The sequence below is a fragment of the Ammospiza caudacuta genome, chromosome 9 (genome assembly GCF_027887145.1).
Source record: "Ammospiza caudacuta isolate bAmmCau1 chromosome 9, bAmmCau1.pri, whole genome shotgun sequence".
Classification (NCBI taxonomy): domain Eukaryota; kingdom Metazoa; phylum Chordata; class Aves; order Passeriformes; family Passerellidae; genus Ammospiza; species Ammospiza caudacuta.
This window is the reverse complement of record NC_080601.1, coordinates 15,887,422-15,959,510: the sequence shown is the minus strand read 5'-3', so window position 1 is coordinate 15,959,510 and position 72,089 is coordinate 15,887,422.

The window sequence follows — 72,089 nt, the reverse complement described above, 5'->3', positions numbered from 1 at the left end:
GATCTGTCAGCCTCATACTGTGTCTTCAGGGGCTGATCCTTGCATTTTCTTTTCCTTTTTCAAGTAACGAGGGCTGAGGCAGAGTGGTTGTGACCATGAAAGCCAGTGTAGAAGGCTTTTAGGACACAGGCAGACCTTCTGTATCCGTCAGTAACAGCTGGAGAGAGATGGAAGAGAAGATGTTCTTTTTTATGTGAAATGATTGACCTTGCCATGCAAGGCTAAAAAACTTGGTAAAGGGTGCTAAACTACTTGTAGTTGAGATTTTTTTATTGGGGGCCTGGTGGGATGATAAAAAGGCTGAAGGGATTAGGAATCAAGGAGGGTTTGTGCAGTTCTCTGCATGAACCTGGCTCCATAGTGTGGTTTTTTGCACATAAAACCAAGTTTTCAGTGTTCAACATTGTCAGTTAAATGCTGGGGTGTTATTTCTGTGTCTATATTGCTAATAACCTACACTAATAAATGTGAAAGAAGGGTGAAGTCCAGTTTGATTCTGACTGGATTTCTAATAGCAGAGATTTTGCTAAAAGTATTGCTCTTGTTAGGACTACTTGATGCTTCTGCTAATCGTGTGGGAGTGGCAGGGATAGAGTTGAGGCAGAGGTACTCTATCAAACAACTCAGTTTCAGGCCCACCTTGAATTATTGTGAGGGGAAAACTTCACACCAATTTGAGGTTTTGCTGTGGGAGTAGAGCCTTTTATTTACTTTGGAAAAGCATGTGCTTATTTATTAGGAAGACTTCAAGAAGTTCCCATTACTTCCTGGGCTGTGGTTGCTGAGATTATACAGTGAGGTGACGCTTTGAAATCTTTCACTGAAATGTGCTCTTTGCTGTGAAAGGAAATTCTTGCTAAAGTACAGGCTGTGTTCAGTTGGGTTGAAGATAAATTTCTCTTACCTGAATTTCTGGAAAGTGTTACTCTCCTTTATAGAACCTCTCCACCCCTTCTGCTGCTGCAACAATTATAGATTATGTACCTGAACATGCAAACTCTCTATCTTGATACAGTCATGTCTGTTGAAGATGACAGTGCTCTGAGAGGGAACCTTCAGTTTTCTAACTGGAATCTTGTTTTTTGTTCTCGTGTGAAGATAGCGATAAGCAAATACAATGAATGACTTAGTTTATTGTCAGAAATGTTTGTGATATTCTGCAGTTATGAATGCTGCACTGTGCTTTGCTAGACAAATTAACATAGTTAATAACACTACAATGATAAGGCTTTTACTGTTTACTGAAAAACATTTGGCTCTGGTGTCTCTGGGGATTCATTTGGAATATCTGTATTTTCACAGCTGCAAAATACAGGTGGCGTGGGTTGTTGTTGAATGAGGATGACATGTTTTTCAAAGGCAGAAAAATGAAGTCAACAGTCACACGACTAATTGACAATCATTAGTGAGTTGATCTTTTGCACCAATTGTTGGTTTAAGGCTTGAAAAATCTATCATTATCCCTGACAGCAAAAATTAGCCTGGTGAGATTCCAGCTCTCAATTGACTAATTAACTTTTCTAATGCTGATAGAGTTCCACCAGGTACACCTAGGAAATAATAGCTGTGGTGAGAATCCTCAGATACGGCTTCATTTGAACGTAGTCCCTCTTGGGAACTATGGTGCCAGGAGATCAGTGAGCAGTCTATCAGCACTGAAGGTGTTAAGTAGCGAGAGCATCTCTCGGTTGCCTTAGAAAAGAAGGTGGCCATGCCTAAGCTGTAGTGTTTTACCAAAATTCCAAAAATGCCTTCTGGATTAGGGAGCTAGCAAACACTATCTTAAAAATTATACACCACGTTCTAGATGCTTCTGATTTGTTTGTTTTTTTACAGACACTGTTATGTTTATAGTACTGATACAGCAGAATCTTTAAAAAAAATGCTGCAAATCTGCTGTGTTTGTGTTTCTACCATAGCTGAGATTGGATTTGTAATCCTGTACTATTTGACTGTTTTTGAATATTACATTTCTGATTCTGTAACAGCAAAGTTCTCACTGAGAAAAATGCTGTAATTAATAGAGTTGAATTAAGGTAGTAGAGGTAGAAAGACTAAAAATGAATTTTCGAGATAATATGACCATACTGGTATTTCTCTAAATCAGTATGACCGATTGGTATTTCAAAACAAGAACATAGAGGTCTTTCAAGAATAGCCTGACATTTATTTTCTTGACTGAAGATGATCTAGCACAAATGGCACGTTAATGGTGGTAAATAGGGAAGTATTACATGAAAGGCACTGTATGACACACATTATCAAGATATGATGCACATCCATTTTATTTCTTGAGATTTTTTTTTGCTTCACTAAGCTAAGAATGAAAGAAGGATGTATTTTTGACTATTATCAAGTTATGCGGCTTATGCTCTGCACCCTGGTGTCTGTCACATAATTTGGGCAGTCACATGGCTTTGTAATCTATTGCTATCACAGACTTTCAATGTCAACCTAATGAATTATAATCATTAGTTTTATGTTCAATTTGACCACATCTGGATGTTCTGTAGGGGGTGTACTTTCACCCTTTCACACTGTACTTGAAATAGAATTTTCAGTGAACTATTGGTATCTTGTTCAAATATGTTAGTAACAGGCTTTAATGTTGGTTAACTTCAGAAGTTCAGTTTCAGGAACAACTTAATCAATGCCTGTTTGTGTTTATATAATGAGAGAATAATGTTTGAAGGCTGAAGTCCTATGGTATTTTTCTGTTTCCTTTTGGTTACCTCCCCCCCACCAAACTAAAAGTATTAAAAAAGGAAGCAAAATGCAAACCAAAACAAAACGCCAAAACCCAGTAAATCAAAGAAAGAATCGAAAACAAAAATCCCAAGCCAAAACCAGCAACCCACAAACCAGTGTGAAGATTGAAGGCTCAGGAGTCACCTTTCAGTGATCAAGAGTTGCTGCTCATATACACCAGAATCAAGGCCATTAGTCAGTGTGTAAATCAAGTGTGCCCCACATTGCTGAGAGGTGAAGAATGTCTATCTCTGCCTCAGAGCCTCTTGCAGGGAATGAAAGGGATTTCCCTTTACAAGACTCAGGTGATGGACAAGTTGAGAATATTTGTTTGTACTTTGACCCACAAAGCATATTTATGAGAGGACTCTTTCAGTACATTATAGCAAAATTATAGGTGAGAAATGGGAGGGGTCTGGGCTCAACTGCCCAGGCTCCCTGTGCAGGGCAGGCCCTGCCCTCCTTGGCTGCCAAGCTGCAACAAGCTGCAATAGAGAGAGCTGGACCAGCCTGGTCACCCTGTTCAAATGCCAAAGTATTCAATCCTCTGTTGCCTTTAAGTGTACATGTGACCTTTTGATGAATAAGAATTGGCATGTGTGTGCACTTAGTGTTAAGTACATGGTTAAATGCCTCTCTGAAGTTTTTGTTGAAGGAATCTGGTCTTCACACAGTCTGAGTCATGAGTACGTAAATGGCTGCTCTGTTACTAATGAATTATTGCAGTTCTTTATCTCAGAATGGTATAAAATTGTTTCTTGTGCACTCCGTTTTTTCGGCTCAGTGACTTTTCCACCTGTTTAATGTATTTGCCAAGCCCTTACTGCAGAAGTGTATTCTGCTTGTGATTGGTTCTGTCCATTTGTCCTGCAGCCCTAAGTATGTGTATTTCTTAGCATGTGTTGGAGTAGCTGATTTGGGTAATTTGGAGGCTCCTTTTGCAGATTGTGGTTAAGTACAAAATCTTATGTTGAATCCATTCTGTGATTTAGGGGAAACCAGCATGGGGCTCTCAGCAGTTACATATACATTTACCTTGCTGCATGTTGAGCATCAGTAAGTCACATACTCCAATGCTGGTTGCATATCAAAGGCTTTTTTGAGAAACAAAATGTCCAACATGAGGACTCATCCCTTAGATAATTGCAGATACTACTCTGCATCTTATTTCAATGCCAGGAGTTTCTGCAATCCAGCACTGGATACATCACTGACTCACGGTGTTGTTTTACAAATGCACATGAAAAATCTCTGTGAAAATCTTACAATCTGTCCATTTCTTCATTTGTAATACAGGATTTAAATGGTTTATTTCACAGGAAAGGTGGTTAATGCATTGCAAAATTCTGTGCATTTCAAATTCTCTGTACTTTAGATACTGCTATGTAACTGGAATATATGAAACAGCAGTGTGCCTTAGTTCTCATACACTACCAATCAGCTTCTCTGTAGTCATTGTGTCCCCTCCCTCCCCATTAATTAATTTCTTTCTCTGTGTGCTGGTTTAAAATTACCTAATTACCTGTAAACAAAGGAAAGCATGTTTCTCGGGTTTTTAAATGATGGAGTTTAATTTTACTAATCTTATTAAATAATAATATTAATAAGACTTAACAGTTCTCATACAAAGAGAAAGAGTCCTCTATAGAAAACATGAATACAACTAGTCAGTGTAAAACAGCTTGAGCCATTTTCATTTCCACTGTGTGTAATGTATTTTTTTAAAGAAAATCAGACATGGGAAAATTAATTTTAACTTCATGATTTGTGAATTATTAATTCCTCATGACTAGGATTATTTATACATACTGAATAGTATTTATAATACATAATACATACATAATACATACTGAATAGTATTTAGGGAAAGAGCAATTAGAAAGGTGTAGCTTTATCAAACTTTAAGAAGCCAGAATACCAGGCTGTTGCCCATTTTTTGGGATTGTATTTTTGCTGTTGTTGGATTTTGCTTTTGTTTTGTGTTGGGTAGTTTTGGCAATCACATTTCCATCAGATTTCCCACGTGGATATGTGTACTCTTAGATGTGCTCTTGGAAAGGTAGCATTTTAACTTTGATATTCCCTGCTTTATATATTCCTCTGGACCTCCTTGCAACACTTCAGCAGTTTTGTGTTTTGACTATATATTTAATATATTCTGTTGAACCAGTGCTGTCTTAAATTCAGTATCTCAAATTCAATTGCTTTCCTGTAGCTCTGCTTCCCTCTCTTTTTCTTAGCATAACTTCTGTGCTGCTGTAACCAACTCCTGCTCATTCTTTCAGCCCTCTGCTGTCTGCTTGATTTTGTGGAAAGTTTGATTCCATTTGTTGCTCTTTTATTTATTTTGTTGCTCTTTTAAATATTGGACACCTTCTTCTCTGCTGTATTTCTTTTTCCTGTTTCTAGTCTGGACTGTTGCCTTGAAACTGTTCCTACAATTCTGTAACCCACCTCCTTCCTGTTCTTGGCCCTTGGCCACATGTCGGGGAGGTTTGCCTTTCTGAGATTGCTTCCATGGCTCAGTCAGTCTTCAGAGGAAGAAGACACGGATGTAGATCTTGGATCTGTAATATTCTACCGTAGTTCTTCCTTCATCATCTTAAAAGAAATTGAAGTTTTATTTAAAGATATGTATGTTTTTATCTATATATATTTCTGGTCATTTTTGGAGTAGTGTTTGTCACAGCTTGTGCCTTAATATTATGACTTCCTGCAGAGAATGGTTTCAATTGGAAGGGACCTTAGAGGCACCTTCCACCAGACCAGGAGGATGTTCATCCAAGTTGCCCTTGAATACTTGCAGGAGTAGGACATTCACAGCTTTTTGGGGCAACCTCTGCCAGTGCCCCACAACCCACATGGTGAAGCATTTCTTTCTAGCACTTAATCTAAACTTGCCCTCTTTGACTTTAAGGTCCTTCCCTCTTATTTAATGTGCCCTTTTCTGAAATCCCTCTCTGGCATTTTTCTAGACCACCTTTAGGTGCTGGAAGGTGCTATTGAGGTCTGCAGGTCTACTTGGAGAGATTCAGTCTGTCCTATTTTCCCTGGTATGGACTATTGCTTCAGGCTTTTGTTTTCTTTAGTTTTGCAAACATTTATGCTCAGCAAGGAATTTTGACAGTTTTTAGAGTCAATGGGGAGTAATGATGTTATCCAGTGCCACTGCTGTTGGAAAGGCCAAGTCTTATCTCAAGAACTTCATGCTGTAATATTCAAGTCAAGTTACAAAAATTCTGATACATTAGTCCCAGTAATATTTTGGAGTATTTTATGTGATATGAAAGTACCTGGGGAATCTCTGATAATAAGATCTCAAAAGCTATTCAAGACTTGTACTAAATTGCAAAGGAAAGAATACAGGCCTGAATATGATCCCTTCCTTAATGCCAGATGGATTAGTGTTATGATAATGAATATCCAAGGAATTAAAAGTGATTTGTCACTTTTTGTAAAGGATTGCCCAGAATAGTAATCCATCATTGCTTTTTCACAAAAGAAGCTTGCTCTGTGAGTGTGATCTCAGAGATGCAATAGAAATGTGTATTGCCTCTGTTAAGAGAAATGCAGGGTAAACCCTGGCAGTTTAGCAGGACTTGAGACAGGACTGAACTAAAGCTTGTAGTGAGATTACATTGGTTTACAGTAATGGGTTAACTTCCCTCCCAGCTGCCGTCATGCATGACTATCCTGTTCTTCCCTGCAGTGTGCAACAAGCAGATGGAATGGTCAGCAAGTCAAAATATGAAGTGTTGGAAAGGTCACAGTACTACAGGATGCCGCTGTCTTTCTCATCTGTCTTACAATTAGGGTGTCTTGTTCTTGTAGTGAGAGTCATAATGAGGACTCTAATGAATACAGTGTGTATCTGTTCCTCTCACCCAGAAGCTGAAAACAAAGGACAGGTTGTACTAATGAGCGACCAGGCAAGGCAGCTTTTATTTATGTGAGCAAATGTTTCTCATTCATATAGTTGTACTTATATGGAATTCAAGAGAAAAAGAATTATTAGGTGAACTCTTGAATGAAGGGAGGGTTACTTAAAGACTGTTTTGAGTCTTCAGCTTTTTGAGGCTGAAAAAAAAATTTATCAGTTTGCATTATTAAAAAAGACATTTGCTCAAGATGACAACAGCTAGGGTAATGGGCTTAGGTTCATGAAACTTGGGTCCTGGCTACAGAGCTCTTGTAGAATTTAGAGAAGATTATTTAAAGACCACTGATGGTGTTGAAGATTTGAGAAAATTTCAACTTCAGAGTTCTTCTAAATATTATGAAGAAGTTGCTGAGGGAATTTCTCTCTATTCCTAACTAGCTATGGGATGGTAGGGTTGCATTATGTGTCTCTGTAAGCCTGGGACAGGAGTAGGTTGTTAAAGTTGAAAAAGTTAGCTGTGCAGGGAGAACTTGCTCAGCCACCTGCTCTTAAAGGAATATGAGACCAGAGAAGAATAAACAAATGACACATCATCATATCAGGACTGAAACATGGATGGGATTTGGATGTAATGAGAGATCACACTAATTGACACAGAGCATTTCTGCTGTAGCCACAGCAGTGCCCTTGGGTGATCCGAGAACAGCTGGAAAATCTGTAGGTAGGGCTCTGCTGAGTGGCTGAAGCCACAGATGTGGCTGTTAGAGCTGAGCTTTCAAGGTGTGCCATCTGCAAAGCTGCAATATTATTTTGTTTTTCCACCTTTTGCAGTTTATGAAAAGGTATGGATAAATTTCTATGTTTAGCCTTTATGGTAGCCCCAAGATAACAAAGCTCTCCAAGTTCACTCAGCAACTCTGGCAGCTCTGCTGGAATTCTCTGTTTATGAAATGGAGCAATGCTGCTTTCTGGCATTCAACACCAACTGTGGAAGGTGTCTTTCCTTAAGTGTAAATGGAAGTAATGAAGCACTTGTCACAGCTTCTTTTTTATTCTGTGTTTTGTTTCAATATCTTGGCTGTCTTTTAAACCATAGTTGCAGTAAGTTTGGAAAAGTTGTACCAGAGATCTATTACTGCACATACTGATGTCCAGTACAACTGTTAGTCTGTGCAATGTTCTCGTGACTCACCAGGTAAGTGAGTCTTCAGCTGAAAATTTCCAGTCAGGTAATCCAAAGCATTGAAATATAAAACGTAATTAATCTTTCAAGGCCCATGTTGTCTTTTGGTAATATTATAGGATTATGCTTGTACCTATTACCTTTGAGCAAAATTATTGCCTAACAATTATTGCCTAATGCACCTAAGAAGCGAAGAGGAGGAGAAATGGAAGTAGGCAGCCATCATTATTTTACCATGGTTACATAGCAGATGAGTGGCAGAACCAAAGATATAATCTCATGTTTTCTTGTTTTCTGCTTAGGGCTAATGTCACTAAAAGTATCAGACTACACTGAATTATACTGTTGTAGATTTTGATTGTGGTGTTCTTGTAACAGTTTTTCATGATATAGTGTAAATTCTTGCTGTCTTGTCATTTATGGTACAAGTAGTGCTAAACTATGTAAAATCATGAACAAAACTCTAATGCATGAACAGCAAGAGATTCATACATCGGCAGTACTTTGTATAAATAGAATTACAACAATAAACACAAACCAATATAAATATTAGAGAGTTGACAGTTCTAGTAAGGAAAATGTTAATGTTTGGGTTAAAACTCCTTAGATATCGTTCGATGTTGGCTGGTTTTTATACACACTACTTGAGCAAACTCCCCCATGCATCAGGGAGTGCCGTGTACCTGTATGAGGGGCTGATCCTCTGCTTTGAGACCGGAGCACTGGAATGTGAGGACTTTGCTACAACTAGATAAACATGGGTGATGGAGAAAAGCTATGTTTGTTTAAATCTGATTCATGGCAGCAGATATATACAGTGATATTGTAAAAAGGTTTCAAGAGTTATTTTTCTGTAGAGCTGGTCAGTATTAGAGTTATGTCAGTAGTAGAAGCATCAAAGTTTTCCAAATATTTTTGTGTAAACTTAATTTTTTTGTGAAGAGGGAAAATATCAGAAATGTATGTGGATGTTCTAGTCATATGGTATATGTTTTCATTGTGCAGTTCATGGGAGGAAGCATGATGGATGATAGACAAGAAAACTCACTGAGTTATGTTCTGCCCTTTTTCTGAAAGCTATAGTATGCCAAAATTCATTCTTGGTCTTTATCTCCCCCAGTTCACAAGCTGAATTTCTATGATTATATGTTAAGTCTTCTGTGTTGTCATCAAAAACTTATAGCCAAATCAGGCTGTATTTCATACAGAACATCTAAAGATGAGTGCAGGGAATCTTTCCACTGACTCCTTTAAGTCTCACTCTAAGTCACCCTTTAGAGCATTACAAGTAGAAGGTCTGAAGGGAGGAATATATTTGTTTATCTCCTTAACCTCTTGAAATACTAGAGGTGATTGAATTCTTATAATTTAGACTTTCATGAGACTTCTTTCTTTACCTCCCCTTTCCTCTTATCCAATTCCACCCCTAACCCATCCCTCCCCAGTTTGATTTCAGCCCCCATTCTTTTTCACCATGTTTTATATTTTGTTCTTGGTCTCTTTCTCACTGGGAGGAGGAAAATGATCTGATTAGCTTTACAAACTATGTTTTGAAAACAAACACAGGATGTATGGAGATAAATAACTTTAATATTTTTGTATCTGCAAAAGAAGTCATTATTTGCTGAGCATTCCTAGTTTCAGGATTTTTCATTAGAGCATCCTTTTAAAAACACTTAGCCAATGTAAGTCCTGTAAGAATTAATCAGAGAACCAAGCTGATATTTCAGAGTACTTCATGCTGTTAAATTTAATACTAAAATGTCAAATCTCTCCAGTTTTTCAGGGGTTCTAAGTGGGAGTCGACTCCACTGTAGGATTTGACCCTGAGTTTACATAATTGCTGAATGGCAAGGTTTATATTCTTAAGGTTAAATCACACAAACTAATTTTCTCTTATAATTAAACTAGCAAGAAGCCCTCAGAACTACAAAGAGTCAGTTATTTACTTAGTTAAGTTGATTGACTTTTGCTATTGCCTCAAGTGAAGGGGAAATACCAACATGATTATGTTGGTCTGTGGTCACAAATGAAATGATTACTATAAAGCTTTTTCAGATAATAAAACCTATTTCTGACTGTTGTAGATATGCAGGTATTAGTGGGAAGGTATCCTGATATGAAAGAATTGCTTTATTAGGTTACACTGTTGCTGTAAATGTTTCCTAATTATCTCTGTTATGGTAAAAATCTGAAAAAGTGTAAATGGAGTGCTTTGCATAATTTATAAAAGCTGAATGTTTCCTAATTAGTTCTGTTAGGTTAATGATACTGCAGCCTCATTTTTCCATGGCCCTAAGCAATGACCTTTACCCTCCCTATTTTTAGCACTTTCTTTTAGTTCAAAAACGTGTGGTGACCTTCCTCATCTCAAATGATCTTTGGCAGACATAATGCTTTGGAAAATGTTACAAATCCTTTCTCCTTTCTCCCTTTGAAAGTAAAGAAATGGCCTGCTTTATGCAGGCAGAGTTAAAGCCTGATTTATACAGATCCTCTGAAGAATGCTGGTGAAGTGCATTCCTTCAGTGTTTTCATAGAAACTGATGTGAGCTGCATTAGCAGGAGATGTGAAAATGGTGAGGTGGGGGAGAGAAAAACCTCTCTCAAAAGGATTCTAAAATAACATTTTGCATCCTCGAGTAATTCCCAGCTCTCCCTGGCAACCATTCATTTCTTCGGAGCAGCAGAAGTTTGCAATATGAAAGTGGATTGGCTCGCGTTTCCCATGGGGCTCTGTATCTCTTCATCCACCGCCTAGGGTAAAAAGCAATGCATACGTTTACAATATAAATGCAATTTAATCGACCTCCCTGTCAGAGAGAAATGGCAAGCATATCAAACAAGCCCAAGATGTTAGGAAGAAAAAAATCATAAATTATTCCAGTGATGAGTTTCTGAGCAGCATTTTGGACTCCTAGATGATTCTATGTAAAGCTGTTCCTTGAAACAATAATTAAGATAATTCTGTGTGACAAGGAGAAAAATGTTCAGCTTTGTATGAAATGTGCTTTTTGTTTAGGAAGCTGCATGTTTGCTGTATTGATCAGTATTTCCCTTAGCTGCTGCATTGGAAAGCTAAAACTAATTGAATGATTCACCATTTTATTTCTAAGTCTTTATTTATTTTATCCTATGCAAAATCAGTTGGCTTCTAAATCAGGAAGGTGATAGGTTTCTTTGTGGGTGTGACTCTGTGAATATATACCAAAATATTCAGTAATATTATCTTATTTTAGTTATGAATGTAGATTTGTGAGGAAAAAAAGTATTTATTATTATTATTTTGATTTCTGTTGCTTGAAAGACACTTGAGTTTTCCTGAGGAGCTAAGGAGTGTTTAATGAGCAAGTGCTCATAGAATCATTATGCCACTTAGTTTGTCTATAAGAATCCTTTCCAGATTTTTTTCCTATTGGTAGGCATGAAAGCATGGGGGATGTTATATGCTTTATTTGTTAAAAATAAAGGAAAGCTGGTAGAAGAATTCTTTTGGCAGATGGGACATTAATACGTTATTCAAGTATGGATCAAGCCACAGGGATCTGAGGCTGTAATTCCATACTGGGATTCAGATCTTTTCCTGCAGAATATGTGGTCACAGTTTAGGATTACTGGAGGGATCCAACTGGGTTAGATTTCTGCATACCAGAGAGATGCCATGACTGGATTTTCAGGCCATTTTACTGTCCTGACTTTGGTCATGATTTAAAATGTCCCATTACATGTTTCTCTTCACTACTCATAGAACACTGCAGTAGCTGGTGGAAACTTTAGTTTTACCATATATTCTTTACACCAGAGATTTGGCATTTTACTGTCTACTTTTTTTTTTTTTTTAGTTAATCCTTTTAATAATGCAAAATGCTTCCTGTTGACCACCGACCTTCATTGCACTACTTATGTATTGTTTGTTTTTTATTTTTCTCTTTTTTTCCCATTAGGAATGTAAAATTTTATTTACAACTTTATTTAAATCTCATCCCCATCATGACTTGCTTTTGCATCTTTGTGTTACAGCTGAGGTTCTGGTTAAACCCAGTGATGTTCTAGTTGATCTTTTCTAAGTAATTTGCCCCATTCTAATGTTTTGACCTGGTGTGCTATTTCTCTTTCAAGTTCCTTTGACAGAATATGTAGTTTTTGAACCTTGCACTTAGATTCTTGGCTCTAGCACACATTGAATTACTGCCTTTCCTCCCCTTCTGCTGAATAAATTATAGTTCCTACCTCTTAGAGGACTGTTATACTGTCTCCTTTGCTGACCTCATGTTCTTAATTCACTTGCAACTTCTTGTTATTTAGCTTAGCCCCTTGTGTGGCTTTACTTTCTTTCTCTGTGGTGCATTTCCTTTTTGTGCTCTCAGAACTCCAATATGTGATCTTCGCAGTCTTCTTTTGTACCTGATGTTCTACCTCTTGAAGGTTTTATAGCAGGCAAGACTCCAGTTTAAGTAATTAGTTCTGTTTTTCTGAGTTCTTCTTATCCTTTTGAATTGAGTGTGATGATCCCTGTGTTCCTGCCCCTCACTACTGTGTGCTTTGCTAAGCAGTCCCTGTGCTTCAGCCCACACCTTCCCTGCTAGATTGTCCTGTCTGATGTGCTTTGGGGAAAAGGGGAAGTCTAAGATGCTATTTATCATTATTTTAACTTGTAGGCTATCCCTCCTTTATGTTTTGCTTTTACTGAATTAGAGGTTGTTCTTATTTAGTGCTTCTCTCTGCCATTCCAATGGGTGTAGTGTCTTCTTTGCTCTGCAGGACTCTTCTGCACTACTTGGAGTATTTTGTCCAACATATTTCTCTCCTTTTCTCACATGTGTCCCATCATGGATATTGATCTCCTCTCCCCCACCCCCAATGTTATCCCCAGTCTTTGTGCTTTAAAATATTCTTTTTGTAGTGAGGTTTTCTGTTCTGGACTCGGTCTGCTCACAAGTAAATGGTGTGCATGTGCATCCTGTTCACATCACAATTCTACATTCATAATACCTTGCCCTGCTGCCTGTGCCTCCACAGGCAGACCAAGCTGTCTCAGGGCTCTGTGCAGACTTCAGTAGGTGTAAAGTTAGATCCATCTGGTTTTTTGGTTTGTCTGTATAATCTAAGGTGGTATTACTGCAGAGGGATGAAGAGATGGAAATGTCTTGGGTCTCCACAGCATTCAGTTTGCACAATAAAGAGGAGGGGATGGTATTTCTCTTACGGTCCTGTTCTTTGCAATGCTGTTCTGAATGACATGTCTTGGTGCAGAAATGGGTGCTGTAATGAGTTATAAGAACCAGCAGTTGGTACTAACCACCTGCTCCCAAAAGATTCTGGAGACTGGGGGTAGAAGTGCATGGATGAAGATCAGAAGCACAGTCCTCTGTTTTGTTAGTGCATTGGCCTCAGAAAGGAGAGTGACTGTGCCACACTGCCTAGTGAGCTGTGGCAGATGAAATAGTGTGGAAATCCCCCTTTCTCTGAGCTTCCTTTCTTTTTCTTAAAGAAAGGTTTTCTTCTAAAATGTACTGTGTCACAGTGAATAGATGCTGATGGCACCTGGTGTAAAATAATTGTGTTGAATTGACATGCTGAATGAATCGGATGCTGATGTTGTGCACTGCGATGATCATAGCAAGGAATCTTAAGAGCTTGGCCATTGTGCAAGAGTTAGGCTGATTACTTGATGTAACCTCTGTGAGTCATGCTAGGCAGACAATGAGATAATGGTGCTAGCTAGGTTTGGAGCAGCATAAACCTCTGTGACATTAGCAGGATATTGTTATTAACTCTCCAAACAGACACATGTTTTTTGCTGAAGAGCTGCAGTTTGCATAAAATGCAAGATGTCTGAGAGAAAACAACTACTGTTGTGCCAACTATAGGATTAGGGTACAGTATCATGTGACATGTAGCAAAATCCACAGGAAGTTTGATATGGTGATTAAGTGGCTTAAAACCAGAAGCATGCTTATCAAAACACTTCTCTCACAAAGTGTTGCATACAGTAGTATAGGTCTCATATTACTGCCTCCTTTAAATCAGTGTCCATAGCTATCTGTGGCTGCATTGACTTTTATTGTACAGTTTCTTCAAGCCTTCAGTTTTTCTCAGCTCAGGGGAAAAAATAGATTGCTATATTAGTTCTTCATGTCAGCAGGCCCTGTTGTAAAGAGTGTAATGTAGGGGCTGGCTCACAGAGTGGTCAATAGCAAGGTATATAATTAAGGAAAAGCACTAATATATCTGTCATAACCATAGAAACAATCAAGTTGAACTATAGGCATGAGAATATTTGTGTGACTTTGATGCAGATCCATGTGACAGTCAGGATGTACACTCTGTGACTGATTCAATGATAATAATTGAAGACTTAGAGAGATGCAAAGCAGCATGGGGAATAGCATAGCAAGTAGAAATTTAATACACAGCAGAGAGATATGTGTTTCTGACTGGATTATTTACATATTCAAATTTAGATGGAGAGCCTTCTCTTATTCAGTAAATTAGCTGTAACCAACAATAATGGGCTCCCCCCTGCCCTCCCCTAAACTGCAGGGAAGGAAAGGTTGTTACTCATTTGTGTTTCCTTTTGTTTTCATGAAAACAATGCTAAAAAGAGACACAGTTTACAAATCAGTATTGAGTGGTAGGAAAACAATCTACTTCAACAATAAACAGTGTAGCTGAAGAATACAGTTAGAAACCTGGCACATTGTTGATATTGCTGTGAGCAGATGGACCATAAGCACACTGACTGCCAAACATCCCTAAACCCCACAGACCAGACGTGGCTGCATGGCAGGACAATTTGAGTGACTGGCAGCTTGCTAACTGCTTCTTAGCATTTGTTTTTTAAAAATAGGTGGGTATAGAAACTTACATTTTTGTATATATTTGTGTAAATAAACTTATATAGTCCTTATGAGAAGGTTAATAGTAACATTAACCTTGTACTTATGCCATAGAGATAGCCTGCCACTTTACTGATATTATTGATTGATGATGCAAACTGTGGCCCAGAATCTGGTTGTTGCAGCAGTGACAGCATCCTCTGCCATGGGCAGTACCTCTGTCAGGACAGGACAGAGCAGCAGACCTGAGCACCCCAGGGTGGAAGCAGGAGAACCTGGCTGTCCCTACCATCTGGTGGCCAGCAAGTTTCTAGAAGCAGAGTGGCATTTCTCAACTGGTGGGCTGTGGCATTTGAAAGTGAATGAGATATATTTATAGTAAACTGTCAGGAGAAATGAAAAGGACATTATTACAAATCCTTTTATGATATAAAATAAATGGAATTCCTTCGCACAGTGCTGCCCTCGGGACCAAGTAGCTGTGAGCCTGTAGCAGGCAATAGTACTTTAGGTTTTTCTCAATGGTATGTTTTTACTCTGACTACTATAAGTAATGTAAGAAAAATGTCATATTTGTTCATCATAGTTTGTTTTCATATGATTCTAGATACCTCTCTTCCTGTCAGTATTGGCAAGTATTCTTTAGACATGTCTGATTTTTAATTATCACAATGCCTGCATTTTTCAGGGATCAGAATCAATACTGATCTTGGTTTGAATATTTTCTGGTTGAAGTGTTTTTGTAGGTTCACAAATAGAATGAATATGAATTAAAACTATTTAACTTGGATATCACAGCCTCATTCATATATTAAATATAGGCATCACCCATTACTATTAATCTTACAACTATTAGGTAATAAAAATCCTGCACACGTTTGCTAGTTTTAAGTTATACTGCAACAGGTTGGATTGAAAGATGGAAAATAGGCAAGTAAAATACCATTTGGAAAAATACATCAAACAACTTCCCTAAACTATATATCAGAATTCTTCACATCTGGTGAACTGTTGAGGGCAGAATCCATTTCCATTCAGTTTTTGGACTTCTTTGAAGACTCAAGAGTGTACAACTACAAGACACAAGTTGGAATAATCCAATTGGATATTAGTGCATTTGTCCTCAAACTGTGAGGGTGGATTGACGTTCACTGTGTGTGTCCCTGAGTTTGTTTTCTAGAGCTCCAGCAAATGGAATTAATGCTTTACTAAATGGAATATTCTGTTTGTTCCTGGGCTGTTGTCAGGCATTAAGGGGACCTTATTTACCTGCAGATGTGTTCAAGAATGCAGGCTGTCCTCTGCAGCCCTATAGGGACTAAGGAAGGACCTTTATTTTCTCAGACATGGGGGTTTTTTGACTGTCTGGAGATCTAGAAAACACAGTAGTGTCTTTTATCAGAAGAACATGATTTTTTTCTCTGTGATCTTGATATATTTTGGAACTTCAGCTCCATTTAAATAGAACTCAAGGAGAAGGGATTCTACATTTAAGCTGTTTGCATCTTAATGGTTATTTCATGCTGTTCCTTAGGTGGCTCTCATTTCCTCTCTTCTTTTCTCCCTTCTTTATAATATTATCATCAAACTTCTCTTGAAGCTTTTTCTCTTTGGATTGCTTGCTTTCATGAATATGGGTACCATCCTGAAGACAAGTCTTCTGATCCACAGGCTGTTTAGCTCACTTCTAGACTTCTCTGATCATTAGAGACTATTCACAAAGGGGAAAAGTACAGCTGAAAGGAAGAATTCCCCTTAGTGACTTATAAAGGAAATGGGCATTGAAAGGGCAAAGCAGAGATACTGCATCCCTCAGTAATCCAGCCAAGAGATTAATAGCAAAGATAAAAATAGAAAAACATAATTATTCTAACTTGATTTCCTCTCTTGGAAAATATAAGAGCAGGCAAGACCTTGACAACCCTGATTCCCAGGTTGCTATCTCCCTATCACACTTGTGTGACTTGAAGCACATGGAAGCCTTAGTAGTAAAACTAAGTGAATAATTCATGGCAAGCAGCTTATTTGATGAATTACTGAAACCCCTTTTTCTGTTTGTGCAGTTTCCAGCAGATGACAATGTCTTTCAACTTATGTATTATTCAAATTTTCTCAACCATGTTCTTTTTTTTTCTTTTATAGGATGCTCATATAAGGTAATAATTTTCCAGGTACTGAGCAGTAACAGACTCTGGATGCTGCAGCTGGTCCCCAAAACCATGTGGAGAGAGTCTGTGTCTCCCATTTGGCTGAGCATAATCTTTATACTGAAGAAAAGTATTCAGACAAGAGACAGTGCTCATGCTTTTTTTCCAAAACAAAGAGACAGCAATGAATTTGAAATTCCCTGTAATTGCTTAATCTTTTCCCTTTCTGCATCACAGAGGCATTGAGTGAGGTGTCATTCATTGAGATGAAAGGCTAATGTAAAATATATTGGCTGTGGGTAGAGTTCAGGCTTAAATTTCTCCTGTTACATTCATGCAAAGAAAGGGCTGGATGTTTACAGATGTAGTAGGGCAGGGGACAGTCAGGCCCCTGTCTACTGATTTTAATATCTTTAATGTTGGAACCACATAAAAAGTGTAGTTTATTTTTATTTCCCTGAAGTTTGTTTTGCTTTTCTGTGTCAAGCATTGTCATGACCCCAAATTGTCACCTTTTGTAGCACAAAGCCTTTATGTGTTTAAGTGATAGTGAGAAAGAAAAAACTTATAATGATTTGTAGCCCCATTTTTTTTCCAGGAAGTGTGATGAGCCAGTTCTTACTTGAATACAGGCAATAAGGAGCAGATCTACACTGGCACTGACCTTACTGAACAAAAAATGGATTTGGAAATGGAGAGTTGATAAAATCGGTTGGTAGATTGAATAAGGGAAGAATATTTGGTAGCCTGTAGGCTAGGCTCGGATAATGTTGCAGAAACAGAAGTTAAACATTATAGCTTTTATTCACAATTAATTATCAGGGAGAGACTTTGTGGACATTTGAGACTTAGTACTTGGAGGGGACAAGTAAGAGTCGTGGGGTTATGAGCAAATAGCATCCTTAAACATTTAGGAGAGAGATGAGTTTGTAGTGGTGACCCTCAGCAATTCATTGTTGTCTTTTTTCCTGAGTGTTGCACTTATTATAGTGACTTGTCTAACTTTATATAATTATTTTTATTTATGTAAGAAAAATAAAGAAATTGCTGTATAATTGACATCATGTTTTATTTTGTCTCTTTTTTTGATTGGTTAGAATGGAAGGTGGAAAGTTATGCCTTGATGAGAGATTCTTGTGTGGACAAGGCTCATCTTGTAGCAATGCTATCCTCAGAGCCTATCTTGGACTGTTCTGCAATCACTGCTGAGGTGAAGAAATCTGTGCTGCATACTCAGGATATATTACTTCAATTAATGTGGGGAAAAATGAGTATTGCTTGTTTCTGTCTGAAACATGTAGCAATAGGAAAGAATTGACAGAAACGGGAATGCAATAAGTTAAGGGTGCAATTTAACAAGGTGTCTGACCAGTGTCACAAGAAATTATTTGAGATTTTACTTGACTTACTCCTTCTGATTTTCCTTAGAAAAGGAGTTGTTTCCATAGTAACAGCCACATTACATGGTTCTGTACTTATGATACCTCTGAGATAGACCAGCATCACAAAGAAATATACTTCTCAATATGTCATATAAAAATCCTGTACTTGTTAGTAAAAAGAATCTTATTTTCACAAAGTGAGACACTTGTTTGAGGTTTCTAGGCTCTAGTTAATTTATTTGTACTATTGTTCTGTCCCTCCCTCATTTATTATAGGTAGTGCTTATATTGCTGGCTATTAAGATGCCTGACACTTCCCATTGTAGGCTTTTGTCTTCAGCTGCTTACAGCTTTACCAAATATTAACTGTTTAGACTCATATTTTCTGTTCCAAGTCCCTGCTTTGTGCAGAGTCCTTTTGGAATATCTCATAGCTGTGCAGATATTTCTGAGAATTATTGTGTGTCTTTTCCTTTTCTTCTTAGTTTAATTGCTTTTTGGTTTTTTTTTGAAGGATTGTGTATTCCTTCTGGGGGAAAACCTAGTGTGGCGTGTGCCTTTTGCTGTGGGTCCTTTTCATAGCCTCATTCCCCACCCCTGTTCCTGAAATTTCACTCATTTTTGAGGATCTGCAATCTCTTATTATCCGAGTCAATTCCTGACTTTTGAGTGCTTCTGGTAGATCTTGGTAATGTGCTACTAAACATTAATTACACAAAAATACATGTATTAAAAAAATACATGTATTTATTAAGTGTGTGTGTGTACATATGGACATAATGCATGTGTTTATGCACTTAAATAGATTCCACTGGTTGTCTGGAGAATGACAGGTAGAGCAGTGCTAATCCATTTGTGTCAAGGAGTAACAGATCAGAAAGAGATATTAGAATAATTGGAAAATGAAGACAGGATAGAACTCTAGCTCTTAACAATTCAACCAGTCAATGAAGAATTCAAATAGGTAAGGGGCTCAGTTGTCAGGGAGTGTTAATTTGCAGCCTGTTCAGAAGCTGCCATGGAGACTGTTAATACCTCAGATGCCTCTTAATGAATTTTAAAAACAATGTGCACTTGGTTTCTGCACACTGGAATGCTGTATTTTGATTTGGTTTTGTCACAAAACATACGGAAGCTCTATTTCTGCGTTCAGTGCTGTTCAGTGCATGCAAAATTATTTTTCTGGTTCTTAGTATAACACACTAAGGTATTTCCTTATATCTTAATATTTCAGTATCATAGTTCCTTTTGTGTTTTTGTTTTGTTTTGTAGCTTTTATTTGTTTAGTTTTACTTTTTTTTATTACAAACTTTATGATTATATTGCTAAGCTACAAAATAATGTAGTGTCAATATACATGAATTGGCTCTGGAGTACTAGTATGGCTTTTTTGGTGCAGTACTCCATCACTGTTAAGTGTAGTTAATTTGGCTGAGCCACAGCATGCACAATCTTGACACCTGAATTCTCTCATTTATTGACACCTTGGAATATCCCATCATATCATATAGATTTAAGTTATGCATCATTTACCAAAATCCTTCTGGTTGCACATTTATTCTGGCATCCAAAACTAGCAGAAATCTACTGGCAGAGTCCTTCTGCTGTTTCTCCTTTTTCTGTTTTCTCAAGAGAACACGCATGGGGTTGTAAAGGTCATGTTATTTAGTACAGAAGTGACAAGTGAACTGTTCCCTCCTGCAGCCTCCCCATGCTTCTTTCACAACTGCTGCTTTGATTTGTCACTGGGGTAGTCTCCTCCAGTCACCTCTTTGCGTGACTACAGCTAGTGCTCTGACACTTCACTTCCTTCTGCAGATCTAAAGGGCTCACTTGATAACAGTGAACTGCCATTCCTAACCTGTCAGGCAGCAAACAAATCAAACTCAGTAATGCAAGCAAGATCTCAGTAATTCATGAACCTCTGAAGCATCAAAGATAGCAAAAGACATATTTGTAGATGGGCACAGGCTGTGTTACACTATCACTGTGACACTTTATTTTGACAAGCTAGCAAATTTGTGGTTGTTTTCTTCCTCAGAGTTTCAATCTCTCTTGGACTGTAACTCTGGCATTATTGATTGAGTTGCAGTGGGTTGGGAGCAGCAAGTTGGATGTGGGAGGTTTTCAGAGCACAGCAGTGCAGACACTGCTGGGCCCCTGAGCATACTCAATCTGAGAGGGAGACACTTTTTCCTCAAGGGGAGACTACTCTGGGAAATGAGCAAAAAGACAGCAGCACCAGGTACTGATCTGTGTTAGGTCATTCCATTGGCAATTCCTCTTTCAAGAGCTGGGAAGAAGTGTACTAAACATCAGCAGAAATACTGCAGGAAAATAAACGTAGAAGCTTTGTAAGCAGGCTTGGGGACTGTGGAAGGTAGCTCTGTGTGTAGGGCTCTTTTTAATGATGATAATTTGGAGGAAAGCCTGGAACTATGAGCTCCAAAGTGAAGTAAATAGTGTTCCTGGTTATTTGCTTTTTCCTGTCTGCTCTGCTGTAGTCTATCTGTGTATTCTCCTAACTTGGTATTAAATCCATTAGAAGAAGGCCAGAGGCTGAGGCAAGATAAACAAGCTGAAGAATAGATGCGAACTTTTAAAAGCAAGAGCAATTAATCAGTAGAACAGTGTACCTGATGCTGTAGTGGGTGTCTGCCTCTTGCAATCTTCCAATCAACCCTGGATGTGTTTCTAGTGGATTTGCTTAGCAGAGAGCTTGATGCAGAGTTGACTAGAGTAGAAACTGTGGCCTGTGGATACTGTCATCCCATGAGATGAGCCTTTTGGGAAAAGATTTCCTAACTCCTATTTCCTTGGCTGATTGTTTCAGCTTCCCTAATTGACAGTTATTATAATTTTGCCTAATGTCAATGCTCTCAAGTAAAATTTTCTGAAAGTGTAGATTGATTATTTTATCTGGATAAAAGTAGATAATTGTATCAAATGAACAATATCTCATATTAAAGAACTGGGTTATTGAAGCACTAGTTTTTAACACTAGATCCTGCAGTTAGATCAGTTTAGGCATATTTCTGTGTACATACAGAATTCATTGCCTTTGATTCTACAGATCTGTTAGCTGGGTGATTGTCTTAGTTTTCCTCCATGTTTCGGAGAGGATTATAACCTGTGTTCAAAGTTATGGAATTCACCCCTCAAATAATATTTCTCATTAGGGTAAAAATGTGTATGGGGCCAGATCTGAAAGATCCTGGTACTGTGACTGAGTCAAAAAATGAGTGATGAGAGAAAATAATCATATTCAGGTAAAAATATAATCTTACCTGTGTACATGCATATAAATCAACTCATACTGAGCGAAGCGATGGTAGAGATTTTTTCCATATTAATTATGGGATAGCTCTTCATGTTGTGCCAAAGGCTGTGATTCTTTAGGGATATAAACTGGAGGGCTTACTGGAGCACATTTCTCTACTTCACCTGCTTACACATGTCTGTTTTAACAGGCAAAGGTGGGAACCTACATCTTGGTTTTGTGCATAGCTGGTGAGGATTCTCACCAACCCCTAAGAGAATTCTTCTTTTGGTCCCACAGCTTAGACAAGCCTCTTAAGAACAGTTTTCTGACAACATCAGCTCATCACTCTGAAGCTGTCAAATGCCCAATAAAATTATTACAAAGTTAATTTTATTGCATTAAATACAGAAAAACCCCACGCCCACATTATATCATTAGAAGGTGAATGCATTTTCTGAATTTTCTTTTGGCTTTAGTTTTCCCCAGGAAGAAAGAATAAAGCATCTGAAGAAACAGTACACTTGACAGAGAAGGTTTAAAAAGGGTGAGGTAGAAAAACTGTTTTCTTTCAAGGTGACAGTCAGGCCCTGGAGCTTGAAAAGAAGTGGTAGAATGGAGACTGCATGAGAGCTTAGTCCAGCCTGGGGGAAGTGATTAGAGAATGATTATATGACTGAAATAAGTTGGAGTTTTTTACTCATGCTGTGTGTAAGTGTTGTGTTGTGTAACCCAACTCGTGATGCTGTCAACACCTAAAGAATTTTACAGCAAGGTTCATAGTGAGCTGTTAAATACAAAAATCTGATATCTCGATTACAAAACTCCTGAGTTATTGACCTTTCAGAGGACAGTAAGATCCACAGAAGAGATCAAGTTCAGGTTTTGGGACTCTGCATGAGCATCCACTGCAAAGTCCTGGACTTCAGGGATCTTTGGTCCACAGTATGATTGGGCTTTTCCTTTTAACCAGGGAGCTTATTTTACCTGCATTGCAATAAAAAAATTTTGCTTGATTTATACCAAAAGGAGATCTATCCAACACAATATTTGCATTTTTAAGGCAAATTTTATTGTTACTTAGTAAAATAATCCTTTTCCCTTAATGATTTTACTGTGAAGTTTGTGCTTAATGTATGTTTTTAATTACTCAGTTGATTCTGTCTCCAAAATAAGGTCTGTCATCTATTTCCATCTTCAGTTTCCATATAAGCTTTTCAAAGAGTTTCAAGCAAAAGCACAAAATTACCCACATGGTGTATTTGATTTCTTTAGGCTGTTCACAGATGATAATAAGAACAGCACTGCAAATGTCAAATTAAAAGATCAGCTTTATGCCTGATATAAACCAACTATACTGTGTTGCCTTCAAGTAGTATGATGCCTTTATCAGAAAGGGAGTAATAATGAATCCCTGTGCCAATCAACCCTACGGGCTTGAATGGAGAAAAGGAAAATAGGAGGAACGAATTTCATGGGTAAATACCTCTTTGATAATTTTTTTTCTAACTGTATAAGAAATTTCTTCCATTTATAGTCTCCAATCACCTGCATTATCATGCTTACCGTCTTTTTAATGTTCAGCAGTGTTGTTGCAGTGGTAGCACATAATCATGCTTGTCTCAAGGGAAGTCAGAAAAGGCCAGATGACAGAATAAGAGGCCAAGAAAACAGAAAAAATAAAATAACTAATTTGTGCCCTATCTTGAATCTGCAAAATTTTGGTGCATTTCAAAATGCTTAGAATGATTGCTTCCCTGATTTCTTTTAGATCCATATAAGTCCCTACTGTAGATTTGTTCATCTATGGGGGAAAATAGTGCCCTAAGTTGTGTGATTCCAAATGTAAAACTCTGAAAACTTTGCAATGCAGATGTTTTGAATGAAATATAAGGCAAATACTAATGTTTATTTTCTTTACATGAAAACAATATAGCATTTCTTTAATGAAATGGAAATAGGTTCTAAATTACATTCCAAGAGAAGAGTGGCATTCCTTTAGTGACACTTTATTCTTCTTGCATACAGTAATTCTAAAGGTTTTGTGTTTCTAAAAAACGTTTGGCTTATATTTTTCAGTATTATAAGTAAAATGTTGTAAGGAGGTACAGACTGCCATTATTTCCAGGACAGAAGTTTTGAAGTGACATTTCCCTACTGAATGAAAAGTTTTAAGTAGTGTAGAGATAAATGACAATGAAACTCGAATTGAATGATGAAGGAACTGATCCTTACCTCTTTGTTTGAAAACACTTTTCTAAAAATAACATATGAAATATACAAAGTAGCGCAAATATTTTACTATTAAATAAACTGGATACAGATTTTGCAGTGTATTTTGGGTTTGGAGAACAAGGTATTATGTGCTCAAAAAGTCATGTTAGTCTTACAACAAGAGATGACTGAAGACTGCAGGCTTTTAAGTGTACACAGCATTGTTCAATAGATCTGTCCTTTGGCTGGGCAGGGCTGCTTAAGTGTTTGTCTCTGAGGTCACTGTGCTGCAGTTTTGTCATAACTTTTATGATTATAAAGCCTGAAGAAGGAAAAGGAACCCTCAAACCTTCCTGCAAGGTAGTTCAATTTGTGGTAAACTTTTCAAGCCTGTGGCCTGAAGTGGGAATATGTGCCCAGATGAAAGCCTGGAGCACTGATTCCCCTCGTTTTTCACTCTCTCCAGTGCAACAAACTGATGGCCAAAGAGGTTTGTCTTTGCCCTTCCTCCTTTCTGTGCAGTCAGACAGGCAGGCAAGAAGGAACATATATATTATTCTCTATTACGTTTATATCTTGTGATAATTAAGTTGTACCAGATCCAGGACAGATGTATGAACAACCCCAGCTAATAAATTTTGTTATAAACTACTCTCAATTGATGCAGAACCCAGTCAGCTTTGCACATTTCTTCTCATGATTTCCTTTTTAGTCCTTTTTTCCCCCAAAATCTTTTTCAAGAAGCAGTGCTGGAAGTATTGTAAAGAGGAGATGCAGTAATTAACCATATGGTTCCTATTTTTTAGGTCTCTTTTAGATTGGTTTGTTTTAACTCTTACTCATCTTTGAGGCTTGTGTACACATAACTTATAAATAATGTTTCATTATTTGTTTATTTGCGCCTTTCTGGGAACAGAAGGCAAGCTGCGTGGTCTTAGCCTCACATAGCAGCTATTGGCTCTGATTGCTTTGGCCCATACCCAAATGCAAATCAAAGATACCCCCAGATATCCCCATCTTTTACTTCTATAAATAATATAAATAGTATTCTCAATTAATAAGTATCTCTACTTTTAGCTATCTTTCAGGTTAAACTGCTTGCCAAACAAATGTTACATAGTTCAGTTACTGGGAGAACAGGAAAATATCCTCTTGGTTGTCTGGGCAGTTAGTATATCCATAAATAAGCATGGTTCATATAATGATTAATATATGGGATATGATATTTTGAATTATAGGGTGGCAAATTGTCTAAACTGACAGTAGCTTAAAAATATTTGTGCCTTCCATAATTTTCAATGATATCTTACTTATTTTGAAGGTAGTTTATTTTTGTACCTTAGTGAACTGTAACAGTAGTAGAAACAGCTATTATTTATTCTCACTTTTCAAGCAGGGATAATTCACTAGATTTACATCTAAATCCAAAGCCACTTATTAAATTATAAAAACGATGTCTTTTGGTATCACTGAAATCAAGACTTGGAACTTAAAGGATCAATTGTATTCTTAATTTTAGATGCTATAATGTAGTAGCATCTAATTCTAGTACCCTCTTGTTCAGTAGGCTGTGATTTACCAACGTCAGTACCACTGTTCAAGTTGTACAGTCAGAGAAACTGGCAAATGAGGTTACCACAGACAGCAGGGCCCTTGTCTGAGATTAGTTAGAATTGTGTTTTCCTGTCTTCTTGTCTATCCTTTAGTGCAAATATCATCTTACTTTTGGGAACTAAATATTGAAAATTATTGTCGTTTGTGGCTTAAAAACAGCCTGCAAAATAGCAACTTTTCTTTCATGAAACCTTCCATGACAACAAAAATGGCAGCTCTTGCAAATATAACTTCATTTGCCTGAATATCATCTAAGTGTTCAATTTCTCCTGAGTGCCTTCAGAATGCAAATCAAGGAATGCAGCTCTAGTTAATCAGCCCTAAGATTGATGCTCAAAGCAGAGAGAGAAGAAAGTCTGTCTTTTAAATATTTTCACTTGTGTGGCATCAACATACATGCTGTAATAAAGAGGGCCTTGCAGAGACCTGTCCCAGTTAGAAATGACCCAAAGAAAGTGAAGTGGCACAGTCCTTTACAGAAAGAAATCTCCCAGTCCTGAGAGCAGAAATTGTGCTAAAGGGGAAAGACACAGAGAGAAACTCTCACTATTCCCAGTTTGCAGGTTGCAAACAATTTATTGGAAAAATGCTTTTTCAAAAAGATTTGTTCTCATCCACTTATACCTTCTATCTGCTCTTTCATTTAGCCTTTCACATGCTGTGTTGGCTCCCTAAACACATTGCTGCTGCTTTCTCTGCAGTGCTTTTGTCACTGCTGTTTCCTGGTGCTGTAGCTGCCAATTGACAGCTCTGCTTCTATTAGCTATTTTGAGACTGCTTCTCCTTATCTTCAGCTAACTATAAAATTGTGCTGGCTTTTCAATGAAGAGATTAGTTTGTTGGGATATCTGCAAAGCCAGCTAAGAACAAGGTGGAATCTTTGCTGTGTGAGATGCAGCCTCTCTGCGCAACAACAATTTTCCAGCCACTTGGAAGAAATACTGTTCAACAGTGTAACAATAAGAGACTGAAACTATCCTCTTGCTCTGTCTGGAGGTTTCCTTGCACCTCTTGATTTAAAACTGCTTGAGCTAGAAATGGTCACAGTCTTGAGGCTCATCACACCCCCTGACTTTGTTCAAGTTGTTGTTAATTGCTCACTTGTTTGTTGGCTGATCCTTGGGCTATTCACTGCTTTCAGATCTTAAAAAAAAGATTAATGATCCTATCTGAAAAAAAACCCAACCAGTCAAGATGTTTGGCTGAGGTTTTACTGTATGATTGTAGTCCTAAACTTCTGAAAAAGGAAATTGCTTTCTTGCCTTTGACCTTTCACATTAGCTTTTATAGCTCTTGTTGCATTATTTTGACTCTTTGACAGTTTGAATGTGTTTGCAAGGGATGTAATTCTTCCTGTGCTAATGGCTCTTGTTTGCACCTGAATGATTATGTGTAAACATATGAGGGGCAGATGGCCTGAACTTCTTGCAGTAACTCAAGCCTTTTTTCATAACTTAAGTGACTTCACCAAAACATCTGAACTCTTAGGCTGCTGCAGGGTGATTCTGAAGAACTTAGCTGAACTAGCTGAACTAACTTTCAGAAAACCATTTGTTACTGCCAAGTGTTTTCAGTTCCTTGTTGCACCATCTGCTGGAAAATAGCTTTGGCTTGCTGGTCTGGTCCTGTTCCACCCCTCCTTCCTCCTCCAGCTTTTTTTTCTTCTTTCCAGGAAATATTTGGAGAATCTGCTTAGGGAAGCATACTGAAAAGGGGAAAATATTGGACTTGTGTGTAGTCAGTAGACATAATAAACTCAGCCATGGTGAGATAGAAGCTGCCATATTCCCTGTAAATAGTATGACTATCTTAGTTAAAAAGAAAGAATGTATAGTCAAACAGAGAAGTGGTTTCCCATAAATGCTAGTTATATGTATATATCTAGTCTCAAACAAATATGGCTTTGATGACTTGGTTTTGTGCTGCCATTTGCTGTGTAAAGGAGGGCTGTAACCTTTAAGGAAGAAATCTGGTATAGCTGAGATAGATTCCAGCTTACTCTTACAAGTATCAGTGAAGAAACATTACAGATTGCTCTGTAAAGAAACTACAATGCTAGCAGGCTCCAACAGAGGTGGAACAGCAAAGACAAGGAGATAAAAGTGATTGAGGATATTAGTCATGCAGGCTTCTGCTAGTTTGAAATTCTGTGGGACTGTTACTCAACTGAATCAGCCAGGAAAAGATGACTGGTGGGGTGACTCTGGACAAGCTAGAGGTGCTTTGACTGAAAGCTAAGTGGTGACCATGGGCATTATGTCATGTTCTTCATGCAGAGATTCCTGTTGTGATCTCAGAGACTACACTTTGGAGAATTCACTACAATTGCAATTAAGATGGACTATTGAAAAAGAAAAATACTTAACAAGAAAAAGCACAATGAGGAAAATAAATATTTCTCTTAAATACATACGGGGAGGAAGAGGGAGTGAATGTTTAATCAGAGAATAGAAAAAGAATTCTTGTGAGTCAATTGTAAGGTGACAAGTAAGGAAAAGGAAAGTGTGACAGCAGCAATGGGAAATGAAAAAAAAGACAGCAGAAATTATGAGGGAACACAGGATTTTTTCTTGCCTCTGGGTTAACTTTTTTAGGACCAATTAATATTGTACATACTGAACATAAGAAATGTTATCAAGTCAGCTCAGAGATTGCATTTCATAACTAGTACTCTCCCGCCTACTTGCCTGTCACCCAGACTCCTGTTGTTTTCCATTTGGGAATGAATCCTATTGATCTTTCTGGCTTTTAGAAGCGTATGCTTTTGACAAGTTATTGACAATTATTTTCTGTTTGTGTTTTCTGTGCTGTGTTCTCCTTATGTAAATTTCAAAACCAACACTGAGAAAATATGATAGCTAAATGATGACAGTTAAGAGGTTCTCACTTATGAAGAATGTCCTAGAGAAGACAGAGAAATTCTGGTGAGCTGCGCAGGGGTGTTCTGCTCTGAACACACCCTGAGCTGGTGAAAATGTCTAAATGACTAATCAGATGCTAAGAGTTCTGAACTGGGAGGAGAACCTCCAAAGCAGAAGCAAATATTTTTAACTTCTCAGGACCTCCTGATTTAATTTGCAAGTGGCAGAAGTGCTACCTGCAGACAGTAACACTGAGTCCTTTATTGTGGTTGGGGTTTCCCCAGTGCAGAGGACACACTGGCCCCCTGAACTGTAGGACTGTGTAAGAACAGGGAGCAGTGATGCTGCAGGAGGGTCATGAAATATTCTTGTGTGACACGACCTCATGTCCTGTGCCCAGTGTCTGAAGACCAATAGCCAAAGGGACCAAGACACCATCAGAAAATAACGCTTCCTCTGTCAACTCAGACATCCAGTCTGTCAGTGAAAGCCATCAGCATGAATATCAATGTTCAGCAGACTAACCAACTGTTTGAGAAATTCTGTCTCAAATCATACTGTGTATTTAGGGCACATGGAAGTGATTTCCTTGCTGTCCCCATCTTCTGTCATCCTCTCCCCTCCTGAAAAAGGGAAATTGCGTGCATCAGATTTAACCTCTTCTGGAGGCTCTTGGTCACCTCTGGCTTTTTTACTTCTGGTGCACTGTATAAATGGAGGCTGGAGACATGGCTTGGGCTTAGAAGCTAAACCAGCTTGGAGGCAGGTGTGTCTTCTCACAAAATACCTGCTTTTTCTCCATTTAAGACAAGCAGCAGCTTCCTTTTCAATCCCCAATCCTGTTGCATGGAGCTGCCAACTGATTCACTTATTAGCACCAGAAAAGCCCCACATTTTCTCGGTTTCTTTCAGAGATTATGAGAATTTTCCTTGAAGTTGGCATCTGTGCAGAGATGGAAAAATTGCATGTTTTCTTCGTTGTTCCTGTAGTGTGGTTATTTGTGATTTGCCGTACTCTGATGCTTAGGAATTTCTGCTTTATAAATGTACTGAGAAATTTTTCCAACATGTTTTGATGAACACTTTGCTATAATTAACCATGTTCTGAACTGTTTGGAAAAAGTGACTTCTACAGAGGCATTTCTCCTTGGAGTAACTGCTTTGCAGAACTGACCCCATGGGCTGTTTTTTTCCTTCCCTGGATTTTTTTAATTTATAAGAGTACAGATATTTTAAGTTTGAATTAACTATGAAAAAACCTCAACCTGTTCAGTTTTTGAGTTCATTAGTGCTAATTAGAACTCATTGTGAATTGTTATTGCAATTTTATGTTGCCATACAAATGATTAAACCTCTACAGAATCACTCATCTGTACCCTAATATAAAAACTCAGCAGCAGTGCATGTAAAATTACTAGATCATCAATCAGCTAGGAGTGGAACTGGAAGGTAAGGGTTTGACTTTTACTGTCTACCTGTTTCGAGCCAAAAGCTACTAAAGCAAAACTTATGCAGATATTTGTTTAGTATGTATAGGCTCATTCCTAGGCCCTTATGCAGTTCAGCACTCACTATGTTTACAAAGTCGAGCTGCTTTAACAGAGCTTTTGTTCAATATATTTTTGTTCTCAGATAGCCCAGCCTTTACTCTTGTGCAGCAGGGTCGTGTTGCTTCAAGCTCAGTGCATGTAATTTAAATACATACTGTATATTCATGAATCATCTTGTAAAGTTTATGTCATAGGAGGAGAAACAGGACATTAGGTGTAATTTTTTATGAGTGATCCAGGTCTTGAGTATTTACTATCCAAAATAGTCAAGTTAATCTTAAAGTTTTTGTTAAATTAATTGCTAGAGTTAATACCCCCTCACCCACTTATTTCTACTAAATTTAAGATCGTTCTGCATGTATTCTCTTCTGTTTTATATATATATGTAATTTTTTTCCCTAACAAATACGTAGTTTCCACTGCAGGAAAATCATCATAGTTTTGATTTGTAGAATTCTTGAGCAGTTATTTTGTAGAGTTACTTTGCTAGTGATGCTGTGAAGGATTTATTGTTTTGTGTGTGAATTAAGACAGATAAGAAACCTTGGGCTGGACAATTCACTTTCCATCAAGAAGCGTATAAAACTTCCTGCTTCCTTGCCTCCTTTAGAGGTTTTGTTTATGTCTCACATACAACTTGGTAAGAACCTCTATAAGTAATGTATCAAGCATAGCAATGCTATGTAGGGTTTTATAAAATAGGTCTTATTTTTAATCTGGGACTTTTATTTGGAAGGGGGGAAATATATGTCAAGGATTTCAAGACTGGTTGGCCTAAGTCCTGGACCAAGTCACAGTGTTGCAGGGCTGAATTCTGTGCATTGTGCTGAAGGAGATTGAGGGATTCTGGTTCTGCCCCTTTGCTTGTGGGCCATCCATCTGTAGGAATGCCTGTGCATGTCTATTCATGTGTGGTGTGTATTTGATGCTTTTAGTAAGGCAAACAGAAAATATCATAGGGGGTAATTGCTCTGAAGTAAGGGCCAATTAAGATCTCTCCTTTTACACTTGGCATGGGATTATTCTGAAATCCTTGTCCAAATATGATACTATGTGTTTGTACTAAGCCATGACACTTGAAGCTGGCTTGTATTGTTCCAGTTTTGGTGATATTTTGGACACTTTTACTATTTTTTATTTTGAAAGTGTTATAGGGCAGGTGAATGAGTATTTGTCTAACATTAAGGGGTTTTTGGATCTTGAGAAATGGCAACAGTTTCTGGATAATGCAAAAAAAAAAAAAAAAAATTAGAAAAACTGTATAAAGGCCAGACTTGCAAAATAATGAAAGGTTAAGAACTGATCCATATCTGTTCCTGCTGTTTTAGGTACTTTCTTCCCCTTTTCTTTTAAAGAAACACTTGAAGGCCTGGAACAGTAACTACTCTTGTGGGAGATCATGTGTTTCTTTCTGTAGTTTTTGCTTTCACATACTAACTTACTGAAGCCAATTGAAAGTGTTAACATAGTAGAAGGGGCACAATATGATGACTTTTTTCCACTTCTATTCCCTAACAGCTTAACAAATACATTTTTGAAATACCTGATGCTAACGTAAATCTGAAAATTATGCTGAGTCCTTCTGAATCTTCTCAGTGTCACCACCAGTAAGGGAGCTGGGATAAAAATCTCTGTAAAATATGTGTAGCATAGAAATTGCTTGTACTGGTCAGTTCTGACCTGAAGGTTCAGCTGCATGTTTCCTGGTTACTCCAACCTGAAGAAAGGTAATTTTCTTCAAATCCAAATAGCCAAAAAGAAAAAAAAAATCAAACTGGCATTTCAGTCAGCTACTTGGCAGTGAGCAGAATCAACGGAACAGCATAGTAGACTTGCCACTCAAGATGAAACTCCCTTTGTGCTCTTTAGGGTTTTTGGTTAGTACCAAGGTCATGTTATGTTGTTGGAAAGTGTGCTTGCATATGATGCTCAGATGTGTGGCTCCCCACATCAATTTCTGCCCCTGACCTAGTGGAAGAGGTTCCAGTTGCACTCAGCAAGAACATCCATTAAATGTGAATCTGTACAGAAATTGTGTCACCAAGACATTTATTTGATTTCTTATGACACCTACGGGCAGTTAACATGCTTGACTGATTTGGGGGTGATAGGTGTGGGTCTCAAGTAATAGCAGTGAACTTCTTGAATTATGCTTTAATAAGCATCAAATTTCAATGTATATATAATATATTTAATGCCTTGGAGGAGGGTTTGTTGAGTCTTGAGATGGAACTGTAATTCCATCAATGCAGACCCAGGGAGCTGTGCTGCCCGGGTGAAGAGACCTCATTCAGTTGCTTCAGTCTTGTTGTGGCACGGTCTTGTCTCTCACAGGAGATTTAGTCCTTTAATACTGCCTAATATTAATTTAAGTTGCCTGTTCCTAAATGAAAGCTCAAACAGTTGATAGTCGTTCGATTTAACACCTGTTGTAGTGTTACACAGTAGGCTACCGGCTACTCTTCAGTTATATAGGGATGTGTTTCTGTTTGTTGGTACTCTGTGGAACAAAGAAAGGCAAAAAGGTTGCAAATCCTCACCTCTGTGAATACTCTTTTGCTTGATCCTAGCAGTGGATTCACAGTTGCACATCAAAGCCATTCAAATTTCAATATAAATGGACGTGTGGTGGAACAAAGCATTTTACAGGTGATAGAGCTGGCATGTTGTGCTGATGGTAGGCACGCCCTTAAGGGATTTCCTTTGGAATGGTTTTACTGAGGTGGGATGAAAGGTCAGTGAGGGTTTAAAGCAGATTAGAGAACTCAGCAGTGAAATGGCATCAGGAAGTACTGACCCAAAGAATTCAAGGTGACAACTAGTATGGAAGCCAGGGATATTCGTTTTCCCTGAATGTTGGAGGGCAGGTTCCTTGTTCCCTGTTGCTGTCAGTGAAGGTCAGAGTCTGTCACTTTGCTTTGCTATGAACTAATGCTGATGTGCACCCTGCTTGGGCAGCAGTGTTTATACAGGCGTTGGAAGCTGTATGAGAATCCAAACTCCAGAAACTGAGAGGAAAGATGCTGCTCTTCCTGCCACTCTTGAGACTGTATGCTCAGTGAGGAGTCCTGAGATGCAAAAGTGTTATCCTCTTTTGCCAAAAGTAAAATAATCAAAAGACTTAGAAAATAATTTTGAAGCAATAGTTTTTAATTTTTAGAGAATTAAATTTTAAAGGCTTTTAAAAATAATCATATCATTGTTTAACATAGTGACATTTTCTAGTGAAGTGCATCTTGGCTGTGAGGAGAGAAAAAGAAGTTAATGTATTGCTGTGTGTTTGCTTAGCACTCCTCCCTTAGGCAGCATATGGATTTGTTTTTGTTTCTAACCCATGTGCTTTTCATTCCTTGTCTGGATGATCCCGTGGAGCTGGAATCCCCAGCAGCCCTGGCTCTCTATTTTACTTCTGCAATCTGGGGTGCCCTGGATGATCTTTTTTTTTCCTTCTCTTTCTATCACACTATGTAAAAGAACAAGTGGAAGTTGTATCTTCAAGCCACGGTGCTGATCCCCTAAGTCTGGCTTGGCGGAATGCCTGTGCTTTTGGAGTCCTAGCCTAATTTGAGCCAGATCAATGAAGAGATTATTAAATAACTGCGCTCTTCCATTTGAGGAGCTTGGCCTCTGTGGCACTTGTTACTTTCACCTCAGACTTTGGCAACACTAAAACAATCAATATTGAATCAAAAAATATGGATAGTGAAAAAAATACTTCTTTTCTGGGAGAGTAACTGCAGAATGATCTCAGTACTGTGGTGCTTTTTTAGTGAACAGACAGAACATTTCCTGTGCAGGTGCTCTTGCACCTTCAGCTCTTACCTGTCATTTTAGGCCCTTTAATCTCATTGTTCCCTTTTCTTACAGCTCTTCTTCTCCCACTAGTAATCTTCCTCCAAGTATCCCACCAGTGCTAACCCACCGCTCTTGCTGAAGGACCCAGCAAGAATTCTCTTCAAAGGACGAGAAAAAATTTTCCTCTCAACGCTTTTTGTCCTTAATGTTTCCCTTCACATCAAGAGGTCTGCAGCAGATTGTAAAACCCAGCATCACTAGTAACAGTTCCTATGGCTTGCTCTGCCCCACTACACACTAACTGGTACCCAAAATGACAAGTTGTCCTTCCAGGTAGGCCTTATCTCCATTAATAAGATGGAACTTAGTAAGTTTAAAAAACTCACCACCCTTGATGATTGTAGGCTTTGTTCCTGCATTAGTAACATCTGATAGTTATAAATTTTCTGTGTAGATAAAAAGAATCAAATAGGTTTTAAGTCTCATTGCCATTATTTCTTAGCTGTATTTAGAAAACAAAATGGATACCTCCCTCATGACTCTGTTTTAGTGCTCAATACATTTATTAGGAAATGAAAGCATCTTCCTGTAGCCTATTAAGATATTTTGTAAGCTGGTGTTGAATTCTTTGACTGAGCCTTGTTCTGTATTAGAACAGCAGTGAAATGTAAGTATTGGGTTGAAACTGCTGAGAACTGGAGTTTGTCAAATCCATTACTGTTTTGCAGTGCTGTAAGTTCAGAGGAGCTGTGTTTGCTTACCTAAAAAACTCTTCATATCTCTTTTTTCTAGCAAGGCTATTTAAAGATCTCTAGTGTGATAAAATCTCCCTTCTCAATAACAATAAATATTCAGTAAGGAGCCACGCTTTGTGTGTTCACCTTAACCATAAGTGTTCTTTGTAGCACATAGCAATAAAATGAGCAGCCTGACTTCCCACTTGCTAAAGGGTGCTGAGAGGAAAGGAAGCAAAACCACACTGGTGAATGAAAACCAGTTAGCTGTAACAGTCTTGTTGATGGGGTCACTATTAGTCCTGATGTCATCTGCAGAATGCACTTTCTGCCCTGAGCCTCCTTGCAGGCCTGGTTAACCTCTAGTTGCTGCACAGCAGGCACTTCAGGAAAGTTACTAGAAAAGCAGCTTGCAAAATATTTGTGATTAGGAATTTTATAGCAGTGTGTGTACAGAAATTCCATATGATTCACACTGCTTGTACTATGTATTACAGTATTATTTTAACAACAGAAGTAGTTTGCAGCAGTTTCAGAATTTGGGGTGTTTTCTGTTTCCTGTTGTTAGCTATGAAAGAAACAGACTGTCTTCTGGCACTCTTCAAATATCTCTTTTAATGTTTTACATTTTGATTGACAATTTTTTTTTCTTAAGGCATGTATTAGCTCTTCCACTTGCTTGAATGTTTTCTAGTGAGTGAAAAAAGGTCTGTGCTTTGATGTGTTGTGAATGGGCTGATGTGAGCTTGGGGGATTAGCGTCTGAGTTGCTGGGCTCACCATCTGGGAGAATAATTTAATTTATTTTCTTTTTCAAGAAAGGCCCACAAAAGACCTTGAGGTCAGTGCCGCTTGAGAGAAGTATTCACCAGGAATGCAATTGAAAGAACTGCTGGCATTCTAGTTGTATTTACAGGCTATATTTAAAAATATCTATTATTGGAGTTCAGATCCTCAGTGCATTTATATACATGTATGTATATATATATATGTATGTGTATATATATGTGTCTATATATCTCTATATATATCTACTGATCAAGGGAACAGAATTAAAAATTTGTCATAGCAAAATTTGTCCCTGTGAAGTGCAAGTTCTAGCCTCCCAGAGCTCCATGTGCTGGCTTGTAGACAGTAGGAGGCTCAAGAGAGAGGCCATTCTGTCTCTCTCCATTCTTGCTTAGTTTGTTTAAAGTAATGAGGCCAGCTGTCCTGTCTAAATGAATCCATACCCAGGTTCAGCTCTTTTCCTTCATTTCGACTCCCAGAAGAGGAAACCTTTGGTACTCCTCAGGAGATTGTTTCTCCTGAAATTTGTGGAAATGGGCTCATATGTGGAGCTCATATCACAATTTAGGACAAATTTACACATCCTAGTGTGTGTTAGTACAGTTCCTTATGTAGCTTAAAATGGTTTTACACAGGTAGATTGAAACAATCTGATTCTTGAAGCCCAAAAGCACTTCTGTGGCTACCTCCAAAGGGATTATATAGCTTCACATTTTATTATAAAAATATGTATTCTATGGACTTTGACTTAGTAGATTTTAATACACAGAAAATATGTCTTCTCTTATAAATTTATAATTCCTAATAATTATTTTTATTAGGTCGCTGTAGGATTTAAATACAAAGTTATCTGACTAGTTCAGAATTCTCTCCTCCAAATATTCTGATAGTGAACCCTCCTGTATTCTCTAAAAAGCCTGGCTTGAATCTTCAGGGTTCTCCCTTCATCTCCTAAAATGAGAATGAGATAAATAAGGTTTATAAGGGCAGTGAAGCTGGTGAAGGGTTTAGAAAATGTGTTCTGAGAGCAGCAGCTGAGGGAATTGTGGTGATTTAGCTTGGAGAAGGGGGGTGGGGTCCTCATTTCTCCCCAGAAATACCTGATAGGAGGTTGTAGTCACTGGGGAGTTTATCACTTCTACTGTGTCTGTTTATCAGCAAAGTGTTATTTGTCCCTTCTGGTAGAGCTATTTCATTTTTTGGCATCAGCCCTCCAGACTGAGAATAGATGATACAATACTTCCAGGAAAATACCACAGAACATTCTGTTTGCAGACTACTTGTTTATGTGGTAGTTAGTGGAAAAAAAGCAGCAAGGGACATGTTTGTAAAGGAAAGCTGGAGCAGAAGATTAGGGGAATAGGGAGCAGCAAACACAAGTGCATCTGAGTGTTTAGAGGAGAGTGAAAGAAGCACTAGAAAGAACTTACATGGATGGTGAAGCAAATTAACAGATACTGGGGAAAGAACAAACAAAAATTAACAAATTTAGCCTTCAGAAAGAGGGAAAAGCCAAATTATTAACTGTGTAAGGGAAGCAGAGGGAATGATTGAAAAGGAATAACAAGAATAAAGGAAGGAGACTGGGCAAGGGGGTGACAGGTTCCCTGGAGCAGGGCAAATAAGGAAACAGCTCTGTGGGGGCTATTATTGTGTGACCTGCTCTGGAACACTCACAGCCAGATGATAAAAAAATCAAGGTATCTGTAGTCATAACTCATCTAGCTCTTAGGTAGCAAGGTCAGATGTCTCTTAGGAAATAGCTGCATCTGTGCTTAGCTTGGTGATTTTGGGTGATGTTGAGTTTAATGCACATCCCCCAAAGCTCCAAAAATCTGAGCAAATGTATTGTGAGAAGACAACTTCTTAACTCCTGTCATTCCTCCCGTCTCTGTGATGTTTAAACAGGCTGAGTGAGCAGGCTTTGGGTGTGAGGCCACACAGGGAAGGACAGCAATACAAAAATCATCTCCACTCTCCCTTTTCCAAAAGTGTGTGCAGCTTTAGCTCCAATCCAGTTCACAGGCTGACTGCTCAAAGACTTGCAGCAATGAATAGGTTGGGGTGATGCAATAGCAATGAATGGATAATGGGGTGAGGAGCAGCATTCTTAATAGTCATGGGAGCTACTTTATGACAGGATAAGATGTGCATGTGTCTCTAGCCTCAAATAATGATTGAGATGGAAGGAGTCTCTTGGTGGGATTTTTAGAATATTCTGGTCAGGATTTGGGGTTTTTTTTTCCCTTGAGGAAGTTACCAGCTGAATCATGGAGAAAAGCTGTGGAAACAGCCAATTTTCATTCTAAATGCCAGGGTTATGCATTCATAAAACTGAAAACTCTGGAAAACATTAGGAGAAGATCTCTATCATGATTCATTTTCTGCTCATTTCCTGATGTTTTTGCAAAAGACACTAGATTTCTCAGGGTAGCTCAGGAAAATCCAATCTTGGCCCAGAACTTTCTCAAGAGGTCCATTTTTTTTTTCTGTGCTTGCATGGGTAATGACAAGAAATCAATTTGTCTAGACTACACTTCCAATATGAAATATAGAATAAAGCACAAATCTGTAATGATTAAGAAACACTCCTTTATATGATCTTTTAGTTAACATTGGGAATTTTCCTTGTGAAGCATTCTGTCTGTGTTTTTACACATGTTCCCCACAAATACTATTCTGTAACATGCTTGTGTGGCTACATTCAAATTCTATCTCTCTTTTTCATCCTTAAAAGTTTTCAGAGGTCATTTTCATAACAAATTATTACATGTTAACTAGATGTAATGCTCAACTTAAATAACAAGTTGCTTAGAAAAATTTGAGTGCCCTGTGCACGGGTTGTTTGATTGGTCCAGGAAAGTCCTGCATCTCAGGCACAATACATGTACAAGTCTTGCTTATTGCCAGAAAACAGTCCTAGGATTCTTTTAGGTTAACTTTATTGCTAAGGTGAAAATTCCAGGTTTTATGAAACATTCAAGAATAACAGCATGGGAAAAATACTTGTATCAAAAAAGGACACTTGGTTTCAAAGACCCTTCAATTCAATCCCTGCTTTACCTACCATTCTCTCATTCTGTTGAGATTTTTTAAGTCTGGCCTCTTATGGCCTCCTTTATCACCCACTTGTTATATTTTCTGGTAAGTGTTTCCTGCTTTTCTTCCAGTAACTTCTTGTCTGCTTCAAATTCTTCCTGAAGTGAGCTTTCTTTTTTTCTTTGATGCTTATGTATATTTCACTCTGCTATGCTGGCAGTAATAATTTAATTTTGTTTCCTGTGACACAGTATGTAGCACAGTTGGATGACCAATTATGACATGTAAGTATTCCAAAAATGCAGAGAAGCAGACTTGAAATATGTATGGTTTCTAATTTTTATTTTCGTTCTGGCTTTAGTAGGATCACTAACAGCTGACATTTTCTGCAGAGATGTGTTGGGTCTCACCTCTGGAGTCCTGTTTTTAAGGACTGAACCTGGGACCTCAATCAGCTCAAGGCTTACTGTCCTTAGGGTGATAAAATGCACATTTGTGGTATGAGTGGAATGGATGGAAAGAGCAAGCAATGTCTGGAGTCACTGATGAGGAATGAATCTATTGGGATTTGGGATAGAGGTAAGGAGTTGGAAGGAGGCTGTCTGTTGCTGCAGTGGCCAAAAGAAAGGGGATTTTGGAGGAGTTAAGGTAGTTTGCATGATGCTGGTAAGGAAGGCACTGTCAGGGTTTCTCTGTATAAGACTGTGGGGAAGGTTATGGTAGTTCCAACAGTTTTATAATGACAAAAATAAAGAGATGATTCTGAGCACTGCATGCGACACCAAGGGCTCCCTTCCTCACACCTTTCACCTGGCTTTCTTCCAGGCAGCTCTCAGAGAAACCTTTCCAACCTCTAAGAAGCTCCCATTGTTAAGCCTTTCACCCTTTTTGACATTGGTACCCAGCGATGCTTGTGTACTGCCCTGCAGTGTGGGAGGACAACTTGGGCATTTTCCAGTGTGCAAAAAGAAAGGACGTGGTTGTGACAAGAACAGGAGAAGATCTTGAACATTGATGTTCCTGGTGCTAACAGGGAAGCAATTTCTAAGCAAATGGTATCTTTCATATGCCTTAAAGAGCTGAAGATCTTAATTTGTTTTGGGTTTTTTTTGCAGTTCTAGGCTGTATATTAAAAAGGGTTTTTTCTTTTACTCCTGTGCTCTAAGTAGATTTCATTTTTACCTCTCCCAACCTGTAATTTTGCTTTTCAGACCACCGTCTCTGAAGTAGGAGGCTGGTTATGGATTAGGATCACTAATGAGCAAACTTCTTGACTATAAATCTGTGGATGAAGATTGCTTTTGTAGTGGCAAATTCTGCTGTTGAAATCTGCCTTGAATTTCTGAAGCAAACTCACTTGGATGGTGGGCATGGGAAATGCTACTGCTGTGATGTTTCCTATTTACTTGCATTCTAACTAGGAATGCCTGCTGTATGTATTCTTAACATATGTTAACCTCTCTGCAGCAGTTCTTGCCAAGAAACTGTCACAAAGGTTATTTAGCAAACAAAACTGCGTAGGAAACATTCCTGTTGTACTGGTGTGCCTGCTGTAACTAATTGGCCATGTATAACAGGAGGGTGAAGGTAAATAAAGCTGCATATGTACAGTGTTTAGGTAAAGTGCATGATATTTTGCATCATATTTCTAATCCTTTTAGATGCTGGTGATCTCCAGAAAGGTGAGCAAATGATGGAAATGAAGTCCAGCATGAGCCTTCTCCGAGGCTCAGTGTTAACAACATGGGGCCAAGTCATGCAGAGCTGTTGTTGCAACTAACCAAAGGACTTTTTTTGTTTCCCAATGTGTGTGCACATACTTGGAATATACATAGGGTTTGTTTCTTTTTTACCTTTTCCTGGGTGTCCTGACTTCACCCTCATACCCCAAACTGGAAGCAAAAGTTGCTATTTCATTGCAAAACAGGGCTGTGATTGCGGGGCTGTGATTTGCCTGTTTGAGGTTGCTTTCTCCCAATAAAGAAAGGGACTAGCTCCTGCTGAAAGTGTCTTGGTTCTGCCCACCCAGCTCAGTAGTGGGGTGTATTTTCTGAGAGATGAATGGGTGCAGAAGGGTGGCTTTGAATGCTTTTAAGCAGAAGCAGCATTTCCAAGCCAGGGCCAGAGGATGAGGAGACCCACAGAGTTCACAGCATGGCAGTGGTGGTTTTATACAGAGAGGAGCAAGGCAGATGGGGAAAATAGACTCACTGATAGCACATCAGGCTGTGCTTCAAATAGATTTTGGAAATAAAACCTGGATTAGAACTGAAAGTCTCATCTTCTATCTATTTTTGCTTTGGTAAATAAATTGGTTCTAAATTGTAGATGATTTCCCTTTCCCTTCCTTCTCCCTGGGCAATATATTCTCTCAGGCATGCAAGAGATTTTTGTTTTCTTTAATCTGGAAAGTCTTCCTAAGCTCAGGAATGCTACTTGGCTCAGTAAGCACAGTAACAGTCCAGAGAGATTGAACTGTTATCCCTATGAAGACAATAAAAAAAAAATGTGCACACCATTGCATTTAACACTCTGTGGTGTCTGCCTCTTGTTTAACTGAGATCACAAGTATGAATTAAGTGCCCAGTATGGTAACATAAACCAGTGTTTTCCCAAAAGGCAGAGCAAAGGAGTGTGTGGTCTTGTAACTTTTATTGTTAAGTTTAAATTACAAAATAGATTTACAGTAATGCCAGTTTTCATTCCATGTACTGAAATCCTTCATCACTGTAGCTTAACTATTTTAAGTGTTGGCCAATATTACTCTTCTGACAAGAGAATCATAAACAAGTAGAAACAAAATAAGAATTGAATTGTAGGTTAAGAAAAATTGTATGCTTGATGTGTATGTATACATATGCAGAGTTGTAACTTGTCTACATCAGCATAGATGGATGTAAAGTGGTATAACCCATTTTAATCCCATTTTAATGTTTTTAGCTAACTGTGTCATTTAGAGCTGCTTGAGAGAACACCCAGATAAATGTATTTCCATAAGTTCTAGGCCAAAGAGAAAACCAATCTCATAAAATAAGAAAGCAAATCTAAGCCTTCATAGTAATATGGACACGATTTAATTAGTAACATCAGCAGAATAGATTTATAGTTGTCTATATGCCTTTAAAAGAAGGATTTGGTGAAAAGAATAATTTACACTGTTGTGATTTGACAGTATGTTTTGGATCATATGTAAATAAATTAGATATTTCTGACCACCTGGGTAGTGAAGTTACAAGGAGTAAGACCAGTTTGTGTCTTAGGCTGGCACCTTAGGCCCATATCTGTCCATCCTGCAATCAGATCCACAGCCAAAGCTTGTGACAGCCAGTGCAGATCTGGGTGAATTCTGGACAGGTTCTGCTCAATATTGGAAGACATTTAATTTTATTGCTTTGTACATGGAAAACTGGCTGTGGCCACTGCAGTTTGAATGAATCCCTCATTAGACCAGTTCTCCTGAGATTTTGAAATTCTTAATGTGTGCTAAGGCAGTACTAAAAACAGTGTGTCTGGATGTACACTGGTTTCTTAGCATAAGTTTCTACATCAGGAATATCACCCTTCAGTCAAAACTTAAAATATTAGTGAAAAGCAACTTGGGCCATGCAATGTAAATTTAATATGTATTTCACTGTGTAAAATATTTCAAGGAGGTCTTACTGCATGTATGTAGCAGGTGAAAATAGATTTTGTTTTCCAACATTTGAATTCTTTTCACAAATTTAAAACTGACCTCATGGTATACAGGCTCATATAATTCCCCAAGTGTTTGGTGTTGCCAAACTTTTATGTAGCTATTTAATTTAGAGGTTTTTTGCATGCTTGGAGTTTTGCAGCATACTGGAAATTGCATGGATTCTGAGAAAATCAATCTCCTGTCGGAAGCACTATTGCTCACTCTTTGACTCTGGTATGATAATCCTTTGAAGTAGCAGTGGTTTCTTTTTTGCCATATATGTTTTGGTTGTAGATCCTCAGATCCTGTGTTTTCAGCTGCATGTGTGCTGGCCCTGCCCATGAAGCCAGTGGCAGTCAGTGCCTCACACTCTGCTGCAGGGTGGTTGTTCAGTTTGTTAAGGGAGGCAGAAAATGCTGAATGATACTTGCAAAATGAATGTTACAGGTTTCATTTCTAGCCAAATTATCTTGGCCTTCTGTCTTCTGCCATCTGGCTGTATCCAGCAGTAACTCCCACTAATTTCTCTGTGTGAGCTTTGGTTGGCTCTAGCTGTAGCCCAAGGAGGTGCAAGACATAAGGCAGTTTGCCCAAGGTAACTTTGTTGGTGCCTTTGAGCAGTTCCTTATTGGGTTCAGTAACAGTTGGTATTGTTTTTGATTCTTGTGCATAACTGCACCCATGCTTTCTATAAGTGAGTGAAAAAATAAGTGATCGAAACAAATCACTGTTCTCCTGTAGCTGTTTCTGTCATCTAGATTTATCAGCATGTTTTTCTTCAGAAAAGTGATGGCAAAGCTTTTGCAGACTGTTCTGGAGCAAGCAGAGGTAATAGCATGAAATGTGATGCTGAAGTTCTTGCCTTTGCAGCTCCACTCTGGGCTTCTGAGTGGTGTTTTGTGTGAGTGTGCATGCAGCTGTCATTCTAAGCTGCTTTCTGCAGGCACTGTTTTCTCACTGGTGAAACTGAGGGTTTAGCCTGTTAGCTGGCATGCCAACAGGCCTTCCATGTACCTTCTGCCCTGAGCTGTCCCTGAGGAGTGTGGAGATTTGTTCTTTGCTTTGTAGTTATCCAAGCTTCTACTGTGGTTCCTGGTGGAATAAGTGAATTGAAGCATAAGATGTTAAAAACCAGGAAAGGTTAGAGATGAAAGAAGGAAGAAAAATCACAGAAATTAGCTAGATGATTTTATGGATTAAAACATGTTTGTATTAATTTGTGGGGTTCCCCTCAGTGCTTGTTGCAGCAAATTCTACCTTTACTAGTGCTAAGGAAAACACCTCAAGTGGGGATCAAATATTCCTATTTTTTTTCCCATGTGCTGTAAGTTGCAGGGCAGAAGTGTGTATAGGGAGAAGAAGGATGATCAGAAGTTTCCCATTTAAGTTCAAACACTGCTTTGGATTTCTATAAGCTTATCTTTACAATGAACAGAATATTTGAAATTCTTCTTAGTAATTTTAAAATTTCCAGTTGTTGTTGTGGCACAACAAATTCAGAATTTGAGCCACATACAATTAGAGGGGCAGAAAGCGTGGGATAAGAAGAGCAGCAGATTCCCACTCAGTTTTGCTGGGCTTTGAGACTGACCAAGAGACACAGTTGCATGGGATGAGTTAGAAGGCTGCCACATCACACTGTTTGCAATGTTTTCATTTTAGGACCTGCAAAACTAAACTGGCATTATCAATCCCAGGCCACAGAGCTGCTCTGAAAGCAAGAGAGACTTTGCAAGGTTTTTCACATATCTGCTACTTGATGGGTGAATCTAAAAGTTGAGTTCTGTCCCCTCTGATACTCCTACTTATGTGTATTGCTGCATTTTTCTCTGTGTGTTTTTAATTGTGGGGATGTGGAAAGATTAACAGGGAAAGATGGGGGAAGTCTTCACCAAACACTTGGAATAAACCTAAGTGATGTTATGTGTAGGCCCAGAGTTTGTGTTAATTGGGGTGGGGCTGGGCTGAGCCTCATCCCCCATGGGCACAGCTGTGAGCAGCAGGTGAATCCCATTGGAGCTGATGAGCCATGGAGCGCCCAGGGGCACTGAGCAACCACCAAAGGGAACAGAGGGCACACAGGGGCAGCGCATCAGCAGCAGGGGATAAAAGCCTGGGCTGAAGAACAAGAGGGGCAGATGCTTGCAGCTTTCTGAGGTAGAATGGTGTTACTCTGCATGGGCAGATGCCTGAAGCCTTCTAATGAGGTATGGTGTTACTGTGTATGGGTTGGAGCTTTCTGATATTTTATGGTGACTCTCTGTGTATTGTGGCTCTCTCAACTGCAGCATGGGCTGTGGCATATGCTGCAACAGTTAGCAACCTTTTTGCAAACCCTTCTTGGTCTTAGACTTCTTTTTCATCTAAGGTATTTTTTATTATTTCAGAATAGTTCTGCCAAGCTCCTCCACAACTGTGAGTTAGAGAAATAACTCCTAATCACTGTGTCTTTTAATTGCTGGAATACCTGAACATCCAGGTTTTTCTCTTTAATTTCCTGTGCTTTTGAAAAGAGTTGAAATGTCTTTCCTCCAATTCATTTCTCTCTTCTGTTTGAACTCTATTCCATAAGGGCACTGCTTATAAAAGATGTGTATTTGCCTTTTTCATTATTGGTATAAAATGTTTGAGAAAAGATCCAATGACAACTTCAATTTTGTACATGTTAATTAGGATTAAAGTAATTCTTTGCACACAGTAAATATTTTCTTGAAACAAAAATAAAACAAACAAACAAAACCCCCCAAAAACCAACCCATCTGTTGCTACCTTGTTTACTTAGCTAAAATCAGATTACAGTCAATGCATTTTAATGTACCAGTATCTTTTGGTTGCTGCTGGCTTAAACTATTACTTTTAAGTCAAAGTCGTCACAGGCCTGTGGCGTTGTTTTTGTGATAATCAAAGACTGTGTATTCCTTCTTCCTGACTATAATCAAATCTGTCTCGTGGACTTCCTGTTTTCCTTTGGAGATTTTTGACAGCAAGAAACCATAAAAAAAATACCGTGTTTTCCTTTTGAAACATAAATGCATTTACATTGTTACGAAGCAATTTCCAGATCAGATATTACATAGCAGTAAATTCAGTGCAGTAGTCAGTTAGGGACTCTGAGTATGACTGAAGTGGATTTGCAATGATTTGAGGATTTTAACCATTTATGAACAATTCTCAGCAGCTTTTTTCTTTCCATGGCCTTATTCAAATAAAGAGTTACATTTTTGTACGATGAAACAGCAAGGTAATTATTAATTAAAGAGATGATGGATTAAATAGTGAACCTATTTATATTTTTCAAAATAATTTTGTCAAGAGTTCTTCTCAAATTGTTAATACTATTGAGTGTGTGTTAAAAAACTGACCTAAATTTTAGCTTGCTAGTTTTTATTACTGTTCTGGTTTCCATGTAAATGATTCCACTTCGCACCAAGAAATGTGGGAGAAACCTGCAGAGTAAGAGAAGTAGCATCTTTGATACTGCCTGAAGATGCTGAGTAGGTGTCAGCTGTGCACCTGGCAGTGGGTGGTTCCACTGAAGAAATTGGAAACAGCATATCCTGTTTCCAGTGTGGAAACCCCATGACTCTGATGTAGAAAAGCAGCTTATTGTAAACCTAGGGAAACAAGATGAATGGTTTTGTTCTGTAACTGTACATGTTACATGTATCCATTGACACGTCTTCTGTGTGAATCCTCCCTATGTGCGAAGGCAAACTTTGCAGACATTAATTTTGAAGTGTTGGGCTTTATTCCAAGTTATCCATCTATAATAGTTTTGCATATGATTGCATATATTTAACTTGCAGCCTTGAAATTGCTTTACAGGCATCGATGAGTTAATTCTAAATAAAGGTGCATTCACTGTCCTTGTACAGCAAATCTGCGCTGAATGTAGCAGATCATTCCTGAAGTAGCTACTATGTAAACATCAGGGAGAGAAATTAGAACAAGGAATTCCCAAAGTACCCTGCTATCACTGCTCAGCATTTCAGTGGGCATGGTGGTGGCAGGTGGCATTTATTTTTTGGTGTCTCCTATAGTTCAGCAAGTAACAATTCCTCCTCTGTGCCTCTGGATAGGTGCCTGGCTACATCTGTGTTGTAATGGGAAGTTTACAGAATGCAGGGGCAGCCTGTAGGGGCTTGTGAAATATATTCAAGGCACGGTAGAAATAATGGCTAATACAGAGAGGTCTGTGTTGGTGCTGGCTTGTGTACATTGACCGTGGAGATCCATGCTTATCTATCATTCAGATAACATGGTTATCCCTTTGAATAGAAAGCCATGAGAATTGATGGGTTCTTATATCAAAATTGGAAGATAAGCTGACAAAGCATGAGTAGCAGGGGATGACTGGGTGAAATATAATGGCATTTCATATAGTGGGTCAGTTCAAGACATGACACTTTCTACTGTTCTTGAAAGGCATAAAGCTATAAGGAAATATTATTATTCCATTGATCTCTTCTCATATTCCTTCTCCTTTTCCACCTCCCTTGACTTCAGTGGATCCCTAAAGCCTTAGAAAAATCTGAATGAATTTCTTATCCTTTGGGAAGTGAGCTGGCTTAGTCATGCTGCTCCCCAGAACAGCAGCTGAGAACAGTGGGAAATCAAGTGTTTGCATTTTTGTTGGCTTTGCATTAAGCAACAGGAGAATAGGTTATTTGTGATGGAATTCACTCCAGGTAGTAGACATCACTCAGCAGCAGACTGCAGCAGCAGAGCTGGAAGAACAGGGAAGCATTGAATAAGGAAGCAGGTGTGCAGCTGTGCACACTGAATGGCATCTTCATGGAGCAGCAGCAGCAGTGAGCACTCTGTGCTCTCTGAGCACTGGTGGGGTTTGGAACCTGTGCACTCCAGGAATAATGGACACAGGGGAGTGAGGACTAGCTGTGAGAAAATAGAATGCTTCCACATACTTTTACAGAGCCCCTTTGGAATAACTGCAGTCCGTTCTGATTTGTCTGTGAACACAAGCTGAGATAATCTTCCTCCCTCCTTTCCATTCCCTTGGCATAATTCTTGCACTACTTTAAAGTATCTCATAATATAGAGGCATTTTCTTTCTGACCCATGAGAGAGCTGAGGCTTCTGAGCTCTAAATAATCCTGGCCAGCGTGGATTCAATCTCTTCACTGTCTATCAGATGTTGCCACTTGCAAGACTCTGAAATGCTTTTAAGTAAAATTTGTTCCTACTGCTTGACTTGATTACTTTTAAACCATGGTGAGTTGATTCTGTGTATCATGCAAGCCACAAATCATTTTATCAGGTCCTCAGTTTGTTCTCTTTACCTTCATAATACGTTCCATTCTGCTTGCATAAAGAAATAGAACTGAAAGGACAATTCTCTTGCCCTATCTTTGTGACAGTGAGGGACAGTGTTCAAAATATACCAGTTGGCACTTTACATCTAGTTGTATTTGTTTCCTGTTTTTTAGTTTTCAGGATCAAGTGTGAAGGGTTGAAAAAAGTAGAAGTGAGATGAGTCAGAATTAAACTGCAAATAGCAAGTGCCTTTATTCCTAATGGTTTAATATAAGACGGAATACGTTTGCTAAAGCCTGAATGACCATGCAGGGACATGGTTGGAATGAATCAGCTAGCTGCTTTCTGGAAGAAAATGCACAACATTCTGTCATATTTTTTTATGTGCACTCAAGTGGAATAGCTCAGTTCAGCAAAGTTTTGGTTAATGCCTTTTTAAAATTAAGCTCAAATGACTCCTTGGGAAAGAGCAGTCCATGAAGGTCCTATTTTTCCCAAGGGAATGAGAATGTCACTGCAGATACTTACTCCTCCATGAGGTGTAACATACTGCATTCACCCTCAGATATTCTTTGTACTGATTGTGGCTTACTTTGCCTATTTCTATGTATCAAGTACACATACAAAATGCATCAACCTATAATTCAGAATAGCAACTTCATCATGTTGTACTACCTAGGTAATTATACAAGGTCTTATATAGGATGCACACCATAACAAAAAAAGGCAGAAAAATGCTGTGAATTATGCAATGGTGAATGATTAAATTCTTCCTGCTTTCATTCATATTTTATACAGCAAGTCACAACTTCCAGGCCTAATGCATACACTGATCATTTGTTTTGCAACCTGTCAGCATTATTGCATCTTAGCCATCTCTAAAACAATTTAGAGTGTAATATTGAAACAATTATATATGATTATGGATTGATGTTGCACTGAAAGCTGATTTTATTTAAATGTTAGCTCCTTATCCACGTTCTGCTAACATTTGTATAAATGAGTGACTGGTCAGTTTTAAGCATTATTAAGTGAAACTCTTCAAGGGATTCGAAGCCTGTTAGTATTTTCTTTATTAATTCTGTTAGGTTTTTTTGTTAATTTGCTGCCTTCCCTTTTTAAACTTGAGTGACAAATAAGGTTTAATTTATTCCTACCTCCTTGAACCAGTTCTTTCTGATTTAGGTGCTGGTTCTTTGAGTTGCTAAAATATCTTGTTTGTAGAAAGGTAAAAGTGGAAAATACTGGAAAGAGACAATAATTTGTGTGTGCTGGCTTTTTCAGATTCTCTTTGGTGTCATGTCATATCCCTCTGCTTCCCCAGATTTTTTCCCAACCACCGTGCTGGCTAGATTTGGGGCTGCTTAGGAGCACTTTTGGAGTGAAGTTTAGGCAGTAAGTGATTGGAAACCATAACAGCATTCTTGGCATCTGCTTAGTAATCTTATATAATCAGATGCCTCCTTTTAGTTAGTGGTTTGTAAAATCACTGGTTTATAGATTTTAAGTGCTTCGCTCTGTGTGCAGCTCTAAAGCTCAGTCTTATTTTCCTGGAATTGAAATTGCTGATCTGGAAGGCACACATACTCTCTCCTCCCTCCCCATGCCTTTCAATCTTTTGTCTTTTAGCAGATATGTTGCAAAGGGTAAGCTTTTAAATATTTAACTGTAAGAACAGTGAATTGTCAAACAGTGAAGTTGCAACTTCTGAATGCAGACATTATGAAAGTGCTCAGTCCCACCTTACACACTAATTTTTGACACTGCAGGTACCTGAGAAGAACATGTTGTTCTACTAACAACAAGTTTGACAGGATGTTGTCTGGGATAAAGCTCTGGGATGTAAGGTAGCTGCTATGTAACAGTGTTCTTTAATCAGGAAAGGTATAGTGAAAAAATAATAATAATGATCAAGTTAATACAGACAGCTAAATTATTTGTTGATTATTTATTTGAATTTGGACCACCTTTTTGATTCATGTAGGGCAAAATCTCATGTCTGTGAATGTGTTCACTACTTGTGTGATACTCTGGAAGTGATGCTACAGACAAATGATATTCAGCATTTTGCATATATACCCATTTTTGGGGGGTACTTTTTGATAAGTACATCAAAATCTTCAGAGCCACCAGCAAGCAAGAGACTCCTGCTGTGTTTTTGTACATAAATATAAACCAAGTAAATTGTTCCAACATTTGTTTCTTCGTAACAAACTTTTGTTAGAGATATATCTTTTAAAGCAAAAAGCGATTTAACACCTGACACTAACATTTGAGTTCTCATGCTCCCTTTATGACAGAGTATCTGGTCAGTTGCATGTTTTGGAAAACATGAAAATATAATGAATTTCTCTACAGTATCTGCTCTGCAAACAGTCTTCAACACAGTCTGAGCTCTGAAACAGAAAACTGCAAAATGAACATCAGTGACCACTGTAAACTCTGAGGGCACATTTAGGCTGCATTTTATGGGGGTGTCTCATCATCTGGAGATAAATCTTTTTCAATGTGTGATAATTCTATGTCAGCTACTTGTTGCTAGGAGAAAATAAGTTTACTAGGTTTCTACAACAAATGCCACAGAAAGATTTCTCCATCTTTTAATGCCACTGCTATAATCACATTTGTGGAGAAATGTAATAAGTTACTAAAGAGATTGGACTCCTGGACTGACAACATCAGTGTTGTGAAGTCCTTGGTTTTCCACTGGTGGTTTTAAAGACTGGCAATAACTCTTGAAGGATTTAGTAGCTTGCTTAATTGTATCTTCTCTCCTGGTGTCTTTGTGCTGTTTGTCACTGGGCTCTATAGGACGTTTTGTCCACATGTGGAGTTATCCTAGGAAAATGAAGAGTTGTGCTTTTGAGTTTATAATGATTCTATTGTGACTCTTTTTGCTGGACTTGAGAGGAGGATTGGTTGGTGATGCATCCTGCTGCAGTGGGAAATGGCACTGGAAGCACCAGCTTCTGCTCAAGCCAGAGTGCAGCCTGTGCACTGCCTAAGCAGGGTGCTATCCAGTCAGTCAGCAGTGCCTGCAGCTGAGGATGGGTGTGGAGAGAAATGACAGTTCTGGTCAGACTTCTCTGACACGTGTAACACAGCAGAGTCTGTAGGTGCAGAGATTGCTCCCTCTCTTTCTTGGCAAGTTTCTTCTAAAAGTGCCTTTCTTTGTCTACTAATTTGCAATGCAGTGTATTCGCTGCACATGTCAAATCCTTTGTCTACGTATTATCTGTCGCACTAAAAGGATTCATTCTTTAGCATTTCCTAAACCATACAAAATTATTTATTTTTCCTCTTTCAAAATGTTATGCATTTAGAGAAGTGGATGTGCTGAAATCCATTCTATTGAACCATCTGTGAACAAGTACAATATGACCCACTTCTGCTGAATATCCTCTCAGCTAATTATCTACAAAAATTCGTCTGCATAGCCTGCTGTCCAAATTGCTACGATGCACCAGAAGTAATTCACTGTGGAGAGAAGGAAATGGTTTGGTAGATGTTATTACAGAACCAGATACTTAAAAAGATCTTCAGGTACGTGATTCTTAGATGAAGCAAAGTATTTAAAAAAGGAAGTGGGTGCTCACACAAGCACTGTGTGAAGAACATTAAAAAACTGGGGAACATATTGAGATGAAGAAACAGGGGAAAATGTTGAGGTGGGTTTTTTTTGGTGGTTTTTCCCCCTTCAATTAGAAAGCTAGAGGCTGCTAATAGCCTGTGTCTGCGTATGGAGTGCCTATTGCTCTCAAATGATGATTAGCATCACATAAGAGCAGATTTGCATAGGCTTGGTTCTGATACATAACATTTTAGATGCTTGGCTAAGTTTAATACAAACTTAAATGAGTTGCACAAGGCTGAAAATAATTTGGAATCTTGACTGTGATAAATACTTGACTAAATATGTCCCAGCTTATCTCTGAATATGCTTTTATGGGTGATATTTCAGTAACTTTGGTACTGTTGGGGCCCAAGAAAAAGTGGTGCATAAAAATGTTTTCTGATTAAAAGATCAGAATTATTATGAGGGACTGTTTTTTTTCCTGGAAATTATGAAGAGTCATAACATTGGATTCAATAGGAGATATAAATTTTATTGGAATCTATTTTCTAACTTCCAGTCTGGTAGAATTTAGGCAGAAGTAAGATCTGAGCAGATGAAGAAAATTCAGTGAATATTTTTACATGTTTAAATGCCTATCAGGTATTTTCATGTATCCTTGATACTCAAGTTTCCATACCTGTCTCAACAGTCAGAATTTTGCACAGAAGTATATGCAGTGTCGAAATTGCAAGTTCATGCTCTCAAATTTGTGTACACTAGAAGTTCACAGACCAGAACAGTAGTGAGTTGTGCTCATACAGTGAATAAGCTTGAAGTACTTCTTAAATTTGTGCAACTTCCTTTTCTAGTAATTTCATCTTGTGTGGGAAAGCACAGCAATGATGCTGGTTTTTTCCCTTTTTCAAATTGAGAACATTTTATGAGGAAGCCATTACCATTTTTTACAGGCTGACACCTGTAAATCTGTGAGGAACAAAACTGTCTCTAATAAGTTGCCTGGTGAGCATAATTTGCTGTACCAAGGGAGTGACCTAAATTGTTCTTGTTGATTCTATCTAGAAACCTATGCCAGGACAGTTCATCATTTACTCCCTCGCTGTGCATGTTATTTTGGAAATGTTGCATTTTATATGCCGTTTTCCTTACATGTATGTAATCCTACTTTTGCTCATAAAACCTAAGGAGTCAACCCCCTTGGGCAGCAGCAAAAATTAAAGAGGAATTGCTCAGGACCCCACTCCAAGGATTTCAGACAGGAATGTACAATGTATTTTTAATATATGCACTAATACTACTCATTTATCTCTGAGTCTAATGAGCACAGTCGAAACCAATCTTCATACAGAGTTTGCTGTAGTTTCCCCCCCCATTCCTGTTAGTAAAATACTCTCTATTCCAGATTCTGGGTCACACTTGTGTTTCATTCTTGATTTCTTATTTTGACTGTTTGCTTGGTGTCTCAGACCATGGAAATAGTATTTGATTGCAGGAAAGAACAAAGTGAAGGGAAACCTGCTGAGGCTGTTTGGGAACTGAAGTGGTATCACCTCAGGTTGGGAGAATGGGTGACATACATATCCCGTATGGCAGCAAAAGTTCTGCTTCAGCTGCATTCTCTGGCCAATCTGGGAGGTATAGTGCCATCTTGAGAGCTGCAAAGTTGTATAAAATGTGATGTGATATACTCAGTTTCATTTTCTTTTGAACTAATTTTGAGTTTCACCTCAGTCATAAATCTGATCATACTTGTAATACTGCAGTTCTAACTAAATGCAGTGACTTTTAGATGTGCTTTAGTGCCACTCTAAAGGAATATCTAGAAATTTTGCTAGTGCCCTTGCTAGTAACAGAAGGCAAGCAGAACAAGGAATCACAGAAATGTTTTGTCCTTTAGCCTTAGTGAGATCCATACATCCTCCAAATCACTGTGTGAATTAGGGAACAGGACATGCCTTCAAACATTTTTTTCCCCACATTTTTGGCTAATGTCAAATATGTTGGGTTCAGACAGGTCTTTAGGAGGATATACGTGTTTGGGTGTGGTTCGTTTTGACTCAAAAGGAACCTTTTCATGTGTTCCTATGAGACTCTGCACATACATCCCATCTGCCTCTGTTTAACTGACTTCCAAGTTTTTTGGATGCTGAAAGATTGTTACATCAGCTGCTAAAAAGCTTTTTAGTTGGGAAATCTGAGCCTTTCTACATGCCTGGAGAATAGAGGCCAACCCATTAGTTTCTTGCAGCTTGGGGATAGAGATGTGTTTGTCCACAGTTCAAATGTCTTGTGGGCAGATGGCTCTTAAGACTCTCTAATTCCTTAGATGAAAAAGTAGATTATGTCCCTTTTAGTTTTACTCTTAAAAAATTTGCTCTCCAATGCTAATCAAATGCACATTACAGAATATTGATAAAGAAAGAAAGCATATCACCTAGCTTTGTGTCCTTGTCTATGGATGCGCAGGGACGCACCAATGCTCTGTGTTCTTTTTTACCTAATTTAAAGCCCTAGATCTCACTTTCCTCACAAATTTGTCGTATTCTCAGGTAAGGAGGTAGTAATATCATTGCTTGTGTTGTGAATGAAGCAGTAGTTTAAAACAAAAAATCCACTTGAGAAAGCAAACATTGCACCAGGATGAATGCATATTGCCAAAATAGCTCTTTGAGGGCTGCTGCTTAGCCGTGCCTTTGCACCTTAAATTTTGTACCTTTCTCTTTATGCAGAGGAACAAATCTGCATCAGCTTTGCAGTTCTAGGGACATGATTCACCTACCCGTGAACCCAAGAACGCTGCAGAAACCTTTCAGGGAAAGGTGCAGCATTATAAATATTTTAAAGCTCTCTGCGAGCAGGGAGAAGTGTGACATATGTTTTACATTTCAGTGCCTGCTCCAGTACCATTATTTTAGAACCTGTCGCCTTCGTAGGCTATGTGCTCACAGACAAATGCCACTGCTTCAAAACCAATAGCTGAGCTGCCTCTTTTCATGCTGTTTCTTTCAGTTCCAACTGACAGTTAAAATATGTTTGCTGTTCCCCCCTCCATACACAGCCCCTGTTCGAACTGACCTGACCTAAAAAGATTGTAGCATACAGCTGAGCTGAAAATACAAACATTACCTTTGAAAGTTGTAATGTTTCTGCTTGTCTGGGGTTGCTCTGAAGAAAAAACCCAAAAAGACGAATCTCAGTGTTTGAGTGATGCAATTCATAGATAAAACCTTTATCTGGGAAAAGGAGGAGGTGTATTTGGAGTCTACTTGAGTGGCAGGAGGAAAAATTTCCATTTTAAAGGTAAAACAGCTGCTGTTTTTTCTTTTCCTCTCTGCTTGGAAAGCTCTGCTTTATGAGGCATTACTATTAGCAGTGGGGAAATGAGGTATGGTAATGAGGCCTATTTGATCCTTCCAGGGGCCAGCAGTGGCTCAAGGCCTTCTGAACCCCACCTTGGCTTTCCCTCCAAGTGTTCCCTACTGTCTGCAATTAATATATGTGCAAAATATCATGAAGCATATAAAACCAAATTTGAATAATTCACAATGTAAGGTGACAACTTGGTTTGGAAATAGGTTTTTATGGCAGAGTATGTTTCTAGTAGCATAGAATTATTTCAGAAATTTGGTGTTGAGTCATAATTCCGATCCTGATGGCTTTGAACTGCCATATGAGAAATCCAGAACTGTTTTTTCAGGCACATTCTAATTTTTAAATGAGAGTTACTTTTAAGTTGCAATACTAAATAACTTAGAGTCTTGTGCAAAATGAGGGGAAAAAATGCACCATTCTGTCCAGTCTACCTTCGGTCTTTCATAAGAAATATCATCAATTTAAATATTTTAATGATATCTGAATAATTAAAACTCAAAGACTTGGCTCCAAATCCCTTAACATTTTAAGTTAAGGACATGTTCTTATTATATCCACACCAAAGGAACGTGTTTAATGCCATTGATATAGGTCATGTTCAGCTGTTTGTTTAGAAAAAAGCAGCTATCTAGGTGTCTCCTAAACTAAGGAGTGGAGATTGTGGAAGTAACATTCCTCAGAGGATCGAAGAACCAATTAGATAAGCATAAACCCCAAGCTGCTCGGGTAAAAGTAAATGCTGCCTTGAGGGTACAGGAATAAACTGCATGTTCTGAGGTCTGTAATAGCTGCTCTCTGTTCGTTTTGTACCTCTGGTTGTGTTTTGGGTTTTTTCCTTTACCACGTCTTACTGAATTCTTTAAAGCTTGATTGCCTTTTTGAAATAAATGCTGTTCAATTTGAAGTTTGATCTTGATATGGAAACTACTGGTGGAGACATGAATTTTGTGTGTTGTGAGAGAGAAGAAGAGCTAATTGAAACAGCTCTTTCTGGCCTCCAAATGTAGTTTTGCACTAGCTGAAATTCAATGTTCTGTGCATGCCTAAGCTCTTGCAAAAATTTTCAAAAAATAAGGCATAAAACATATCTGAGATAGTGTTTTCTTCATTGTGAAATAATTTTATTTCTTTTAAAATTCTGCTTTTTTGTCTTAACTTGAAATAGAAAAGTCCAAGGGTCTGAGTCTGCAAGTAATAGCCAGATCAGTGTGTACCCAATTGAGGTATACCTCTCACATTTCTTTAACATGTGTATGGCAATAAAATAGGGGAAAATACCTTTTTCAAATATGTTTTACAAAATTAAATATTCTGTTAATAACAGAATGCGTAAAAATTTACGTAATGGTAGTTAGTGGTCTATGAGTGCATACAGACAATTGTGCTTATTTCTTGCACTCTTTATTTTGACATTTACACCATTTACACTGACACAGGTAGAAACAGGGGCCTGACCCAAAGGCACATTGGCCAAAAGTACAAAAGTTATAGTGCTGCTCCAACTATGGCAGAAGAGTAAAGAGACAGTACAGCTACTCCAGTATTCACTGGAAGGATTTGAGAGGGTTAATTTCTCCCATATGTGCTAATTTTCTTGCAATACAGTTAGGCTAATAGCTGACAATTGTGTGGTAACAGTTAATAGTAATTCATAATATAATTATGCACAGTGTGGATGGCACAGTTTGTATTTGACTGTTGCTCTTGGCTTCTATAAAGCTCCTTTTTAGAGCTCAAGTTCTGTGTGCTGTTCAGGAGGCTAATTTGATTCAGATAATGCACAAGTGCAGGGGACTGTCAGGAATCCATAAGGATTTCCTGACAAAATTTTTGAAAATTGCTAAAGGTGCTGTGTTGTACAGTTTTTTTCCCTCACTGGGAGCTATAGACTTGCACATTTTAGACACTTACATATTGACAAAACAAATAAAGGTTGAAGAGGAGTTGTACTCCTGGGTCTGATATAAATCTTAACACGGCCTGTGTTCGTCTTTCTCCACCTCTACCAATTAATTAACAATGACATTTGTTGACAATTGCTTCTGCTGCCTGCAGGCATATGGTGAGGTAAAATGCTGTAATTTTAAATAGTATTATTTTCAGAGACCACCACAGAAAGAGAAGTTTCTTCTTTTTCAGACTACTGAAAAATTGTTGAATCTCAACAAAGAATCAGCCTGAAATCTCCATTGGAGAGTGCACAAAGAACTTGGCTTGTGTTCACACTCAGAGATCAGGGACATCCTCTGGCTCCTGACAGGGAAACCAGTCCATACTATTTGCATTCTCCATTCAAATGAATCCATTTTCAAATCCAGATTCAGGGTGCCTAAAGATTTTGCCTGAATATATTTATGAAAAAATGCAGATCCATGAACTCTCACCTGATTCATTTAACAATGCTAATGCTTTGGTCAAGCAGGTTTTGTAATTTCACTTAAAATCTGATGTATTAACAGAAACATGAAGAATGTGGTTGATTAGATTTTTGCAGAAGCTAGAGGAAAAGGTTGTCTATAATTTACACTTGAATGAGAAGAACAGGTGATTTTTTTTTTAATGCCGAAGTCACTTAGGTGTCCATCTCCTTTTTATTGAACTTAGAGGATCTGAATGTATTCCTTTTGAAGTTATGTTCATAACCACTGACCCTGCAGATGGTAGGAATCATTTATTAAAATTCAGCAAAACCCCTGTCCCATCTCTGTTAAAACATTTACTGTTGATTTCAGTGGAACAGACTTTCACTCGTCTTAAAGCAGTGGGAAACATCTGAAATGTGGACAAGATTTCTATCTTGTTTAAACACAAGAGGTGCAGAGATCCCTTCTGAAACCATGAGAGATGTTCCTGAGGTCAGAGCCTGAGCTGCCAATATTCCAGTGCAAAAATTTTCCCCAGAAGAATAGACATTGAAAACATATGTGGCTATTTAAATCATCACTGAAAATCAACTTTTTTCCTATCCTGTTGAATAGCTTTTGCTAAAGGAACAGACCAGTGTTTTGTTTAAACACTGAACTTGGCACAGGAGTGTAATGCTTTAAGCAGAGACCCAGGAGCAGGGCTGAAGCTTGCACGTACATGCACAGCTCCCTGCTGGGTGCACTGTGAGGGGAGGAGAAGGAGGGAACTTCACCACATTCCCTGTCTGGATCTCAAAGCTATGGAAAAGGGGAAAGGTTGTTGTTTTACTGTACAACTTTTTTTCCCCTCCTGTGGCAATACCCAGCAAAGTTTTCAAGAGCTTTTTAAAACTTTTATAAAAAAACCAACAGCACTTTTTCTGACTGTAGTCAGTAATCCCAATTTATAGTCTGAAACCGTTCATTATGCAAAACACACCAATAGTTACTAGTGCAACCAAACATATCCCAGAGTTTGTTTTGACCCTGAGAGGTGTAAAGTAAAACTACAGATTTGACACACCGACCAAACCCTCCAGAATCATCACACAGAAGGTGTTAAACTGCAAACTTGTAAACCCTGATGAAACAATAATTGACAAAGCTATAGGAAGTGTATTGGTTGATCACTGTTATTTATTCTTTGTTGAACAGTGTTCTTAAAAGCCATCACATTTGCATAAATTGGAAGGATTTTGGGAATCAGACTGCAGTTCCTGCCATTAGTACTATTTGAATCTTATTATACCCATGTTTTTCATTTGTGTTGAGCATAGCTGTGAAATAAAATACATGACTGAATTGGTACTTCTTGGTCTAAATCTATCAGCTTTGTCCCCTTGGAGGTAACAGTGAGTATATTACAAATTGCAATTGTCTTATTAAAGATGTACTTAACTGTAGTAAGCAGCTTTAGGGAAAAATTTTGGACAGTGATTAAGAGAAAAAAAATCTTGTGACTAGAAACTTTGATTTCATGGACCAATTCTAAAAGAAAGGGCACAGATGATGGTGTGTGGATATAGAACTGTATTTTGTGTTTATAAGGTCTAATTCTGTTATGTCAGCTGCAGCTCCAGGACTTGCAGAAGTGACTCCAGAGATGATAGGAGGTAAAAGCTAATTCTGTTTTTCTTCCTCATACTCTATTCCCATGCTCCAACCAGGGCTGAGATTTCCCAGAAGTGGTAGAAGCCCATTGTTACCTGCTGTTCCACGTTTCCAGCAGTTGTCTTGGGGTTGGCTGTTGGTTTTAACATCACAACCAATAGAGTGCTTCAGCTGTCACCTCCTCTCCTTCCAAAACCTGCTCCCCTAACTCTGACAAACCTTTTCTGGGCCTTTGAGAGGAGCATGACAGTGTGTTTGTGGTGTCTATACCCAGACAACATTCTCTTGGGAGTCTAGACAGGAGTGTAGAAGAGGGTTTGGTCTGGTTCACAAATTTCATTCCTCTACTGGGGTGAAGAAAATTGGCTGTTTACTTGTTGTGTTGAATTTACATTAGACAACTCAAAAATTAGGAACATGAAGGACTCAGAAAATAAAGGCAGAAAAGACTAAATAGGTATTTTAACTAATTGCATGTGACAATGCAGACTTATTGGCATTCTATAATAGTCATGCTGTAAAAATAGAACACATAAAATTATGAATGCCCTGATGTTCAGGGTAGAAAAGATGAGGTTTCAGAGATGACATCCACATCTTGGAGAAAATAAACTATTTAGGAGACTTATTTGAAGGAAAGAAAGTCTCCAGTTCCTGTGTTCAGATTGTATCTTGTAGATCTTTGGTGTTTGGTGTGTTTTCCTGCAGACCTCTGCTACTCTGTACTCTCTCTAAGAGAAAAGAAATTAAAATCTGGATTTGGTGAAGTCACTGTATCTTAACACACTGGCTGTGATGAAGACTGCTTAGGAGGATCTTTGAATAATCTGCCATAAGATTTACTGTGTTCCTAAGCAATCAAAGTAAGAATCAACTGGATGGACTACAAATAAAACTTAAGTATATCATGATGCAGGTCATATAAATCTTGTGTGTTTATGAGCTATACTGAAAAAAAAAAATCTTCACACCCTTCAAGTAAAACTCAGCTTGAAACTGTCATTTGGGATATGGTGTTAATATAAACCCCAGAATCTGGAAACTGCAAAGGAACTACAATGCTGATAATGCATTTGCTACTTGCTCAAACAAGGGAAAAATACCTCTGAGTCTTTTCTGTGGACAAAGCTTTATATAAGCAACTCCTGTATCTCTACACTAGCCATAATTATTTGCCAGTAGATGGAGTAGTTAAATCAAATGTCTATCATTTACTCTCAGATCAGTTTGTGTGACAGTCTCCATAACTTCTTGACACCATTAAACCCTTCTGCTTTCTACTCTGATGACTGGGGAGTATTTCTGTTCTTGGTGAAGGCTCTCTGCTTTTGCTGTAGTGACAAATTTGATTAGTTACACATCTTTCAACAAAATATTTTACGTTTCTTTTTCCATTGGGCATCAGGCTCACCGGCCAGAGATGTTAATAATATCTTCTGCATCTCTTTTTAAGACTTTGCCTTCCTCTAACTTCCTGTCATAAGAATAAGGATACTTGAAAAGTGTAGAAATAGACTATTGGCAATGCTCTCTGTAGACTGCTAATCCAGAGAACTCATTTATCAAGGGAAGGAAATGTTTACGTTTTGTGGAGAATTCTGCCCTGTCATTAGGAGCCATGTGATGTATCTTTGTTCTTTCATGGTATCTTGTGAAATAAGGGAGTTGTTTGCAAACCAAACCCCAATGCTTTGGTGGATATAGGCAACAAGTTTGCATTTACTGAAGTATTAAAGTGTTGAAAATATTAATGTGTGTGACACTGCACAACTGTGAAAGGCATTGTATTTCCTTCATCTTAGACTTCCCTGGATGTCAGCTCTGAGGCTGTAATGTTTGCAGCATCCAGGTTTTCTAATTCCACAGATGATGTTCATGGTGCTACAGCTGTTGGTTACCATGCCCACAGTTGTGACAGGGACAGGACGCCTCCTGTACAAGAACAGTCCAAATGTCAAGTCTGTTACAAGATTGCTGAAATTAGCCCAGGATTGTACTTTTACAAGGGTGGTAGCTGCAGTTAGAAAAAAAACAGGTGTATTCTGTGAAATTTCACTGTGTGAAAAATTAGAAAAGAAATTTTAATATTTGGTAACTGTGAGTTACTGCTTACATTAACCATTTGTGGGGTTTTTTGTTTGTTTGTTTGTTTTAAGCTATTGTTCTATTGAAAAAATAAAATATATCTATTTCTTTAGCTGTAATTCAAGGAGGGGAAGAGGTGAAAAGGAAATGCCCTGAAATGAAAACTCATAAGGCAAGTTTTAGTTTTGAGGCATCATTCATTGTGAATCATGGAATATTGTATTCTGGATATAATGGGAATGGTGGCAGGCTTTTGTGTTTGCCTACATAACCAGCAACTCCCCAACAAGCTATGGGTATAGGGCTAGAGAATCTAATTAGAAAACAAATCTAATTAGACACTTAGATCACAAAATGAATAAACAATAACCCAGGTACTTAGGAACACTGGGATTTCAGAGCTAGTTACATACCATTTCACTTTTTTATACATTGGTTTCAGTGTTACTTATTTGGGGTAATTTGGCTTTGTAAATTTTTTAATGATTCTGAAACAAATTTGTTGTACCTGTGTAACTGAACTGTGACAGAATCCAAAATGGGGATAAAAAAGCAGCATGGTGGATATGTGAGGCTTGGGTAGCCTGCAAACCAATGAGCATACACAAGAGCCACTGCTTTGTGCTAGAAAAGGACAAACTGCAAACTCTATTCAGTCAATAACAAGGAATGGTTCAACCCAAGTGCAGGAGTCAGCTGCCCCATGAAAGAAACTAGGCAGAGAAATGTACACTAGAAAAATGAGGGCTCTAACAAACTCAGTGAAGAACAGGTAAAGATAAAAGTGCCGGATCAAAACTTCAGAGCCTTGCTGAAAACTGAAATATGAACATCAGATGTTTTCAAATGCCCTTTGAATGGATTTCAACATTAGAACCTCATGTTTATTGCACATACCCTAAAGTTTTGTTTGAAGATAAACCTTTCAAGTTGAAATCCATGACTTACTCACTGCCTCAGGTAGCTTCTAAACAGCTCCTTGTTACCACCTTTACACAGTTTGTCTGACCTAACTTTTTTCTCTTTGTGGCTCACCCAGAAATGTATGTTAGCTACTTCCTTATTTAGTTCTCCTTCTGTGGCTCATGCTTCTTGCTTTCTTGCTTTGAAATGTTTTAAGTATGAACCATTCTTTCCTCACTGTTCAGATCTCTCCTAGGAAAATCTCTATCTACTTTCTTTGCTGAGATGTCCCTAACCAAAGTACAGGAATTGTTTTTCTATTTAAGGGCTCCTCTGCTGGTTTCCCAGAGAGAAGATATTGTGTGCTCTATTTGGTTATAAGAAGCATTAAATCCTACTGGTTTTATAAAATACTATTGGCTTTGGTAATACCAGCCAAATTCAAGATAGTTAAAACTCCTGTTGATTTTAGTATAAAACAAAGTAAAACCCACCTTCTACTTAAGGTTATGATTTCATATTTAGAAATACTGTATTGTTCATAACATCCCATGTTGTTCTGGCATATTCTTGAGCATGAAGAATCTGGCTTTTCTGGTGCATTAATAAGCTCTTGATCTACTGCAGTAGAATCTGAAAAATCTGCACTAGCTTAAAAATGTAAAGTGAAAGGATATTGTGTGGTTAACATGAAATTAGGATAATGCACATGGGTGAACTTCTTTTTCTAAGTCCATTGAGCAGGACATTGCTGAAATAGCCATCTTTTTACCACAGCATGCTGGTGAAAGTTCTTCCTTAAAGAACATTTAACAGCATTTAGTACAGGCTTTGTGCAGACTCAGTTCTGCAAAAGTGTCAGAGGTAGAGGGAAAATGGTTTTAAATGGTTTTTTATTGCTTCAGTAAGTGTGAAACACAGGTGATTTTTATTTCACACCATAAGCTTATTGCTGCTGCTTTCTTTTAGGTTTTTTATCAAGTTGATTGCTTTCTTTACTGGAAAAAATTATGTCTTGATACAAAAAAAGTACAAATTTTCAAGGAGTTTGTCAGTAGCAGAATGTGTTTTTTTTAATTTCAAGTTAATTGTCAAGCAATGTCAGGTACTCAACATGTCCCTAAAAGCTAATAGGCTCTCAGTACAGGTTTCACCAGGACTGTGCATTTTTAATGATATTATAGCTCTCTGTAACAGGAGGCTAAGATCAGCCATTTGCCGTAGCTATTGGAAGAACTTTGGACAATTAATGGATGATGTTGTACTATTATGGACCTCAGTTTTGCCTTAATACTCTGTAACCTGCTTCCCTTTTACTGATGGGGCTTGGACCTTTGTTGTCTTAAGTCCAGCCTTTGCTCCAAGCCTGATTCTGTTGAGTGGCAGCAAATTCAGAAGTTGCTTTTCTAAAACAGGCCAGCAAGTTAGCATCTGATTTTATGTAGAAGGTGAAAAAAACCTCAGAACAGCCCTACACTGAACCTTGATGAGTGGTGCTCCTCACAGGAAAATGCTGTGGTAACACCTACAGATGCTGTCAGCTGAGTATCTCAAACAGCACAAACTTCTCTTGGCTGAGTGCAGGGAATTCAGTTTGCATCCACTTCCTGGGTCTCAGGCATCAGAATGGCCAGATATCCAGGAAGGATATCTGGATTTGTCCAAGTAGAGACTTTTTTTTACCCCTTCGTCTTCCCCAAAGGGTTTTTTCAGGACTGTCTATTCCTGTGTGGGATAGAGAAAAATCACTCACATTGGATCAGGCCCATCATTTGCATCTGGGTCAAATAAGGCTAAGAAAAGGACTCCTATTCTGATGACCAGAAGACTAGAATAGTATCATCCAGATATGCTCTTTATCCAGATTGGCCTTAAGAAATGAGATAGGACAGGATTATGGACAGTAGGCTGTAAAAAAGGAGTGACTGGTTTATGAGAGTTTATGACTACATCTGTCTGCCTCTGGCCATGCTCCTCCATTGCCTGTAGTACCTACTTTTTTGGCATTGGGTTAGTTAATTGGTGGATTAATGAGTTAGGTAAGTTCACTAGGGAATTTCATGTGCATTGGAGCAGGTAGAATTGAAGAAGGGAGATTGTGCTGCAGTTTTTCTCCCACTTTGGTACCAGTGCATTGTTAATATGGCCCACAGAAGCACACATTTAAGATCATCAAAAGAAAATGGAAAAACATCCTTCAGAAACAAAAAATAAGGCTGGTCAGTGTACCAGATGTCACTCCAGTACCCTGTGTATTCTCTCTGGTTTTTTATTCTTTTGTTTTGTGCATACTTATGTTCTGCTAGAAGCATTTGTTTAAATTTGTGTAAAATATTTCTCAAAATATTCTGTTGAAGTAGATGCTGCAGTGTGAAATCAGAATTCTGAAGTCTGATAAGCCTGCAGAAGATCTGGGACCTGAATTTGGTCAAGGCTTAAGCTTAAGAGATGAAAACTTTAGTTTAAGAAACATTAAGGAAGAGAGGAGACTCCCCAAGTTAAAAAATCAAAAACCTCAGCACAACTTTTCTTAATGCTTGTTTCTTAGAATGCAGCCTACTTCCTTCTGAGGCACAGTCCATTTCCCAAATGAATCCATATTTGGAACTTTTAAAAGTAAAAACAAAAAAATATTAGTTTCATCCTTTTTTCCTTCCGGCACAGAGAATCTAGCAGGCATGTGTTTCTTGGAGCTGTTCCTGCATTTTACGTCAGTGGTCAGTTGCCATAGCTCTGCCACCTGAAGGGCTGTTTGCTCAGCCACTGTGTGGAGCACATTCTGGAGCTCTAATTCACTGGTGAGACAAAGGGTGAGTGGCTAGAGAATAGCCAAATCCTCCCGAGCTCTCGGGCTCATTACTATGGGAACTCTATCAAGGCTGCAAGCTAGCATGGAATATTGACAGCATGAAACGTTGATGAGCACGCCTGCGTTTTGGCAAATTAGATTTACTATCTCATCCTATCTAATAGACCATTTAGAGGTCTGCCCCTGAGACACATCTCTTTAGCTGAGCATCTACCATCTTCTTGTAATGTTTTTATCTTCAGTCTGAATGGCCACAGCTTTATGAATATGCTTCTCTGTACTTTAATTTTCTTGTTGCTGGAAAAAAGCTTCTGGGTGGACATGCAGTTGCTAAGAAAAGGCAAACAAGGAGCTGCATTGAAATGTACTCTTGAACAAATCCATCAATTTATCGTTACATGCACACAACAGACTTATTTTCTATATGTACGCACATTTATATACACAGACACACACACATAAAAACGCATTCTCCCAACTGGGTTGATGTGTACAGCATTGCAAAATAGATCTGCCATCATCCCTGACAGGCTGCTGGAAATGGAGTTGATTGAATATGACTCAGACCCTCAGTCTCATTGTCCAATTCATCAGTGAATGCACTGCAGGCTCATTGATTATATGTAAGACCAGCAGGAATGCTTGGCTTGCTTCATGGGGCTGCCTGTATTGAGCCATTATAAACACTCTCTTCTCTGCTCTGTGCATGTAAATAAGTTCAGGTCACTTAAAATTGACAACTTAGACACAATTTTTAGGAATTAAAAAAAAAAAGAAATGCAGGGAGTTCTTTTTGTAAAGAAGTTAGTTTCAGAGAGAACTGAGTCCACAGACTAATAATTTAAATATTATGTTAGTATTTTGAAATAAATTTCTGACTGGTAAGTATTCCAGATGCAGTACTGAATTTTTTTTTTTTGCCTTTTTCAGTGTGAGTGACAGTGAGTGTGCCTGCATGTGGGGTAGAACTTAGACTATAATTCAAAATTAACAAAATATTGTAAATTAAAATGCTTTTCCACAGGTAGCATGATTGTATACCACAAGAAAACAATCTGGAAATAAATTTCTTCTAATAATTATGCACATGGTTATAGGTAAACTTCGGTTTCCCCATAGTAAGCTGAAATGTTGCTGTTCTATGCCTGTGATGTGCCTGTTCTCGGGAAAAGAAAATCCCTTTCACCTGGAAACAATAGATGTCATTGCACCTTGTATTTCTGTGTCCTTGTGTCTTGAGATGAGGAGTGGAATGGGCTTACTCATGTCCCTTACTCAGGGAAGAATGAGAGAAGCACTTTTTTGGCTGCTGTTGATCCCACAGGCTCTATCTATTAATTGTGTCATATGATCCACTGGCAAAATATACAGGCAAAAATATTAGTTTTACAGTGTGGTCTTGCTGCTTTCAGACAGGGCCCCTGGGAAGATGGCACACCTGTATGAACAGCTACAGCACCCAAATGTTAGGGGTCTGGTAGGTTTTGTTGGGTTTGGTTGATTTGTTTGATTTTTTTTCTTTTCTTTTTTTTTTCCTTTTTTGTCCTTTTTTTTCTCTTAAAGACATTTTGTGCAGTGATATGCCTTTCCTTCTGTAGTCAGGAATTTTTTCCAGTCCTCTGGTCTTCAGAAAATACCATGTGAAGTCTTTGTCAGTGGAGACAAGAGAGTATGTCATGAAACAGTGTTAACAAACCCCCTTATCATTGGCATCCTAGTTTTGGGAAAAAGAGATGGAATGTCAAGGAACATCTTTTTCACATCCGCAAATATAAAATATGTCAAAATTTTTGTTTGCTAAGCACTGAAAACATTGCAGACTGCACTTGCAGTTATATAGTGTGTAGACAACTTTTAATGCTGACATGTTTTTAACTAACAAGATTTATCAAGGAGGGGATTTTTAGCCAAAATATTTCAGCTACTTGTGCTGCTTAGGGATCCAGAAGCCCCAGTGGGAAGGAGGAGACCAGAGATGCTGTAAGGGCAGCCTGAAATTACCAAATAAGTTACACACATCTTGAAACACAGTGTGCAATTGCTGTTTGCACTGATCTCATTAGTTTGTTTACATATCCTGATTTTGCTCTCTCCCTGACCAACTGCCTGTACCTTGTGTTTCCTGAGTGTTTGTTTCAGTGCTGCTTACACAGGGAGAACAAACAATGCAGGCAGCCAGCAGAGTTTGCAGAGCACCCTGTGCACGCCTCAGTCTCATGCTGCCCAGAGTCAGGCTCTGAAAAAGTGAACTGCCTCTCCACTTCTGTTTGAATTTCAGTGCCAAGACATTAGTGCTGGGATACCCAGTTTTCCACCAATCTCTGCTGCTTAAAAAGTGTTTGTTTTTTCATGATTTTTAAAAGGAATGTTCATGCTGACTGATAGGACTCTGTATGTTGTCTTGTTAGTTCAGTAGCTCAAATATCATATTTAGGTGCAGAATCTTCAAGTTAGTGAACCCATGAATCTAGATGAAAGTTTCTATTCTGAGTTTAATTGATCTAAACCCATGAAAGTTCTCACAAAATACTTCTTGTCCACTTTGTGTTTTATTCAAGCCGGGGGGGGGGAGAGGGAATGGGAAATCAAACACCTACTATCCTAAATATTCAATGGGTTAGATAAAGACTGTTTTTACTAGAAAAAAAATGGCTCTCTATTCATGATGATGTGTGTATTTTGCCATATTTGTAGGTTTTTATCCTATGTATTTCTTGGGATTTACATGTATGTGATCCTTCCAGGAAGGTCAAGTGCCTTAGTGAAGCCATATATTGGTAGCTTCTGCAGGTTAAATCACATGTTGTAGATCCAAGAATTTCCTCTCATCTGTTAATGTGCAGTATTCTGGACTATTGTCATACTGCCACAGAAATTAGAACCTGAGGTGACAGGCTTCATTGTTATGCTTTTTTGCAGTTGTTATTTTTATTTATCATTATTCTTAAGCTGCTGTTTGTCTGAATTTTGTGGATTGCTTTTGTTATGTTCAAATAGTATTAAATTTATACAGTGTGAACCATTTGGAAATTGACAAAACACAAGTTTCTAAATGCTGCAAATAGACAATTCTACACAATCTTCATTCTCCAGAATTTACAATGTCAGAAATACCAATTTCTCTTACTTAAATTGGAAAGATGGGTGGAGCTTTTACAGGCTTTGGGAAATGCCAAAGAAAGTGCTGAACATCCATGCATTTAACAGAGGTGAGCCCAAATTTCAGACACTTTGAGATTCCTTCGTTAAATGAAGGGCATTAAATGCAGTGCTCCATAGAGAGGAGAAGCTGTGTAATTGAGTGCATTGAACTGTTTGGCCTGGCTAGTGGGGATGCCTCCAGAGTGGCCCAGAGCAGAGTCTTCAGGAAGCAAGCTGTTGTCATGGCTTCAGATTCCTCCCTAATGTTCAGTTCACAATAGCAGAAGGATTAATCATTTCAAGGAAGGGCTTGAAACTGAGTTTGTGGTGAGATGGAGAAAGGGGGCTCAGAAAAATCTGTGCTGGCTGCTTTCCAGCAGGGGATATACATAATGGCAAATGATGTCACGTAGTTGAGAAAGCAGAAGAATTCTTTAAACAGCAAAAAAGCAGGGCACTTGCTGAAAACTATAAAGAGATAGGTGGTGTGAAAATGTGTGTGTATGTACGTGCATACATGTTTGTAACATTTCTGGCTTACTGGTTTCCAGGAAAGTAGTAAGAGACAAAACCACTTTTACACAGTCAGTGACTGTGGCAGCAGTGTGAAATGGGCAGAAATGGATGAATTGTATTTAGCCTCTGCGAACTGCAAGCTTTTCATTACTGTATGGTAGGTTACTGCAGCAGAAATGTGGTTCAGTTAAAAAACTGACATTAAACAAAGCCAGATGTATTTAAGTAGCAAAATATCCAGAAGAAATGACTTAACTTAGAAGCTATGTGTGGATTAATGTAACTCCCTGATCCTCCCCCTATCCAACATCTCCATCCTCAAAGAAAGTCAAAATCAAAACAAAACAGAGGAGGGAAAAAAATCCCAAACCCATAAAACCTAAGACTCACAGCCAAGCCAATCACCGTAAGGCAATTTGCTAATGGTTTTGGTAGAAATGATCCTGTTCAGCTTGTCTTCCTGCCATGCTAGAAAATTAGCATTTATCCATATATGAAATATTTTATTTAATCTAACAATATTTGAATTTGTTTCCTTCTTTTCCCTGCAATATGGGGGGGAGATCTTATTTTCACTGTTATAACAAAGAAAAATAAATAGTTACTTGAAAGGCAACACACTGTTTTTAGTTTAGAGAAACCCATTGTTATCTCAAGACTTAGGAGCACTACTTAGAAGAAGCTGGATTGTTTCCAAGCTCTCAAAATATATTTCACATCTTGTGTATTATGTTTTTACTATGAAAACATATGAAACTTTCTCAGAAAAATTTACTTGGAGCAGCAAATGGAAAAAAGTCACAGATAGTAGCAGTGATAAGGGAAACTGGGTTGCTATTCTGGATCTTTCTGCTGTAAAAAAGAAGAGAAATTACAAAATGTACTGTCATTTTTACTGTCAGAGTGTTTATACACAGGTATGTCACAATTCTTGTTGTGAGGAATTGTTCAAATTACATTTGGGCAGTGGAGAATGTGACCTCTGTTGTAACTCATTAGGCCTGCAGAGAACTACATGTACATTTAATATCTGGAGCTTGACATGATGGCTCCCAGATGCTCAGAGGAGAAAGCCCCTCAGATGATGATACAAAGAAAGAATAGAACCCTAAAAAATGTTTTTTATTTGGGTTTTATTTTATTAAGAGTTTAAAGCTGTAATTTATTTCAGTTAATTTAATTACACATCAGGAAAGTTTGCTCCATATACTGGTATGTCTCAAGAGACTCCAACAAGTATACTGGACTTATTCAAGGGGGAAAGGGCTGGAATTCAAACCTATTTTTGCAAATCTAATTGGTTGTAGTCTTCTGCTGATAGAAGTAAATGGTTCTTTAGTACATAGGTATTCCAGTAAGTTCAATCATTATTCTTACTTCTGATGCTTAATTGGCTCTCCTTAGGTTAGTCAGAAGGGGAAAAAAGTTGCTAATTGGAATCTTCTGGGAATATTTTTCTGTGCATTTTTCCACTCCTATTGCTTTCTTTCATGTTCTATGTACTTCTATGGTGGGCATATATGTACCACTGCAAGATGATACCTCTCTAATAGGAATAAAATTGGTACAGTAACTCAATGATCTTATTTTATAAAACCTGTTACAGGAGGTACCAGCCATGTGCAAAGAAGAAAGTAATATGGGGAAACTCTTGTAATGCTGCATCAGAGGCGAGGAGAGGACGACAGTGATGCAGAAAATCACTGAAATAGGTGCAGTTGTACTTTTGATTGATCTCCAGTCACTTCTTGTATGTCCTCCACTCAGACTGCATTTCTCTCCAATCTCATTGCTTTTCATGTACTTGTTCACTTGAGAAAAGGAAAGCTTGAATAGGAAGAGCTGCTGGTGCTTGACTTCTTTTGGCAAAAATAAATAAATTAACAAGTCCATACTGTTCCTTCTAAATGTTTTTGAGGACTCTGGTGTTAGCAGCTGGGTTATTGCTGTTACAATGTACCTCTGTAAATTCATTTGAAGGCACTAATTAAGACAAAAAATTATTTGTCTGTGTGTTCGCCAAGGCAAAGGGAGGATGATTACAAATATGAGATTGCATTATTTAAATGAAAAAAAAAGAAAAGAAGTAGTGACCGATTAAAATATTGTGATCCCTGCTGTGTCTCATTTCCTAAAGACAGGATATTTTGTCTGCTCTAACATCTGTTTTTATTGTTCCTTTTTGCTCAATACAGAGATACTGTAGCTGCTTTTGATTTCTGGCAAGTATTGGCAGGCATTTCTTAAATTTTCACTTGAGTTATTGTTTAGAATCAGCAATGTTGTTTTCTTGGTATCCATTTGCATGAGGAAATACAAACCTCTGATTTTTCTTTCATAATATGTCCATAACATTTGATTTTCAAGTTTAATGTGATGAAGGAGATCAGCTTCAAAGGATTTCATGTCTTTTATGACTTTCTAGTTAGCATGAAAAAGAGAATAGTAAAGGTGGTCAGAACCTGAAGTTTGGGTATTTATTTTTATTCTATGACAAAGGAGAGGCAAAAGCTTCTGTTCATTTTTTAAATTAAGAACTAAGATGTGGTGTACTTCCATTCCTATAACTTCTGTTTTTTATGTTGAAGGTGTTGTTACAGAACTACAATGCATGTGTGATGTTTGTGTAAGATGGGGAGTTTGTCTTGGACTGCCAAAGCCATAAATATCTCTTTAAGAAAAGGGAATTTTGAAACAAGTTTCCTTCCACAGAACTCCGTGCATCTGTCCTTTGCCTCTGTTTTGCCATCTCCTAATTTCTGTTCGCTGGTCTTGTCCCTGTTTTGCAGCAGAATCCCTCCTTCAGTTTGCATCCAGATTTGAGGGACAGTTTTAAAGACTATGAAGTGTGAAAAAAGGTAGCAGTAGTGGAAAGGGGAAAGGAAGGTGCTATCAGGCCATTATCTTGCATGTCAACCTCCCTCTAGTCCTCATGTTTTCAGCCCCACCTAATTTCTGAACATGGATTATCTAAGCAGTTGTTTGAACAGGAGCCTTGCTTTATAGAAGTGAGCTATTGGAGGTGTGGGTCTTATCACTGAAAATGGAGAGCCTGCAATAAATTTTAAGACAGATGAGGAAATCATAGAAATGAACCATAGTTTTTGTTTGCTCTTCACAGTGGGGTTTTACCACTTGCTGAAAGATTTTCTGTTTCAAGGGTGTAATAACAGTGTCACTATGGTTTTTGCAAAAGTAATATTTCATGGATTTGGTGGAACAGAGAAAGTGGTTCTAAGAACAGTGAACACAACAAAACATTTATGTTTTCTTACTCTATTTTAAGGAAGTACTCTCTGCCCAATTTTTTTTTCCTCTGTGAAGCACTGTGGTACAAACTAAAGCATTCCAGATTTCCAGTTGTACTCAATGATCCTTGTGTGGGTCTCTCCCAACCTCTAGTATTCTATGATTCTACAATGCAATGTCAAGCTTAGTTCATGTTGAGGTGTCTGAGAACTCAGCAATAATCTATGATTATGAATTTCCATCCTATTTAATCCAAAATTATACTTGCTAGAGGGACTTGAAACACCACCTATGCCAAACAGAACAGAAGAGATGGCTACCCTTTTACTCTTCTATAGCTTTTCTGTGTCTTCTGTGTCAGAACTGCTAGCAGTTAACTTCTGTTTACTAGCCAGGGAGCTGTTTATAAATGTGCACAAATAAAAGTCTTGATATTCTGGTCTCAGGTAGATGGGATGAGATAAGGAGTAGTACAAAAAGAAATGCACTGTCAGTGACACTACATGCCTCGACTTGCTACAGTAGGCAGAGCAAGTCACAGGATTTGTAAAATAAAAGAAAAATCTTCTTAGAGATGTATAGTTTACCTCTCTATGCATGTGTGTGCTGTGAAAGATACAGAAGACTGGCTGAATAAAAACTATTTCTTTGATGTTACACAAATGTTTCTTATTAAGAGAAGCCTAAAAGACTTAAATTTCCTCGAACTGTGGTTAATTGTGCTTCTATTGGTTCTTCAGTATGTGTGAGGAGATGTTTTATTGTGACTGTCCTCTGTAAGAGGTGTATTTTGCACTGAATTACATCTGTAACTTGATCTAGCTATCTGGCAGTTTAAAGCATGAAAATACAGCACAACTTAAAACAAGCAAAAAATATCCTATTGATTTGGACCACTAGAAAATGATATGGCTGGACCTCATGACCTGACATATTAGACACCTGTTAGAGGTCAGACTTCCAAGTCAGTATGTTAAAATTCTGAGCATCAAACCAAATAATGTGGTTTGGGTTAGATCAAATTCATTAGTAGGAAGAGAAGTTAATTGGCTTTTCAAGCTGGAATTTCCTTCTTCCATATAAGTGTTGGCTGTTCTGGTTGCTAACTAAAACTTTTTGTACAGATACTCTGTTTACAGCCTGAAAGGGGCCTCTCTCTTTCTTTTCTGCTCAAAAGAATGGTCAGTTGCTATGCTTTCCTCATTCTATTTTCTAAGCAGCATGATTTTAGTTTTTAAAGCATTAAAATCCAGACCAAAGACCTGTTGCTGTCTTTTCTTTGTGGCAGAGGTAACAGGTAACATGCTTTTCTTTTCCATCCTCAGCCATTCTGGACTTTGGTGTTTATGTATTGTAGAGGGATCTATATAACTAGTAGATGTGTGGTTTGAGAGGTTTCTTAAGAAGTTTTCTACCTTTTGTCTCTCCCCCTTTTCTCTGG